The sequence below is a fragment of the Ahaetulla prasina genome, chromosome 1 (assembly GCF_028640845.1).
Source record: "Ahaetulla prasina isolate Xishuangbanna chromosome 1, ASM2864084v1, whole genome shotgun sequence".
Lineage (NCBI taxonomy): Eukaryota > Metazoa > Chordata > Lepidosauria > Squamata > Colubridae > Ahaetulla > Ahaetulla prasina.
Window position 1 is genome coordinate 253,470,286 of NC_080539.1, and position 55,853 is coordinate 253,526,138.

A 55,853-nucleotide genomic window follows, 5' to 3' on the forward strand; every position below is an offset into this window, starting at 1 on the left:
TTAGGAGCTGGTGTTTTGTTCCTCTGCTCTATGGGCAGTTTCTTTTCTGTTCAAATAGAAAGAGTTCGTTTTCAACTAGATGCTGTTGGACTGCATCAGTTGTCACACCAGTTAGCAATCTGAAAGTTATTTACAAGCAGGTAATTGGTCTGTAGTTGTCTGGTGCTGCCCTTTTTGTTGGATCTTTCATTATCAAGTGGATTTTGACAGATGTTGATCAATATGTAATTTCCTTCCTTTGCAGCATGTTGTTAAACTGTTTGGCAATGAGTGGATGAAGAGTAGTCAGATGTTTCAAACAGAAACCAGCCCTTCATCTTTACCTATTACTGATCATTTTTTTTTACCTTTCTTCCTTTTTTCCGCTATTTCTGCTGCTATTACAAGTTCTTTCATTTCAGTTTCTTTTTTATTCTTATCTATCTCCTTTGTCAAAGTTGTGTTCTTGTCATACTTCTTTGGATTATGCCATAGCTATGCCCAGAACCAGATTGTTCCTTCTTTTTCAGGTGGTGACTGGTTCATTGCAGTCTCTCCCTTAAATTTTTATATGATATATCACATAGTATATGTGATATCTCATGTATCACATATATTATATATCGTACAACATATATCATACGATGGAAGCCATAGAAATCTAAATATATGAATAAGGAAAGGGACAAATGCTTTATATGGTGAGGTTGAGACAATTCTGATCTCCTGTTCTAACAACAATTGCACCATTTTAGAACATCCAGTCTAAGAGGAACGGAGGCTGATAAGACATTGCAGTAAATGTCAGGTGCTCATATTCTTCTGATGGCAGACTGCCAAGATTCTTCAAAACCACCAATATCTATCTCTTCCTATTGACTCATGTAGAGATGAAAACTGCCAGCCCTTGAACAGGTTCCCAGAGGCTAGCTGAAAGAATGGGGAGCTCAAGTAGCATTTTCATCAATCATTCCTGTTGAGCTTTGTAGCATAAGAAGAGAGAATGAGAATGTTCATTTAAAAGTGAAGGAGTGACTAAATAGAGTGGTCAAGAAGAGCTTGGGGCTCCTAGACATGCATGAAAATCCTAGCAAGAGATAAGCTACATCTGATAAAGACTGAGATGAATGTGCCCCACTACTCACTTATCAGGAAAATGCTAAACTGGGAGAAAAAGGACAGTGGCAAAAGTCCAGAATTAAATACAATATCAAGGACTAGAAACAAAGCAATAAGTGCAAGGGTGGAAGAAAGATTGGCATGCAACTGTAACAACAAACCACTAGGGGATACCATGCACAATCTCAGATATTTCTTCACTAATGCATGGAATATAGAAAACACAGAGAACTTGGAATCCTAACATATTGTACAAGAACAAATATGATGTCATCCGCATCATTGAAACTTCATGAGATGACACAGGATTGGAATGACAAATGCCCCGTAGAATATACCTGCACAGAAAGTCCTGAATCAGACTAATTTCCATTGTTTGGGTAATAATAATAAGAGGAGAGAGAAACAAAAGAGGAGCTGACTGGACAAGCAGAAGGTATGGATGAATATTTTCTGTGCCAGATGACCAAACTTTCAAAGAGCCACACAATAGTAACAAAAGGAAATATCCATGAGCATGACATCTGCTGGAAATCTAATTCTGACAAGAGTCAAGATATAAGCATTTTTTTTCTCCTCTCTTTCTTACCGTTTCAGTTGTCGTAAGGTAGAAATGGGAATAAGGCAGTCTACAATCTTGGACGGAATTATTGCTAAGGGGGAGCAGTTGGTTGGTTGAAGAGAAAGTAAAGCACTTGGAATCTTGGGGAGAAAACTGACCATAATACTTGAGTTCATGATATCAAGGAAAAAGAGAAATTGAAGAAAGTCATATCTGCACTGTCAACTTTAGAAGAGCTGATTTGGAGAACTTGAAAGGAAGGTTAGTAATATCCAATGTCTCAATAGAGACAGTTCCTGCTAGAAGGGAAAATGGGAGACAGTGAAAGAGAACAGGATGGCTACACAGAAGTACTGAAAAGAGAAAGGAACACGTAGAGAAGACAGAAGGAGAAATGTCTAGCTGAAAAAGGATACAAGGCCGCCAGTTATCAGAAACAGCAGGATCTGTGTCAGAAAGGCTAAAGAGAAGAAAGAGCTGAAGTTTGCAGAAATGCCCAAAGTCATCACCATCAAGGTCACAAAGGCTTTTTTGAGTATGTCAGGGGTAATTACTTTAATTCAACTCTTTGAATAAAACTGAGATTTCAAGGACAATGTAGCTTCACTGACACAAAATGACAAGGAGTGGTTTGCAGCCATGACGTCTTCCTTAAGCGTTGGTCACATTTACAGCACCAGGGGGTGGGAAGAGTATAGGGGAACCCTGAATCCTGTACCCCTAGATGGGGAAGGGTCAAAGATAAACATACTGTATTCTCACTATTTCTCTCGTGCAAAACAGTCTAATATTTTTTTAATGCAGATTCACCGTCTACTTCTATCCTAGAGAGTAAATAGACCAGATGATTTCCTCAGATTTCTGTTATTTGTGTAAGCATGAGTTGGCTCGCAGGCTGTTTTATCTCATCCCACCTCTCACATGCTCTGTACTCTCTTATCCCCTATCATTATGCTTCTATAATTGCTCTTGCTCTTTTTTTAATCTCGTTTCTCCTTGGCCCCACAAGTCCCTGCACTAAAGACCTTGAAGCTTTCAAGGCTTTTAGCTGATGCCAGCAGACATGTTTCTTCAGGCTTGTCATAAAACTGCTGGTCCATGAAGGAGAGCAACGGGTACATCTTAGAGAAAGGAAAGCGGAATAGGAAACTAAACAAGTAAGGAATATAATGGGGGGAAAAGTGAACCATGCCAACATAATAACAAGTTGTGGTGTGGTATTAGACATCAGGTATAAGGGATCTGACTAGAATCATATTATTGTAACATCAAAACCACACTTTTCAGATTGTTTCTTTCTATAATGTTAAATAAGGGGGGAGCATTTCTAAAACCCATATGGAATGCATAGTGATTTTTTTCCAGTAATAGAGGGATCCTTTGTCATCCTCAAAAATGTAAGAGTATATTATATATTCTCAAGGGCATTTAGGTGGTAGGTACCGTATAAGGACTATGGTGGAGGTAGCTTTCTATGATGGGATTGCTGCTTAATAACTTCTTGGCAAACAGTAGAGAGCACATTTCATTCTCTTCAGAAGGTGAGAACCAGGCATCTTTTTCATAACAAAAGAAAAGCTGCTGCTGTGTTTGCAGGAATTCTAAAATCAATATTCTGCCTGCAAACGTGGATTATCTCTTTTGTCCAGCATATTTTATTGTATTCTTTTCTTTAAAAAAAAAACACAGAACTTTCTTTTCCCCATAACTTTGGATGGCAGCTTCTATTCTCCCATCACCACTTGATACTTGCTGGCTCTTAATAGATTTTACCACCCATTTTATCCAAGAATCAAAACCAGACAATTTCCTAAGGCCAATTTAGAAAACCTCCCCAGCTTGATTTTTGCTGCTCCAGTTAATAGTGCGTACTTTCCCTTAGCAGGGTCCTCTAGATAAATTGATAATACTGGCGTTTGAAATACATTGTACCCAGCAGCACACAGAAGCTACAGCCACTCTAAAGGTTCATCCTAGAAACAGCTGGAGGGTATGGATTTTGGAGAGACAAAGAACAGGAAGATAAATTGGAGAATATGCATTATATCTTTTATGAGTGGGACCAGTGGTGAGTTCTGTCCGGTTCTTGAGAACCAGTAGTAAAAGCATCTGGAGGCTCCGCCTACCCACCCTGACATCATATTTGGCGATCTGCGCATGCACAGAAGCTCCCGTTGTGAACCAGTAGCAAAGGTAAGTAGAATATAATATATAATATAAATATAAATATTATTTTAAAGCGTTTTTTTGAATATAGTATTGTATTGGGCTTTTGTGCAAGGAAGGAAAAAAGTAAAATATAATAAAATATTTTACTTTTACTTTTTCTTTCTTTCTTGCACTTTTATGTCTCTCTTTGAGAAATACTGGCTAAATGTGGGGCAAAGGCTGGTTAGACCCAGGTTCACACCATGCGTTCAGCTTTGAGCGATTCTGTATTAGCCCAGCCTACCTCACAGATTGTGGTGCAGGAGTTGTTGGGCAGGGAGGGAAGAGAAATAGGAGAAAGCAGATCTATGCTTGCTGCTGAACTTTTGGAGGAAATGTAGATTGTAAGTCTAACAAGCAACCTGAACCAATTAACAATGGAAAAACAAAAGAATAGAGGGTTTGTATATATTACAAGTGGGAATATTGAGCATAACAATCAAACTATGCTAAATGTCTATGGAAAGTCGCAATCATCAAGGTCATTAGGTGCTTTTTCCAAAAGGCAGCTGGACTTGGTTTGTTGCTGTTGTTGTTGTTTGAAAACATTTCAGTTCTCATCCAAGAAGCTTCTTTAGTTTTGAACGGAAAAAGCTTGTTGGATGAGAAGTGAAACATTTTCAAATCCCACCCACCCCAAGAAAGTCCAGTTGCTTTTCGGAAGAAGCACCTTCAGGACAACTTAGCTAAGAATCATGGATGGATTGACAGAATGGAGCTGGCTTGTGCAGAAGTAAACCTTCTAATAATATGTGTATTATCAAAAGAAAATGGCAAAGCAACATACAGCAAACACTGTTAAGGATCATGAAAGAAAGTATACAAAGGGACATAATCTGGAACAGCTGACAGCCAGTGATTTCCAGAACATCATAAAACGTATTGCCAGCCAAGATGGGTAAGACAATGAGGATGGATAGTGCAGAAACGTATAAGACTACTACAGAAGTGCTCAGGAGAAAGCAACTAGAACTAGAATTGAACTTGAGACCTTTCAAGAAAGCCCAGGACACAACATATAACTTTACACCAAATATCCCCAGGGTTACAAATTATGATGTTTACAAAGATGCTCAGGGAATTTTAAATTCAATGGAACAAATGAAATAGCCAGAGGAAGATCCAGTTACTTTAAAGGAAGAAAGGACTAGAGGGCAATAGATACAGTACGTCTGTCATATTCCCTTTTCAGGGAAAGTAGGCCAAATAGTAAATGCATAGATGGAGAATTTTTTATTAAGTATAAGATATTATTTTTCTCCAAGAAGCTTGGGTTTTTTTTAAGTTTTTTATTTTTTTAAAACATAGACACATATTAACAGACAAACAATTCATTTTCTCTGAACAGAGTATTGACCGAGTCAAAACTTGTACAGCTTATAATATCTCCAGACAAAACTTGTATATTTCCATTTCTGCCATAATATTTATTCTCTCTACTTTTTTATTTTATGGTCCTCCTACTTTTTATATCATATATAAACAATATTACCATTTGCCCTAACCCTAAACTTACATTATTGTGAATTTATTTTCTCTTTTTTGGTTGGTTGATGGGAAATAATGTGATAGCATTCCTTGGCTATAGGTATTTTTATAAATGGGCCAAGAAAGACCAAAAGATGGGACATGTTAAAGGGGACTTAAAGAGCCTAACCAGAGTACATCTTGAGCTGGAAATTATGGAATATGTGAAATTCAAATGCTGGGGCTGAAATCTCAAGGGACAATGTCACCCGACAACAAGTAAATTCGGATAACCTGAAAGAGACATTATTTGATATGTTTCATCATTCTACAAGTGCAGGTTTAATTATTTGTGAGGAATATAAAGCTAGAATTGGCTCAGGTTTGGAAATATGGAACTGAAAGGGTAATGGCTTTTTTGAAATGAAAGGTAGTTTTCCTCTAGTTCCTATTTCACATGACAAGATCCAAAACAAATGGGGACTAGAACTACTTAAATTAATGTATAAATTACAAATGGCTGGTTTACATGGATAACAATGTGATCGAGCCGCAGTGGCGCAGTGGTTAGAGTGCAGTACTGCAGGCTACTTCTGCTGACTGCCGGCTGCCTGCAATTTGGCAGTTCAAATCTTATCAGGCTCAAGACTGACTCAGCCTTCCATCCTTCCAAGGTTGGTAAAATGAGGACCCAGATTGCTGAGGGCAATTAGCTGACTCTGTAAACCACTTAGAGAGGGCTGTAAAAGCACTGTGAAGTGATATGTAAGTCTAAGTGCTAGTGCTATTGCTATTGCTATCAACTTGGGGTTCTAATACATCAGTCAGCCACAGAGGGGGAGTGCTGTTTTTCATTATATACTCATATCACCCTCAATAATCCCAGTAGCACCGTATTTTGATATTATACATTGACCAAAGGGATCACTTACCACTTGACTCAGACTTAATGTGGATATGTGGAAATAATGTATCACAAGACAGTCACAATATAACAGCTACAGCAAAGAATCAGAAACAATTAAAGTGGACATCCCCTTGGCCAAAGTTATAAGATCATTGCTACAACCCAACAATGCTACAGCAGAGGGTCACATTTATTCAAAAACCTGAAAATGCAGATATCAAATATGAGGAAGTGGCTGAGAATATGGTTGGGAATCTTAAACCATTGATGTATAAATCATGGCAAGGAAAAAGGACAGTAACCAGAGCCCCGTGGCTTAACCACAGATTAAGGAACTGATTAGATAAGTGAAACAAATTATAAAGGATAAATCATTTGGCAGAATAGATGCAGTGAGAGATAAATACTGAAAATATCAATCATTGATAAGGAGAAGGAAACAAGAGTACTATAAAGCCAGGGAAAAACCAAAGACTGTTACGTTTACAAAATACTGGTGCAAAACAATGGGAACTAGCTTCCCAAGGCCAGAGTGTAATAAAAAAATAATAAGGGAAGCACAGATTTCATCTAAATTTTGGAGAGTTTAATTTGAAAATAAATTTGAGGATATTAGACTATCAAGTCAGCAGTTAATGGGCACAGATACATTAAAAACATAATTAAAATAACCCCCAATCACTGCTGCAGAAGTTAAAAGAATAATTTCACAACAGGCAGCTGGCAAAGTCCAGGGAGAAGATATGTTACCGCCAGAATTTTTGAAGACATTCCATGATTGATGGGCTCCTAGGCTCATGTCCTTGTTTACTTTATATCAGTGCCATGGGAGCAAATCCTTGTAGACTGGAAAAATGGTGTACCAATTTCAATATTTAAAAAGGGAGATTCCACAACCTTGCTAACCTTCACCCCATAAGACTTACTGACACAGAGTGAAAGTTATATACAAGGTATCTTTTAAATAGATTTATAGGTAAGCCAATAATAGCAGAAGGACAGGCAGGCTTCAGAAAGGGACATCCTACAATAGATCAGTGTTTCAGGTTAGAGCGTCTGATTCACAAATCATCAATGGTCCCTCAAAATGACTTTATGCATGTATTGATATATATTCTGCCTATGATAAATAAATAGAGGAAAATTATGGAAGAAGTTTTAATTACTAATATAGATAGATAGATTAGCTGATATAAAATTACCTAAGGTTCAAATAGGTTACCTAATACAGTATACAAATTATATGAACACACTTACATACAAGTACTGATAAATCACAATGGCTCCTTAACAAAGCAGCTTAAAAAATCACAAAAGGTGCCTGCCAGGGCTTCACGCTGGCTCTCTCCCTCTTTAAGTTTTATATAAACAACACTGTAGAAGAGCCTAATGATCCTTCTTTTTATGCTTCATCAGTTAGAAGTAGAAAGTCACAATATACAGAGATGATACGGTACTGATGTCAACAATAATTGGAATAAGAAGGATTCTGACAGCATTTGTAATACTTACAAACAAATTATTCCAAAACCAACCAGTATTTGCTAAGAGACCAAAGAGATATTAATGGACCTTAGATGATAAGGAGGTAGAACAAGTGAGGTAATTCAAGTATTTGGATATCCATTTTACTGAAATAATATCGTGGAAAACATATGTATATAGCATGATGCACTGATGATGTTACCTAGTTTGGTAATGAAACATCTGCAATAAAACCACCAAGCTCAGAGAGTACTAAGCACACATAGCATCAGCAAGAACAATGGCTAAGAGGTTAATCAGAACCATTTGCTCCTTCTACTCAAAAGAAGGCTGGCTAGTACAGTCTGGACTCACAATTTTCTAGGGGAAAACAATCTCATGGTTGACATATGAAGCCTCAATATGGGGTTTCTAAACTAAAAGAATTAGAGGTGGTGTAAAATAAATCCAGGAGATCAATCTTAACCTTACTCTTATATGTACCAGCAGCAATATTGAGATTAGAAGTGGCCCTTCCTTTAATTAGTTTAAATAAAGCAATAGTCTTATATTATAGAAGACTAATCCTCATGCCCGACACTTTTTTTGGCAAAACAATACCTCCATGAACAACTTAACAGTAATGGATGGGTGAATATCTCTTTAAACCTTTCTCACAATTTTCACTAGATCAAGAACTATCAAACATTGTAGATTATCATTCATTATTGATGGTCCCCAGGGGTGCGATGGCTCAGCGGTTAAAGCTGTTGAGCTTGTCAGCTGGAAAGCTGACAGCCCAAGTTCAAGACCCAAGCAGTGCACAACAGGGTGAGCTCCAATAACCTGCCCCAGCTTCTGCCCACCTAGCAGTTCAAACGTATGCAAACACAAGTAAATTAATAGGCACTACTTTGGTGGGAAGGTAACAGTATCCCATGCACCTTTGGAGTACATCCAATTCCATGCTGGCTACATGACCATGGAAAACGTTTTTGGATAATACTGGCTCCCTTGACCAAGAAACAGAGATGAGAGCACTGTGCCCTAGAGTCTGACAGTAAACCTTTAAAGGCAAAGGTTTACTTAAATAGTAAACCTTTACCTTTACTATTGATGGTCCCCTTATTCTTTAAAATTTTTGAACAAGATGAAGATAAAGAGTAGGCATGCAACCTTAAATTAGCCAAGCGGTATCAATCTTCCAAAGATGGACAAGCAATATCATCTATTTACAGTTACTTACATCCCATTCCCTGATACACACTTTCATAGAACTTCACTTTCAGACAATGCCAACAGCCTATTTGAATGGAAGATATAAAGGATTAACAATTGCACAGTGTTTATGCATTTGTAATAATTCACATGACGAAGATCTGACCCATTACTTACCACACTGTGAATTAGAATAGAATAGAATAGAATAGAATAGAATAGAATTTTTTATTGGCCAAGTGTGATTGGACACACAAGGAATTTGTCTTGGTGCATATGCTCTCAGTGTACATAAAAGAAAAGATACGTTCATCAAGGTACAACATTTACAACACAATTGATGATCAATATATCAGTATAAATCATAAGGATTGCCAGCAACAAGTTATAGTCATACAGTCATAAGTGGAACCTTCATCTACATTCATCAAGCTTTTGTTAATCCAACTGAATCAGTCTAGCATAGAAGGAAAAAAAATCTTATTTCCTGCTGACTAATGTAGATGAACATGTAACAAAGCCAGTTGCATTATTTGCAATGGCCGCAAGGAAGATAAGAAAGCAGATGTTGACAGATAGTGCTGTTAATATTAGAAGGGATGTATTGAACATATGGATTGTTGCAATTTTATATGAATTCTGCTAAAACATATGATTGCAAATAAATGTATTAATACAAAGACCAAGTTTGTTCATTAGTTGCAAATGGAGAAAATTAACACAACCAACTCTAAGCACTCTAAGTAAGATTTTTGGATTGCCTATCATCCTGAGCTGAGAGACAGTAGCTGGCCCAAGGTCACCCAGCTGGCTTTGTGCCCAAGACAGGATTAGAACTCATGGTCTCTTGGTTTGTAGCTGTAAATATGTTTATAACTGGCTTTCAAACACGATAATAAGGATATTCTAAATATCCATACTTAGATCCTGCCTCTGGATCCTTCAATGGAAAAGGACTTAAGAACCGAAACTGGGGAGGTCCTGAAAGTGTGGACAATATCCTTCATTATTTTTCTTCCTATTTCCATGTTTTGCTCTTTCGCTGCACAAGATAATCCGTCTCCTGAATACATTACACATATATTCAGAATTTTTATTTTCCTCCATTGAACATAGGCTATTTGGGTGCAAAATAAGATTTGAAAACAAAAAAAAAAAGTTCACATAGCCCTAGGCATAACAAACATTGCTCATGCAACCTGAATTTTTCTTCAGCAAAGGAGATTAGCTGAAAACACGTTTTGTCCCCGTAAGCTGTCCAGGTTCATGTCATGGGTTCAGAGACTTATGAATTTTGCAATCTTCCTGAAAGTCAAGAATGTTTAATTTGGGGGTCAATGGCTAGATGTCAGGGGTCCATGACCTTGGAGGAGGGGAAAAATTATAGCCCTAATTTCACTAACCTCTGAGATTTAGCTGCCCTTGTTATTGATGAATAGAGAAGCAAAGCACGAATATGACAGTGGTACGTATTATTTAAATTTAATCGTCTGATTGTTTAAACCATTCAATTAAATATTAAATTTGATAGCTGTAGGTGAGCATAATTGCTTTCCTTTGTAAAAAGACCGATATTTTATATATTGAAAGACATTTCTTGGAGGAGAGGTGGGTAGACTTCACCGGACTCTCAGAAGGGTCCATGGCGCAGAAAGAATTACAACTCTAGCTTCAGGGTAAAGGTAAAGCCAGGATAAACCGAAGCCCCGACTATAATTTTCAAGTCACAAGTTTCAGAGAGCCAGCAAGGACACTCTGTCCATGACATTTAGCAAATTTCCTTTGGAGTGGCACCTGGCGAGGCTTAAAATTGTGCATCTGAAAGAAGGCATTTACTGACTGCTGTGCTTCTCTAAGATTCAGCTGGCTAGCATCCTATCTGCCTTCTGAAGTCCATTTCACACAGGAAGAACCTAGTGGGATCTTGAAAGAAAAACCAATTAACAGCCACCCAAGGGAGGAATACCAAGCTCTCCTTTGGAAGGCTTGCGCCAGCTGTCTACCCATCAGATGACAGCAAGATAGCAACCATAAAACATACATGAAACCACCCCTGTGAAGTGCCAAGCTCCCCTACAGAGAAAGGAGAAAACAGAACCCTGTAAGAGGATGGGAGTGGTGGTGAAAAATAACTACAAGTAATCCAAAGCACCAGAGTGAAGAAGTGGTTAACCCCGTCAGGTGGGAAGGAGGATGGGAAGGTTAAGAAGAAGGGCAATGCAGCTGTTGGGGCAAAACATCTGCTCCGGGCAAAGGCAAGAGTTGTGTGCCAGGCAAGACTATTTCTTCTCAAGCCCTTCTGTCATGAGAAGATGCAAGCAACTGGCTCTTGAGAACTAGCCAGGAGAAACTGCTTCCCTGGCATCTCCTCTTTATTCCTGGTTCCTCCCCACCCACCCGTTTCTGTGCTTCTGTGCGTGCATGCATGCACTGGCATGTCCCTGTCTGATCTTTCTCTGCCCACGTCTGTCTCCCAGCTTTCCAGCCGCCCCCTTGTCTGCCCGATTCTGCTTCCCCCATCTCAGAATGCGTGTCCTCCCTCTCTTGTCTCTAGGATCTCGTGGGTGCATTTTTTATGCATCCATTGCCTCCTGCCCACCCCACCCCCCACCCCTCGCTCTCCACCCCGCCCTGACCACTGCCTCCCTGCCTCATCTCAATGGGGTCTGCAGCCCCTCCGCTCTCCTGTTGCTCAGAGATGAGGAGGCAGTTGCTAAGAGACAGAGAAACGTCAGTACCTGGCCCTCAAGGAAGAAAGAGAGAGCGAAAGAAAGAAGGGGAAAGGAGGTGGGGAAAGACCTGGTTGGAATCACACACACACACACACACACACAAGCAGAGGCTGCAATTCAAGGAGAGACTGAAATTTCTTCAGTGTCCTTATTTTCAAGAGGGACAGAGGAAAGGAGGCAAGAAAGACTCCATGGAATGGGAAGGCTGATTCTGGCAGGAAGCAGAGGCATCTCTAATGGATCAAGGCAACATTTTAAACAAAAATCTTCAGCTCAGAGTAAGTAATTATATTTTCTGGTGAGATGAAACTGAAGGGATGGGGAGAAGGAAAGTGGGGCTGCATGCTTGGTGCCATACGACATTTAGTTAAGGGAAGTTAGATTTCTGGGTTCGGAAATGTGAACAGGGTGTGAACAGGGCGTGTCTTAGAAGATGAGGATATGTGCATCCCCCAAAGGTCCAGGGAGGAGAATAAGGGCAAGGATATGAAAAGAAAGGCTAGTTGCAAGAAAGCATGTGGGGATGCCAGCTCAGCAGAGTTTTTGGATAAATTATGTGATTTGCTTGATCTTCAAAAGATAAGGAGAAGTGGGAAAAGGAGGACAGGGGCTACTCAAGGAAAAGATGACCTATGGAAGGAGATAGCATTGGAAAGAAAAAGGAAGGATGAAAATATGATACAAGAACTCCTGCAATAAGGGTGCACAAAAGATGGAAAGAGAGAGAGGGATTCCGAAGCACAGCACCCACCAGTCCTTTAATGGAAAAATGGAAACCAGAATTTTCTCTTTGTATGGAGTAGCTCTCCAAACTGCTTCATAGCTGCAGAAGGAGAAGCCTCAGCAGACCTTATGGATGGGCGGTGCCCTTCAACTGGGCCTGGAACTGTAGGAAGTAACTGGAGGTTATTCTGGCAGAGTGGCAGACGCAAGGTTGAATGCAATCCCAGGACCTGTTATCAAAAATCTTGCTGTTTAATCTGAGCTCCCTTACTTTCTACTTTAAAGTAGGGGCAGTCACACTTGGGGATCAAGTTCAAACGGTTTGGGTTCTTGTACAATGGTAGGTATGAAAAGGAATAAAAGAAATTTGTGTATTTAAAGATTTTTCAATAATTAATTCCCATTCGTTCTCTCGTGCACTTGCTTTTTACATGCCCTCTCTCAGTCGGGTTGATCAAATGGTGATTTGTGGTGTGTTTGGGAAGAAAACACTAAACAAAGTAGCAGATGAACAACCCAAGTCAGAAATCTTCCAGGCAGCCTAGTGATTTCACTTTCCTTTCATCTTCCAGCATGGCCTGGAGGACAAAGTTCCATAAACTTTGCCATTGAGTAAATCCTCCATGTTCAAGGGGGATTAACTACCTGATAGTTTGTCTTAGAGCTAGGTCCCCCCTTTTCTAGTGAAATTTGGTGTTATTTCCAGATACCTTCTCACCTAGACTCCTTCCCAATTCTGACCTTTTTGGAATGATTGATCTTTTATTGATATAAGTTGATTTCTGCCTTCCCACAGTCATAAAGGGCATCTTAGGTCATTTATAATGGACTTGTAAAGTAAGAGGGAGGTGGATAACTGAATAGTTTAAGGCAGCTTTCTTCAACCCAATGCCTTCCAGATGTGGGGCAAGTAGTGGATGTGGAATCTAATTCAGCTGGCTTCACGCTGAACTACAATGCTTTCCCTCCCTCTCAGCCAAAGCTGAATATATTTACTTCCTTGAAGGTAAATTCACTCCTTGGCCAAACAAGCAGTGCCTCAGCCTTCTTTTGTCTTCCCACACATCTCGGTCCAGTGCTACAGTAAATGCAATAACAACTGTACATTGAGAAAAATGTGTGGGGCTCTCAGAATGATGTTTATAATAGAGGACAAAGAGTAGGGGTTTCAGCTGTGTTTTGGGAAGAAAGTGGGGTGTGTGCATTACTATAAAAACAGATGGCGAAAGGAGAGCTATATTAAATGCACAAGGGGTATATGATCCCCACTCCCCTCTTTGATCTTCATTATATTTCATTGACAGGTTGTCCTGGAAGAACTTTAGTCTGGGAAAGAAAACCAAGTTTCAAGGACAGCATTACACTCCTTCTCCAGACCCTTATATTTGGACCCTGAAAACATGATTGTTCTTGGCGTACAGCTTCCAGCTTAGTTTTTCAAGTTAAGCACAACATGGATTCAGGTACCTGTTTCAATGGCTCTAGTTTTGGAGGGCGGAATCTGCTCCTAAAGTGAAAGATAATGGCTAGCCATCTCCCCAGACAAGTAAAAATTTGGACTGCTAAGAGGCTCCTCATCTCCAGCCTTAGTTTCTCCTGACCTTTTCAAGAGGGACTCATTTGGAAGTTTAATCCAGTTTAGCAGCAGCTTATCAAGAGGATCTTCTGCAGACATTAGCTTTCTGGGAAACAGAAAAGGGAACAGTGGAAGACAGCTGTTTCATTTATTTTAATGATACCTGAATGATTCCAGGAGAAGTTCCTTCCAGTCTGGTAGAACTACAGGTAGAATTACTGAGACTGCAAAAAGCAGTGACCTGATTATATTTTTCTAGTGCAATGAGAAACTTCTGTAAGGCATCAGCAAATTATGTCTCCAGCACACCAACACAAAATAAAACATATTAAAAAAGGAGCACATTTTATCTTAACTCAATATCCAGAAATCTAGCGATCAGCAGATCCTGGATAAAAGTTGTCAGTTTTGTTTACATTTTTTTATTATAATCTTTTAACTTCTCCATAGAAATTACATATGCATGTATGCAGGTAGATTACACTCTTCAACGTCCTACAGAAAAAAAAGTTATTCAGGAAGCTAAACAAGCTACCAAAACTTGTCAGCTTCTCGCTTAGTTAGAACTCTTTTATGGTCCTATAAGTGCCTCAAGATCTGACAAACTTGGGTTCAATGTTCCTCGTTCCTCCAGCCATAATGTAGCAGTTTTTTGTCAGTGATTCCCGTTGGCTGGATTGTGTCTCCACCCATTGCTGCTCCTTCTTGATTGGCCTCTCTTTGCCATGTAGCTTCTACCTTGCCAAAATGAGTGCAGACTGTGTCCAGCTGGGAGGAGAACACTTTGTACCCCATTGCTCTCCTGCCATGATATTAAGCCCTTTCCTTGTAGCAGTAGTAGTAGTCTTTGCCAGTGCTGTCACTGGTTGCCCAGTTCTGTGCACATGCCGCAGCCAGGCCGTGGATTGCAGTGGACTACGACTGTTTTCAGTCCCACCAGATCTTCCACTGGACACCAGAAACCTAAGCTTGGCTCACAACCACCTCACAAGCATCCCTCCTGGATACCTTACCTGCTACTTGGAGTTGAGAGTATTGGATTTGCGGAACAACTCCCTCGTTGAACTACCAGTTGGACTCTTTTTGACATCCAAGCACCTTTCCCACTTGGACTTGAGCTACAATAACTTGACTCAGGTGGTGGCTGATATGTTTCAGGAAGCCTACAGCCTGGTACATGTTGACTTAAGTCACAACCCTTGGCTGAAGAAGATAGACCCCCAAGCTTTCCGAGGCTTGGTCCAACTACGTGCACTTGATCTCAGCTATGGGGCTCTGTCTTTCCTTAGCCTTGAAGCCTTAGAAGGTCTCACAGGCCTGGTGACTCTTCAAATTGGAGGCAATCCCTGGATATGCGGTTGTACCATGGAGCCACTGCTGAAGTGGTTGAGAAATAGGATCCAGAAATGTATGTCAGGTAGGTGAAATTAAGTGATTGTCCAATTCTCAGATTTATTTCTAATTGCATCACTTATCTTGCTGTGAAGTCTTCATTCATTTGTTAATCAAGTTTAGATAGTCATCCATCTCATGGAAGGCAACTCTGAGCAGCATACAACAAACCACAAATAAAACCACATATAAAAACCCCATAGATATAAAAAAAAATTTAAAAATCACCTAAACAGTAAATATTACTAAATACAGACATACAAACCCTAGGGAATAAAAATATCCAGCTCAGCAATGGAGCCATCTAAGCATGTCTTAGAGACAGAGCTAATCTAATTTGGGAGGAGGGGAAGAAGGGAGGGACTGTTCCATAAAGCAGACACCATGGCAGAGAGCATAAGTCTCCTAGGACCCATCAAATGTAGATCCTAGCTGAAAGGATCTCTGAATCCTTTCTGAAAGATCTTTCGGGCAGAGTATTAAACTTTCATTTGAAGTGTAAGAGAAATATATTTTTGTCTCAAAGATAATATGATAAGCTTATTAACAGGTAATGAGATTTTAATTTACTGAATCTGCACTACTATTAATCTTCTCATAGTTCCCATCACCAATCTCTTTTCATTTATGACTGTATGACTATAACTTGTTGCTGGCAATCCTTATGATTTATATTGATAGATTGACCATCAATTGTGTTGTAAATGTTGTACCTTGATGAACGTATCTTTTCTTTTAAGTACACTGAGAGCATATGCACCAAGACAAATTCCTTGTGTGTCCAATCACACTTGGCCAATAAAAATTCTATTCTATTCTATTCTAATTCAGGTGAAATGTCAAGAGTTTCAGAAATTTGTATATGTGTGTTTGTATTTTTGGAACTTCAAACTCTCTAAATAATCAACATTACGTGTGCATCTATACTGAAAAACATAAATATTTCAGGTATACATTTAATGTATATATTATATTATAACATAGTTGTCATAATATATATCCTGAATAAAACAACTCAGTTTAATAATTAAAATAAATGTCAAATGATACACACACATTATAATATATATAATACATTGACATTTATTAAATGTATATAACTGGTCCTCTCACATAAAGCAGCTCTAGGTTTCTAACACAATTAAAACATCAATGAAATTGATTGTTGTTAATCAGTGGAACAACTTGCCTGCAGAAGTTGTAAATGCTCCAACACTGGAAAAAAATAGAAATTGCAATAGAAAAAATGCATAAGAAAACAAAAGAAGGATAAACTAAGTTTGTCAGTTAATTTGTTAGTAACAAATTCATTCACTTTTCAGATTCAATCACCTTCCATCTCTGAGGAAAAAAACCGAGTACTTAGAAGCTTTATAAAAGCCAACTGGTATGGGATTAATCTAATCTCAAAAGAAATGGGTTTTCTGAGACAGGAAAGCCATGTTCCCTGAGTCTGCCAACTGACATGCTTTAATTGACAGGACCTGGCGTGTGTACCTTCTGCCAGATCTGATGGAGCAGGTAATGAGAGAGAGTCTGCAAATATTCTAGACTATATATGTGCATAAAAGTGACAATCAGCCTCTTAGGCAACACTCAGAAGCTTATTGGGAATGTGGGTGTACCGAGCCAGAGCCTTAATTGTTCATAATGCCACATTCTGGACCACTTGTAGCTTCCAGATAGTCTTTAATAGCACACTGCAGTAATCCCCTTGGGAGTTAACCAAAGCATGAGACACAATCCTGATTGTGATTGTGATTTCTGATTGAGGGAAGAATATATCACACCAAGTTGAGCAACAGCCCTCCTGCCCATGGCTCTTTGAATAGTGGCCATGAATCCAGGAGGACACCCCACCCCCTCAAAAAAGTGTTTGCCAGTTCTTTCTGCAGTGATACCATCCAGAACTAGGGATGAAAAATCATTGAGTCAATGAACCCTGAAACCCTCAATCATGTTTGGGTTAAAATGAAGTCTGTTCTTCATCATGCAAAGCCCCACAGCCTTCAGACACAGCCTTCAGACACACAGATCATGATTATCATGTCATTTGTCTGGCCCTTAGCAGAAATATACAACTGGGTGTCATTTATTAATTTACTTATATGATTTATACTGCTGCCCATCTTACACAGGTGACTGCACCCAAGAATAAGCAACAACTCACTCATAAAAAAAAAAAACCCCACACACATTCAATCCGGCACAGTGATGACCTTCTGTGCTGTTTATTAACTTTACCCAACAGTTCTTATAGATGCCAAATAGGAGTGGGATAGAATAGAATAAAATAGAACAGAACAGAACAGAAAAGAACAGAACAGAACAGAACAGAACAGAACAGAATAGAATTTTTTTATTGGCCAAGTGTGATTGGACACACAAGGAATTAGTCTTGGTGCATATGCTCTCAGTGTACATAAAAGAAAAGATACCTTCATGAAGAATCATAAGGTACAACACTTAATGATAGGGTACAAATAAGCAATCAGGAAACAATCAATATCAATATAAATCGTAAGGATACAAGCAACAAAGTTATAGTCATACAGTCATAAGTGGAAAGAGATTGGTGATGAGAAGATTAATCAGCATAAGTCTGTGCCTCAAATTCCTAATCCCAAAGTCAGTCCAGAAGGATATCATGATGCATGGTACTGAAAGCTGCTGAGCAATCAAAAAGAGCCAGGATATATACACAGCTCCCATCCCACTCCAGCCAGAGATCATCCACAAGCATGAGCAGTACTGTCTTGGTTCCATGCCTAGACATGAATAGAATAGAATTTTTTATTGGCCAAGTGTGATTGGAAACACAAGGAATTTGTCTTGGTGCATATGCAACTAAATATATGAAATGCAACTAAAACAAGTTCAGATAATTCACTTCCTCCAGGATTCTGTGAAATTGCAACATGACCTCCTTCTCTACAACCTTTACTAAACATTGTCCCAATTGGACATCTAGCACTGCTGTCTTAAAGAGCAGATTGCTACTTTCTTCAATCCCTTCACTCAAAGATTCATTCACCATAACTTGAATCTCTTGAAATAGGGCTGCCAGACCACCCTTTGTAGATGTGGGCAGAAAAGTACATGCACTTTTAAGAAATCATTTCTTACCTGGAAGTCCCTATCATGTAGCCTCTCTTCCCTTGTGGATCCCAAGGCTTTCCCTGGTTTACTATGGAGCAGAGGGAGCTGAAATGAGCTATGAGATATCTAGAGAGCTTCTGGAGATCAACAGAGAATGAACCCAACTGAACATAGAACAGTACTGAACTGCTATTAGGGTCTACTTTGTCTCAGTAAAGGTGGCAGAACTGAAGACAGAACTTCACAGAATTGAAGATAGCTCCACAAAAAGCTGTCTTGGAGCTTGATGGAATGAAGAGTTGACAAGTAGACTGGCTCTTCAATAATTTCTCTCCAGACAAGGACAGATTTTGAAATCACCAATAAGTGATCCAGACAGTTGCTGTTCATTAGGAAACTGCAAAACCTGCAGACCAGAGGTGGGTTTCAGCAGGTTCCGACCAGTTCTGGAAAACCGGTAGTGGAAATTTTGAGTAGTTCGGAGAACCGGTAGTAAAAATTCTGACTGGCCCTGCCCCCATCTTTTCTCTACCTCCCGTGTCCCAGATGATCAGGAGGAAATGGGGATTTTGCAGTAACCTTCCCCTGGAGTGGGGAGGGAATGGAGATGTTACAGTATCCTTCCCCTGCCATGCCCACCAAGCCACACCCACAGAACCAGTTATAAAAAATTTTAAACCCACCACTGCTGCAGACCACAAGGATTTAGTACTCTGGGACACAAAGGAACAGCTATCTTGGTCAAACTGCTTACGTTGTCTCAAAGGACACGACATTTGCTCATGCTTACTTCTTTTCTGATTAGAATTAGAAAATTAATTTTCTAATTAAAAAAGAAGTAAGCAAATGCTGCGTTCTTTCAGGCAGAACTTCCAGAACTTTCAGAAACTGCTTGTTAATTGGTTTTCAGCTAGTAGGAATCTTTGGATCAACAGGTCTTACAGCACTGGGTGAATTTCCTATAATCCTTAGTGAAAGAAGTTTTAACTACAAGTTTAAGAACTGGTTTTTTAAAAAAATAAATAAACAACAAAAGGGTGATTAAAACTTCAATGTTAGAAAATTAGAAATAGACTATGGGTCCAGCTAAATTTGAAATAAAAATTTTGGAATTAATTATTTTAAAAAATCCTTTCAATGGAAAAATGTTTGTATTTATTATTTATTGTTTTTATTTTTAAAAAAATAAATAGTAAGATAAGACTTTAAAAATTGGACATTGGAGGAAACCAAAAGAAACTGAAGATTATACTTTAAGGAAAAGAACACTCACTTACAACGTAGCAAAATAGTTTAACACTGGATACTTTGAAAAATATTTTTGAACAATGGTCCCAGAAGTTAATGTTAATAGTGTCTGCTGCAATAGGTTATGGAATAAGAAAAAAATTCTATTTCACAAGATTGAGATTTGAGTTGAAAGTGAATTTTAAAATTTAAAGTTTTAAAATTTAAAAGTCTATATTTTTTCAAGGCATGGAAAAAAGATGTCACACTGAACATATAAAAAAGGGGTGTCAAACTCATGGTGTTACGGTGGCATCATGTAACATACCAGGACTTTTTTCCCCTTTGCTAAACCAGGCGTAGGCATGGCCAGCGCGTGATGCATCCAGCCCACAGGCCAGGAGTTTGACAGCCCTGATATAAAAGAAATCAGTTGATCACTTAATAATTAAATGGGATTCATAAACAACAGACTAAGAGGGTGAATCGGATGGTTTTCCCACATTGGCTCTACAAAAGAGTTTTGTTAAAGTTTGAAGTATTCTGGGACACAAAAACCATGAAAAGAAATCAAGTTCCAGAACCGTGATGGCGAACCTATTGCATGCAGGGTCCTCTCTGTGGGCATTTCTGTCATTGCCATCTGCTCTTCTGGTTTCCAGTGCACCAGAGCACCAAAGCACCGGAAAGCAGCCTGAAAATGATCCAAAAAATGCACTGAAAACAGCCCAAAATGGCCTGAAAAAAATGGCCTGAAAACAGCCCAAAACAGCCAAAAAACAGGCACGCTTGTGCCGGCCAGCTGGTCTTCAGGTTTCTGATGCTCCAGCATTCGCAAAGACCAGCTTGCCAGCGAGCATGCATGTGCCGGAAACCCAAAGATTAGCTGGCTGGCACAAACATACATACCAGCCAGCTGGTCTTCAGGTTTCTGGTGCTCTGGCATGCACACATCCATGGACATTCCGGTTTGGGCACTTGGTGCCAAAAAGGTTCGCCATCACTGTTCTAGGACAGGGGTCTCCAACCTTGGCAACTTTAAGACTAGTGGACTTCAACTTTGCTGCCTGAGGAACTCTGGGAGTTGAAGTCCACAAGCCTTAAAATTGCCAAGGTTGGAGACCCCTGTTCTAGGACATTGTTTGACAGGACGAAAGAAGTAAATGGAAGGAATATAAAGTCAGTTTAGTTAATCAAGATTAAAATAGATGTGTTGTTTGCTAACTTTCATTAGACTTTTGCCAACATCAGGATTGAAAAGACAAGGTTCTACAGATTTGTTTATATGTAAGAAATGAGATATGGAAAGAAGAGATCATTTGTGGTATTTTAAGAGAAAACGAAGATGGAAAGTCACTTCCTTTTATATTTCTTTTTCTTTTGTCTTAATTGTATTGTAATTATAATTCTTAATAAAATTACTATTAAAAAAAGGAAGAGAGGCTGCACAGATACAATCTGATCAAAAGCTCAGCCAGCCTTTTATTCCAAGTGGCAACCAAGGCTTCAATCTCACCATGTGTCATACCTTCAAAAACAACTCCAAGTTTCCACTGAAACCCAACCAGGTCCATCGGAATGATTATAGACTGTAATCTACCATGCTGGTACAATGTGGGTTGCCAGATATTTTTCAGAGTAGTTAGCTTTTCAAAGTAGCTGATCACCTGACCCGCTTCAATTGGTCCTAGAAGGTTCACAACTGGTTTTTCCCACTTCTACCACAGCATCTGAATCATTACATACACTGGCACTCTCAGCTGTATGAGTGTATCTGTGCATATGTTTATGCATGTATGTGTCTGTCTGTCTATTGCTCTATCTATCTATCTATCTCTCCTGCAGAGATATTTAAGACCAGATTAAATATAGATTATGCTCAGTTAACAAAATGGTTAATGGTCAATTTCTCCCTTTTAAAATGGCTTGCTTAAATTGACAGAAGTAATTGCTGCTCTGGAAATGGAGCAAAAGACAGGAAAGAGCTTCTGGATAAATTATTATAGCATTATGCAGGAGTCCCACGTGGGAGTAAGATAACAGAATGGAGAAGAGAGCACATGGGGGGAGAGTACATCACAGAATGCAGTCAGAAAATGACAGAATGGAAACGGGGGTTTCTCCCCAGAGTGTTGATGGGATATACTGTGTAAAGAATTACCACTTCGACAGGTGGTAAGCAGGATGAGAAAGAGTTTATCTCTGTGCGGGTATGTGCATACAGGTGAAAGTTGCGTTGGGATTGGGAGACAGTCCAGAAATGCTATGGCACTCCTTCCTTTTCTTTGCTTGCCTTAGCACCCAGTGTCCCACTCAAATGAAAATCAATTGAAAAGCACCCACTGTTATGAAACTAAATAGGAATGCTTTACTGGTGGGTCAAATTGGCTGAGCAAAGTGAATTTATTCACCAGTTGTGCTTTGACACTTTCTGTAGGAAAGGGCTTAGGAGTGGTCCCAAACTGGCTGATCACCTCAGCAAGGCAAGGAAAGTATATTATAAGCAACTCCCTCAGACATAATGAGAGGGAATTCCCTGAGTGTTTTGGAATCTAGGGGGGGCAGAAAAACCCCTTATCCTTGCTTGGATGGCATGCCTAGATTCCTAGGGTGGGTAATGTTTAAGGGAGGCTGTTTTCAAACCTGAATATTGGGGTGAGGCTAGGTGGAGCAAAGCAGGGAACACATCGTATCTCCTTGAGTTTGGGTCATATTAGCAAGATGATTCCTGTTTCAGCGATTTGCCCTATTAGTCATAGTTTACAGATCTCTTTTTGTCAATGCTACCCAGATTGGGAAGGGCGCAGGCAGTTTATCCACATATTTATGTTTTGTTTATAGGCCAGATGTGGGTGCAAAGGTTCAAGAGGTGCTTTGAAAAAAATCAAAGGGTATTATGCTGAAAAGCAGTATGGTAGTTCCTATTGCTCCTTCTGTCACCTCTCTGTGACCTTTCCTCAAAGCAAAGCATTGTTCTAATGCTGGCTATCAATATAATATCTGCATCTGCAGCACAGAGGGTCTCTGCACACATTGTCTCACCCAAATGCCTGACTGTGAAGAAAGTCCACTCAGGTGTCCAGCAGATGTGCACGGAATCCATCAGTTCAGCCTGGTTCTTAGGATAAAGCACCAGAATGAACCTATCCCATGTATGGCTTTCCAAAGGGCCCATACACCATGAAGATTTATACTGGGGCCAGAGCAAAGCAGCAGGGCAAGTGGACAGCACAAAGGTCACTTCCAAAGGACAGGGTGAGTAGGAATGTCAGTAAGTACTTCCCACAATTCACCCTTCATGAGCCAGAGTGGCGCAGTGGTTAGAGTACAGTTTTGCAGGGTACTTCTGCTGACTGCTGGCTGCCTGCAGTTTGGCAGTTCAAATCTCACCAGGCTCAAGGTTAACTCAGCCTTCCATCCTTCCAAGGTGGGTAAAATGAGGACCCAGATTGTTGGGGGCAATAGGCTGACTCTGTAAACTGCTTAGAGAGGGCTGTAAAGCACTGTGAAGTGGTATATAAGTCTAAGTGCTGTTGTTACCCTTAATCTTCCAGCTATGATAGAGACACGATTCTCTTTTTCAAGGGAGCACAACCCAGGCACATGAGTTGTCCATCCTTACCCTCCAGAACCTTATGAATAGAGATTTACTACCCACAAGTTCTTCATTTCTGTCAATTACCAAGACCTAAATGGCCGCATCACACTTAACTGGAGGCTGCAGATGACTGTCCTCCACTCCACAAAACCCCTGGAGGGAAACTTTGAAAGAGAGGAAGAGAAGAAGGGAGAAACAGAGAGAGGCACTTTTTAAAGAAAATAAAAGCGAAAACATGGACAACAGTGGCAATGTTTATTGTGACATTGCGGGAGCTCACTGAAGCCACTATGTGAGGAGTATTTCAGACACTATCACACTATGAATCAAAAACTCTTTTGGAAGCACTCAGAGATGTGATGCCCTTCCAAAGTAAAACATTGTCAGAATTGTATGAGAAGTACGATGGACGTGAAAGGGCTCTGGGACGTACCCTGCCTCACTGCCCTTTCTGTGTCCTTGTAGTGGAAGATCCCCTGCTTGCATAATCATACATCAGCATCCTCTCCCATTCTTCACGGTTTCTTTTTTCCTGACACTTGTCTTTTTCTGACCTTCTTGCTTATCTCTCAAGCTGCAAACTTGAGGACAGGAAATCCTGCTCAGGCAAGGACAGCAGAAGGCAGCCCTGCTTTAACAGCACCTTCATCTCCTTAAGTGCCCTTATGCAACTAAGTCCATGTGTATTTTTAAAAAATCACATCTACCGCTAAATGTGGGTAGACCAGATAGTGAAGGAGAGGGTGTTATCCAGCATTTGGAAGCAAGGAAATGCAGGTGAAACTGATTTGGTCTCCTTAATCATTTGGATCAGCAAAGCTAGCTCTTTTTTTTTTTAATGGAAATGTCTCCAAGCAGAAAGGGTGGGCTTTCTAGGGGATTTTCATTAATACATCTGCTATTTACTACCCAGTTACTATTTATTGTATTGTCCAAGATCTGTACAGAACCCAGTATTCTTAGAACCAGTTCATAGAAGACCGCAATGAAATCATGTGCATCTGTATTATTAAGGATAGGTGCAATGGTGACTTTTATCTGTACAGTCAGCAGGAATTAGACCCAATTCAATAGCATTTGATTTTCATTAAAAACGCGGAATAGGCTTAAAGATATGAATGCTTCATATCAACCGGTCTCCACCATCCATTCAGAGCAGCTTTAAACTTAGGAAAAAATCCTAATTTAGAATGTTTCCACTTGTCACACTACTTTTTTAAATAAACTAACATTTTTTTTAATAAACAAAGAAATTGGTCATGAGGAGGCATCCAGAAATCACATGGGCTCTGCACTCTGAAGTGTTTAATCCAAAAACAACTGCAGAGTGTGATTCCACTGCATGTGTAAAGTAGTTCTTGCCATTAGCTTTACAAAAAAAAGAAAAAGTGTATGAGTGAGGCCACTGATTGAAAATTAATTATGAGCAATAATGGAAGAATGGTGAAGCTTGGCCTGAAAGAGTTCCGAAAGGGCTGTTTTTTTGTTGTTTTTTGTTTAAAAAGAAAAGTAGAACATATTGTGGAAAGTAATGTCTTTTTTTTTTATTTGTTATTATGCTTTGTATTTTGCTGTTGGTAGTTCTGTTTGGGGAATTATTCAGAGATTCAGCTCTTAGAGGAGCAAGTATAAAAATGCAGTTCATTAACTGATATCCCAGCATGAGCTGTGATGGGCTAGCGCTCACTTATTTAGGAGAGCATGTAAGCTTCTATGCACTGGATACTATCCAACATTTGAACAGATATTCACTCATGCAGCAAGACTTTCCCTTGTGCCCCGCCTCTGCAACTCCCAGCTACTCTCAAAATCTGCTCTGGAAAATGAAGGTCCCAGTGGTTTGGGTCTGGGGAATGTTCCTCCCTCCTCCAAAATGCATTGTTGGCTTTTATTTAATATCAAATCAGAGTTAAGGATATCGTAATAGAAGTACTAATTTTTTCCCATCCTTTAGTCAGTTTAGGAATTTCCGATATGGTCTGAGAGAAATGAATAGCAAAAGGGGTGGGATGGGGAAATCACTCACTGTTTCAAGTCTTGCTACTGATATAGGCATGTTTGGCTCACCAGATTATTCTTGTTTCAGATACCCAACTGGCAGAGTGCCGGGAGCCACCTGAAATGGAGGGTGCTTCTTTGCTTTCCCTGACAGAGGAGAGCTTCAAGGCTTGCCACTTGACCTTGAGCCTGGATGATTATCTCTTCATTGCCTTTGTGGGCTTTGTGGTTTCCATTGCTTCTGTTGCTACCAACTTCCTGCTGGGCATCACTGCCAACTGCTGCCACCGTTGGAGCAAGGCAAGTGAGGATGAGGAGATGTAGTCAGCTGGCCTGATCCTTCCTGCTCCTGCCTCGCTCACAGCAATGGAAGGGAGAGGGGGCGAGGACTGTCATGCTCAGGGAAAACGAGGAAACTTGTCTTTCCCCCATTATGCTGTTTTCCTGAGCCTTCCTCCTCACCTGCAGGCAGCATCAGACTGCCATCCATCCATCTATCTGCTTGTTTGGAGACAGGGCCTGTAGGGATAGGAAGACTGAAGTGTGCCTTGTACAATTCTGTTTGTGCTGAAAACAGCCAGACGAGTCCTGAAAAATGACAAAAACACATGCTCAGACCACCCTTCATCCTTTGCTTTCTCTTCTTTGCTCCTGCTTAATACATACTTAACATCCTTTTTCGCCCCCCTATGTGCTTGTTGCATATTCTCTAAATTCATAAGTGGAGTATATAATCGCTCAAAGATCCACTTGCACTGCATATCCATATGACTACTGACCGATGAGAGAGAAAAAAAATCCAAGACTTTCCTTTTGGGAAGCCTGAAGAATTCTGCCCTCCAAATCATTCCATCCCATAACTACATCAAGGAAGGTTGTGTGAAGAAGGTTCATTCTCAAGCATGAAAGTGTTATCCCTTGAGCTTTTTCCACAAGTTCCAGTGGTCGTCCTTTGGACATATTTATACATTCAGAACTTTGCAGTTTTATCAGTAACTTCCCCCACCCCTCCAAAAAGAAAATATTTTGGAGACAAAAAAAAGAAGGGCAGATAGACTATTTTTCATCTCAGTTGCTAATTATTTTAGTATAGATGGTGCTACAATTTACACAAATGTCTGTTGGTTTTGTGCCCAGCCTCATGCTAACCAAACAGATTTTGGCTAGACTGGCCTGCCAAGAGAGTTCCTGACCTGAACTTTGAATATGGCAGATATGCAGAGAATTACTCTACTGCATTACAGGAGTGTAAAACGTTAAATAATTAAAATAAGTACCATTATAGAATAAGGCTTTAATGTATTGCTCATTAAATAAATAGATAGAAATAGTGTAAGACAGCCAAGTTGGTTCCAAAAGTGTTATAGAGTTTTGATAGGTGTGAATATTGAGGTGAACATTGGAGGATGATAGCGTTTTGGATTGGGTGGAATTGAACTAGCCTGAAAAGTGGGGGGGGAAAGGGGGAAAATGTGGGTACTTGTTGGAAATAATGTTTGTGGAGGATTAAAAAGTATAAGATGTTTCTTCCGTAGACATTTTAGAGAATCACCCTAAACTAGCAATTTTTTCAACATATTGGCTGCTTTGTTTGTTTTTTCAATATTTTTCAAACTATATCTACACCACAAAGTCAGTTTTATAGATCTGCTTAACTGGTTTTCTCTAAAGAATGGGGATGCTCAATGTTCTCTGTTAGAGAATCTTAGTAATGAAGAATTGTATCAAATTTGAACGCATAGTGTAGCAAATTTATGCATAGTGACATGGTGCCAAGGGATCACTAGCACTAGATGGTGCTAAAAGTCAGAATTCCAAGGGACATGTGGAAGATTTGAAGGAAGCCACATTTAGTGTTACAAAGATTATTTCTCCAGATCTCATTGAACTGAATTGAAAAATAATGTGCATTTAAGATATGAGGGTGATGTTGACAACTCTGTCTCATTGCTACATTCCTTTGCTATCCCAACATATTCAGCATCTTTCATAAAAACATATATTGTCTTTATTTTCACAACATAAAAAATCCCTAAGTACAGGAAGAAATTATTATGGAAGTGTCCGTAATAGAACAATTAGAACAAATGGAGATAATTAATTTTTTTTAAGCAACAGAGGAAGCCAAAATCAGGGAAGGGAATAGAACTGAATACTTCATTATTTCAACTACTATTTACATAGTTCACAAGCCCAGTTTCTAGAAATAAGTGTAAAAATCATATGAACCAAGCACATTGATTGATAACGTAATTTCCGCATCTAGCTCTACTAGTGGTGCTAGTGGTGCACATGAAGATTCAGATGTCAAGCAGGCATATTAGACTGTAACTAGTTAATATCAACTATAATTAATATTCCTGCCACAGGAAGCACATTATGAAGCCTATAACGATCTCATAGAAATTTGTGTCTTGTGATTATAGTTAATATATTTCAACTTCTTAATTTTTTTGCATAGGTATAGGACCAAACAAGATACTGAATGCTGCTATTGGGGGAAAGGAGCTTGGGAGAGAGAAAGGATAGTAAAATCCCATTGTTCTCAATTACTCCCACTAAAATCAAGAAGGTGGTGAGTGAAGTTGCCATTCAAATGACACCAGTCCTTTCCTTCTTCTTTTATGTACTTGAGGTTTTTTTACCCTGGTCATTTCATAGTGAGATCTACCAGGTGAGACCCATGAAGATCTGAGATCTCACATAAAGAGTCAACTCTGCCATCAGTCAAAACGAAGCAGTTTGCATCTGGCAAAAAATAAAATTGTTAATTATTTAGATTTGTTGCTGTTGCTGTTGCTATTGCTGTTAAGGAACCATTACAGTTTTCATCCCCAGATGCCAAATTGTCCCTGACATGATCATTCATTCAGGAACCTACAAATAAAGATGTTCAAAAATCACAACTTGACTGATCTCATCACAGAGTAACTTGGGGGAAAATATAACACTGTGATGAAAGGATTGGACAGAAGAAAGACTAATTGTCAAGCAGCTCTAAATGTTTGTTTTTATGAGGCTTTCAGAAATACCTGGAAACCAGTTGGTACAGGGCTAAAATTATATAGATGTTCATTTGTAAGATAAAATTATATCATGTGAATTGTTCTCAAGCTCTGTGTAACTTGCCTGTGTTGACGTATCATGAACTGCACAAAGAAATGTTCAGGTTATGTTTAAAGATCCCAGTCGCAGAGCAATCTGTACCGGTGTTAACTTTTCTATTCTAATTACCAAGCAAATAGAGATGGAAGAAAAAGAAACATCGTTATTTAACTTCTAATAACATTTTCCTATTCTCAATATTGAACACAATACATATCTATTGGCCAATGAGAAAAACATCGTTTTATGTCTTGTAATTTTACACAATTGTAGTCAAAAAAGTAGATTCCACCACTTTTTGAGCTTGCTTGATTTCTGTCCAAGCTAATCTAAAATTGTTCAAATAACAAGCATCAAGGTGCCTTTCAGTTTGTAATTTCATCTTCAGAGAGGTTAGTGGGGAGGATGATCTAAAAAGTATTTTTAGAAGTCCAGCTGGTGATAAGAAAGTCATATGATTATTTATGGTATGTTAACCTGCAATTCTCTGACATTTGCAGCTGGCAAAACTGGTAAAAGTGAGTTGAATAAGGTAGAATAAGGTAGAATGAAAACTGGGTTCTGAATTCTCATGCAGAACTTTCACAGAATATGAAAGTTAACACACACTGAACTCTTCAGATATCCCTTCAAATTCCAATTGTATTAATTAATTCTAGAGAAATCAACGTCAGTCACCACCATCTTCTACAACTCAACTCTTGTGGGATAATTCTACAGTCCAGTCTTCCTCAACTTGGACATTCCCATAGAGGCAGACTCTAAGAATACGTAATAATTGCCATGCTTTTAAAGAAATTCTTGAAACAGACGCCCCCACATCTGAAGAGCACCTAGCTTGTAGAAGCTTAGAATAAATTATGACCTGTTTCAGTTGGAATAGCCATAGCTCTGAGAATCTTTTAGAAAGAACATAAATTAATAACCTAATCCCAGTGTCCAAGATCTATTTCTCATATATCTGCTTCTTAAAGGCAGCCATATTCTCTCGCATTGCAATTATGGTTCTGAAAATAGGATTTAAAAAGTGATTTTCACAGAAAATCATGAAGAAAATGAGTTATGCTGCTCCTTCCCACACTGTTCTTTTTTCATCATACGTTGCCTATATTTTCAAGAGTTGGTATCACGTAGACAACAATCTCTCTTTCAAATGTCCATTTAGCAATATTTGAACATAAATCTTGTGGCTGAATGTAACATAAAAATTTCACCTTGTGTGCCCTTGGCAGACTTAACTCCTAAGATGTGAAAATTCTTTTTCAAGTAAGCCCATGTTATTTATGAAATTATAGAGCCTACATACAATGCAGGTTTATCAAGCAAAAGAGCATATTGTTGAATCTGAAAAATTTGAGCATAAACTGTAGTCAAGGTATGCCAACCAGAATTCAGCAGTTAATTACAGACCTCAAAGCTAAACTTATTTCTTAGGTTAAGAACTGAGATATCTCACAGACAGACTTTAGAAAAAGAATCTTTACTGCAAACAAAAATGAAGAGTTGATTGCCTACTTCCAGTGAAATATACAAAGGTTTCTTAACAGGTTCAAACCCACAGCTTTTTTAAATCACCATTCCTATGAGTTAACAGACCCTGTAAAGCTAGCATTTAGCAGTAGCATTTAGATTTACATACCTTTCACAGTGCTTTACAGCCCTCTCTAAGTGGTTTACAGCAGGGGCGGGTTCCAAATCCCATCACTATTGGTTTGCTCGTGCATGTGTGCATGCTCACTCGTGTGTGCGGTCTGGGTGGGCGGAGCCTCCCGCCGCCGCTGCTACCAGTTCGCCTGATCCGATCCAAACCGGTAGCAACCCACCACTGGTTTACAGAGTCAGCATATTGTCCCCAATAATCTGTGTCCTCATTTTACCTATCTTGGAAGGATGGAAGGCTGAGTTAACCTTGAGCCAATGAGAATCAAATTGCTGGGAGTTAGCAGAATTAGCCTGCCATACTGCATTCTAACCACTGTGCCACCATGGCTCCTGGTGTGATCTGAGCAATTATTGAGTATTCACATAAACGTTAACTCTGTCCTGAGAGCCACTTTCAGCTTCTCATTGCTACTGATAATAGACGATCAGATGTTAGTGGTTCTCTCAACCTGCACGAAAGAATATGCCTTGTCTCAAGTTAGCCTTGATTTCAACTTCAGTTAGATCCTTTGGCAGTGTATTTTTTTTGCCTGTGATCTTACCTTCATCTTGTCCCCAATTTAACTGTATCAATGTTAAATTTGTATTCCCCCCACCGCCCGCTTCTTTTTCCACTACTCAAGGGCAATCTCAAATTATGTAAAACTTATTAAGCTTTGTCATCTTTACCTTGGGGGAAGGTCAAGTGGCTGAATTAATTTGAAACATAGGCAATGGAAGGTAGGACAGGCAGCAGCAATGGGAGCAGCATATTGCATGCTAATATCGTTTTCTGCCAATTCAGCCAACTCACTTCACCTCTTAAATGGAAGAGGTCCCTAAGAGCACCATTTAATATAACCAAGTAAACTACAAGGAGGTATGACTGTGTCCTGAGTAAGTAAGGAAGCATTGATGCAGTTAGTGGAAAGTTTTGGAGTGCTCTTCATTTTCTTTTTGCATATATTTAAGCTTTATTTAGAAAATTATTGGTAACTCTTAGAAAATTTGGCTAATCTACATTTTCAGAGGAAGCATCTTTGTGTCCCCCCCTTTTTTTTTTCAATTCCAATTTTACATTCTGCTTTTGGGAGAGAGACCCCATTGTATTACCAAGCCCTATATATTAGCTGTGGTACGTAATTTATCCCATCCAACATACAGAACCAATGCAAGGCACTTTCCTTTCAAAGAATGATATAATTCTTTTCCACCCATTAAACAGAAGCTAAATGGACTGGCAACTAGATATTCTGTCAAAGCTGAAGGATTATAGGACAGGCTGAGTGCCATGCCCAGAGGAAGGAATGGCCAAGAGTTTTAGGAGGAATGGTTTGCAACTAGTCACATCCTTCCAGCACACAACACTTGTGGCAGTTGCATACTTCTTTCAGTGCGACATCTGGCCCTCGCACCTCAGTCAATAATGCTACATCTGGCCATAGATGTATAGATGTTTCACTGTGAACCAAAAGCATGTGTTTTAAAAATAATGAGATGTGGACTGTTTGTTTGTCAGAGGCAAATGGAATAAATAGTCACAGTGCCTTTTGTAGCACTTGAGTACTATTGTAAAGCTAAATTAAAGTGTGCATAGGACAATTTTTTTAAAGATTAACATTAAAACATTGCTATGAAACTCAACTTTGAGGATTAGTCATCAATAATCTTATGTGCATGACCAAATCAAAAACTTCCCATCATTACGCTTTGGATGTAGAATTTAGGATTGTCTGACATTTTGCATTCACACAACATTATTGCACTTGGGGAAATATTAAATATACGGATAAAATATTTTCTGAGATACTAGTTTCTCCCTCAATCTCTTTTTTTCACACTATCTAGCTGATCAGGAAGGAAAATGGGTGGCCATCTGTGCTTTCTTAGGATGCTGTTTTTGAGGCCTAAGTGGCAGCAGCAGCCCTTGAGCTACTATTTGCCATAAAATGACACATGTTATGACTGTGGCATGAAAAGCCTAGAAGTTCAAATAAGATTTGTGAAGTTTCGAAACAATCTGCTTAATGGAAAGATTTTTAATTTAATAAAAAATATTTGTCTACAAAGTCAAGTGGAATATTATATGATATCACCAAACCCCTTGTGCTAAAATGTGAGTCAAGCAAAATTCATATAAAGTAAGCATGGATATTTAACATGCTTTAACTCATGGTAATATAACCAGCTTGCCATCACCGCAAGCAAGCCGCAAAACATAGGCACACACGAAGACACACACAGCACATACTTTCCTCAGAAATGTTATCCAGCTAATCTTGGAGTGGGGTACACTGATATTAGAAATAAATCCAGGTAAGAAAAAAATGAGACAATGAATTCTGATTGGATACTGGTTCATCAACTATTTCTCCCATCTGTCTTTTTAAGAGTTCCTTACCACCTTACCTATCCCAAGTATTATAGCTTTCCATCAGAAATAATTCAGACCACCACTGATGGAGAGAAAAAGAAAATACCTTATTTTTTTTTTAAAAAAAACAAGTTTCATGTTACAGTATTTAAAGAGGAAAAGAGATGATGCATGCAAAGTTTTTTGCCCAATAAAGGAAGACTTTGAGTCAAACAACATGGTAAGAGTAATGGATAACTCTCTTTGCCAGCTTCAAAGAAACCTTTTGAAATTTCTAAAAGCTGTTTTAAAATGAATATTCAGCAGAGGCTTGAACCCCTTTCAAGAGTAGCGACACAAGGATTGTGCAAAATTTTCTTAACCAGATTAGTTGGTTTCATTGAGATTCCACTAGCCTTCCCCAACTGGTATCTTCCATTTATCTTGGAATTCAACTCCTATCATTCTCAAATGACAAGACCCTATCGGAGAAGACTGATTTAAATAGATTGTCTTAAAATACTTTTACAGAATAAGTCTACCAGTTTTGAAGGATTGTTTTGAGGGTGGAAACTACATATTATTTTAACTTTTGAACCCAAAACTACAATTTGCTTTGACTAGACTCATGTGTTATATGAATGTGTGTGAATATACATCACACACTCATATGTTCTCACACATATTGCTAAATATAAAATTAAAAAATCTTATTGTGTGGCACTTTTAGTTGCCAGGAATACAGATACAGATAATATTGCAGGTATATTTTTATGTGATGTGCATTTAATTTTTCTAATTGTTCTATCAAAAATAAAATACAAAAATGGGTTTTGTTATGCTTTTGATTTCACTATCTTCCGCCATTTTGTCCTACTTGCTGTTTCCTCAATTTTTTATTAGTGCTCATTTTTAAGCTTTTCTTTTCCACTTTTCCTTGTAGTTCACAGAAATTAATTTGGATACCTCCAGAAAACTTCTTTATTTATAAAATTATATGGGGTGCCCAGGAGTTGCCATGTTCCATATTGTTCCTTTATTTCCTCCATTGCGTTTCTTGCTGTATTAGAATGCATTGAGAAGGGACATGTGGAACAACTACATAATGGCTTTTGGTAGATGGTGTTAAGCACCTTTAAAACATGCTAATATCTTCCGTGGTGAGTAACTTCTCCTTTAGAGTTCCTCCATATTATAGGATTAGAAAATTCAGAAGGCAGTCCCTGAATCTCATGCAATAATTCCAACGATATAGAATATTTCTGGAATACCTGGGTATTTATGGGACAGAAAATCCATATCATATCCAGTAGCCTTAACTTGTCATGTGAGACCTGAAAATGTTCAAAACAGGTTTAAGCCTATAAATGTAAATAAGAGGCCTGAATGCATAGGGCAAATAGGATTAATGTGTTTATTTTCTTTCTTTGTAGCTGCTGTAATCAAAGTAACTAATTTAAAACAGTATTCCTACAATAATTCAAATAAAAATTAAATCATAAAATCTAGTACCTTTAAGCCAAAAGGTTATTTTTAATTTAAAAACATACTTCTTTCTTTTGTTTTCATAGTAGAAAAGGTAAAACAAAGGAATTGGAATTTTTTTAAAAAAATCATATTCCTGCATGTTCAAATAATTATATTTGCTTTTTTTGTTGGGCAAATACATTTCTGCTTGATGAATTTTCCTGCTTGTTATATAATAATTTTTCATCAAGCCAGCTGTCTTCCATATCACCAAATTATCCCTTTCTCATTGTTAATAAGGTTTTTGGATGGAACTCGGAGACATATGCAAAGTCTGCTTATTTTCAGAAATAAATTCCATACAGTTCAAAGAATGCATGGAGGCAAGTCTACAGAATAACTATAATTGGTCTTCCAAATATGCCTGCATAGATTTACAATCTTAGTTATTAGAAAATGAAAAAGGAAAGCTACTAAACTGCACTTTTAAAAAAGCTTTTCCATTTTAAATTTATTTTTGTCCCTCCTTTCCTATGATAAGGAATTATTATTTTCATAATAAAGATAAAATTTCAGTTTTGGAAAATGAAATTAAAATTACATTTTTAAAATGAGGATTTCAAAAAGAATATTTCAAATGTAACTTTGGTCAATATTTCTTCATTAAATCTAAAAAAATAAAATAAAGAGCCCTTCAGAATGCAGACAATGGATTCCCTAGACAACAGGATTCCTAGTGTTATTAATAATGGTTGGAGGAATTTTACCTCAATCTTTGTTCTCCAAGGGGAGCAAGGAAAACTCTGGTCTAAAAGCTCTTGGTAGGTAAATGTACAAAAGTGAGCTTCTTTTGAACATATTCTAGTTAGACCGGGAGGTGGATTTCTGTGGAACTGTCCCCTTTTCTGAGACCTTTTTGTATTATAGCCACTGCTGGAGTAAATGGGACAGAAGAACATAAGCATATACAGATATTATTAATGTATTTTTTCCATATAATTGTGGGAATGTTTTTTATAAGAATAAAAAATACTCATTTAATAAGTACGGTTGTGAGTTAATACGCCATGTGAGGTTTTTTTCCTAATGTCACTTTTTAGGGTGCAAAATATAGATATAAGACCAAATGGAGGAGTTAGAGAACTTAATTTTTCCTTTTTTTAAAAAAAACATTTCACGTATATTTTGTTGTATCTCTTTACTGAAGACAACCAAATCATTCGTTTTGACTTGAGTGAAACTACAGATGAGTGGTTCTCATGCATGAATGCACCATCAAGGACCAAATGTCACAAACAGAATATTCACATTATTTTAGGTCTGCTCAGAAAGGCTTTTTATGACTGAATTCATTCACATGGCCATCTGTAAGTGATCATGTGATGAGCACACCATACCACAAGCAAGCCTTAGTGCATTTACCTTGTGATGGGCATCTGTAAAGAAAACTGAATATCCACATCACAGAGGGTGCGATACAGGTAAAGGTCTGGGGAATTATTTTCTATTTATGTACCTATGCAGGAGTATTTTGTGTCTCTGATCACGCATCTGCCTATCCAGCCTGGAGACTCTGTCTGCAATACTTGCATACTGTATATAGATATGAGTTCTTGTACACACTGGTGGCCTTGTGGCTTTGGTGAGCAAGAGGATGTTCAAAGAAGCCAACGCCAAGAAGGATCATGCAGATTTTTCCTTACAGTACGTGCGTCTTCCTGCTTGCAGAGCATCCCAAGAGCCAACAGGAAAGAAAAGTCTTTCTGTAGCAAGAAAGGGAAAAAACAAAAGCCCAAATGCAATCTGGAGAAGAAATTAGAAACGTTTTCTCTGATCCTTTCTCCTAATCACACTTCCTGTTATTCTACAGCAGAGCCACATAATCATAACCAAACTCAAAAGGAACTAGATGTATCCAAGAGATAGTACTGCTGTCTCACAGAAACTCAGCCTCAAAATCAGTAGAAGCTGGTCTGAAAACTTCATCAGCTTTCATTGACTGGGTTAATTAAATTGCTGGTTCCTTTCCCCTCCATAATTTCCTTTCACAGTAGAAAATAGGAAGAAAGCAGGAAAGGGATGTCGAAATTATTATGTCTCCCTTCCCCTGAGGGATTGTTTTTAATTTTGCTAGGTGGAGATGTTTAATAATGTATCTGTTTAATATTCTTCCCCTGTTAATTTATAGCACAGCATTTCTCAAACAGAGGATCTTGACTCACCATTGAGCCTCAGTGGTATTCTAGGCAAATTTTATTTCATCATCTTCCATCGTCTTGTCGACTCCAGTAAACTGATATAAAAAGAGTTATAAACAAATATTCTCAAAATACCCCACAGAGAAAGAATTAGAGAGCAAAGACAATATTAATATTTTAACAGTTTCTTCTTTCTTCAACATTGCCCTGTGAAAGCAGATTAGCTTCCTTCTGTGGAGATAGCTCTGTGCTTCACCTCTGTCTCATCTCTGTATCTAATTTCTGAATAGCAGGCATTTTAAGCCATCAAAGAAAAACTCTGCTGAGGCCAAGAAATGGCCCACCAAACCCAGCATTTCAATGCCACAGTGGCCAATCAGATACTGAGGGGAATTTCACAAAAATGGTATGAAGCAGAATAACATTTTTCCAGTCATCCTCCTCAGCAACTGGTTCTGAGAAATACCGCTTAATTAAAACTGACGTTGATTTTAAAATTAAGTCTACATTTTAGAAAGTGCGGTGTTTGAGAAGTTGGGACTTCATTTGGTAGATCACATTGATTTGGATCTATGAAGAAGTTTCTGCTAATTTAAGAAAAGCCACTCTCTCTCAGCCCAATCCACCTCACAGGATTGTTGTTGTGGGAAAAAAGAGGAAGAGGAAGGTGTGTCGAGTATGTTCACCAATTATTGAGCTATTTGTAAAACCAATAAAGGCAGGATATAAATAAATAAATAATCCCAGTTCTATATCCTCCATGCTGTCTGTGGTGGAAATATTTCCCCAAATCAAGGGTTCTTTCAGAGCAACGTAGGAACTGGTAGGAGACATGGAAGAGGACAATTTGGAGTGGAGAGAATCGCTACAATCAAGATGAAGAGATAGTAAACAGTTAATTGGTTAATATTGCCAGATTCCTGAAAAGCACAGCTGAAAAATAAAAATAAAAAGAGCAAATGGATTTAGCTGATCTTTTTCCTCAGCTTCCAGAGCCTTACTTTGGGCTTGTTTGGATTCTTTCAAAATGATCATTGGCTCCAAAATATATATGAGAATATTGTTTTCCACATTACATATGAGAATATCGTTTTCCACAATGTTACAAACTGTATTTTCAATTCCCTTATGAAAACTTAACACAAAATAACTGCAGTCTATTCTTTACAGTCTACATATCTCTGGAAAAGCTTTATTCATATATTATCTAAGAACATCCTGTAGATACTGTTTTGCTAAGGTTAGGGTTTAGAGCTTTTTAAAATCAAGTAGAGGTAGTCCTCAACTTACAACCACAATTGAGCCCAAAACGTATGCTGCTGAGAAATTTGTTTTGTCCCATTTTACAACTTTTCTTGCCACAGTTGTTAAATGAATCACTGCAGCTGTTAAATTAGTAACACTGTTGTTAAGTGAATCTGGCTTCCCTACTGACTTTGCTTGTCAGAAGTTCACAAAAGGTGATCACATGACCCTGGGACACTGCAACCGTCATAAATAAGAACCAATTGCCAAGCATCTGAATTTTGAACATGTGACCATGGGGATGCTGTGATGGTCATAAGTGTGAAAAATGATCATAAGCCACTTTTTCCAGTGCCGTTGTAACTTTGAATGGTCACTAAGTGAGCTGTTATAAGTCGAGGACCATCTGTACAAATAAAAGTGTAAGCATTTTCATACTTTTACAACTTTGGTTCTTTTGAACCTTTTGAAAGTTATATTTGGGAAACTGAGTATGCAAACCCCTGAGATACTGTTTCATAGATGTACAGATGTAGCGAGAGATGGTATAGATGTACAGAGATGCATATGAGCAGATGAGAGACATGACCCAACCATAACAAAGGGTCAAAATCCAATACCACACACTTTCATACTTCCTTAAAAGGTAAAGGTTCCCCTCACACATACAGTATGTGCTAGTCATCCCTGACTCTAGGGGGCGGTGCTCATCTCTGTTTCAAAGCCAAAGAGCTTTGAAAAATACCTTCCCACCAAAGGTGGTCCCTATTTTTTCTACTTGCATTTTTACGTGCTTTTGAACTGCTGGGTTGGCAGAAGCTGGGACAAGTAACGGGAACTCACCCCGTTAGGCGGCACTACGGATTCAAACCGCTGAACTGCCGACCTTTCGATCGACAAAAGCTTAGCTTCGATCGCTAAGCTTAGCGTCTTAGCCACTGAGCCATCGCGTCCCTGGATTCATACTTCCTTGCCAACCTTCATTAAACAAATACTAGTCAGCTTTTAAGTTCCACGATTGGCAATTTCTGAATTTAAAATTCCTGACCACCAGAGTTCCAGAAAGTTGATATAGCAGATAGGAGCAGGGCAGGAAATGTTCAAGATGGGAAGGATCCAAATGTAATCTCTCTCTTCTATTCCACCCCAAACTGAAACAAAATCAGACTAGCTTAAAAGTAATACAATGGGAGGAAACACATTTTAAAAGGAAAGGAATAAAAGATATGTCCACCTCCCTATCTTCTCCTCTAAGTCTGTCTGCAACCAACTGGGCCCTGGGGAAATCGAGCATCTTAGCTTCAAGATAGAATGGTTCTAGTCCAGGGGTGTCAAACTCACAGCATCATGTTGTTGTCATGTGACATATCATGACTTTTCCCCCCTTCGCTAAACTGGGTATGGGCATGGCCAACATGTGATGTATCCAGCCTGCGGGCTGCGAGTTTGACACCCCTGCTCTAGTCCCTCAGAGTTTAAGATTTTTTGCTTGAAACCCACTACACATTTGCATGAACATGTGACGTTGTGGCAGTATTGGATCTCATCATCTCACTCCCCGTTGGTTCCACACAGCCCAGCTACAAACTCAGCATAAGCTGTGCTTTCAGACTCCAAGGGAAGAAGCCCTGAAATGTAGGATAAAAGCCCTTCACATGGCCAAAGCATTCATAATCAAGAGGTTGTGGGGGCAGTGCATGTGAGGAAAGAAACTTCCCGAGATGTTCTGTCACTCTTCTTAATATTATGGAACTTGACATTATTTTACCAAATTATAAACTTAAACTTTTAAGGCAAAATGAAATGGCTTAATGAAGTCTATAATGTACTATACCTGTTCTAAAGAGCATAAAGATGTTAAACAATACTACTTGTTTGAATACTACTATATTACTTCAAAATACTACTTTGAAAAGTAGCTACTTTTCAAAATATCAAAATGTCTAAGTTTGCTGGTTGTTCCTCAGTCTAGAAACATCCACAGGCTGTTCACATTGCAGACTTTGGGAAATGTAAGATGAGCCAGGAAGATGGAGAGTGACTAGTTTCTATTTTAACATTTCCTCCTACTCTGGACTTAGATGAGGATTTGAACATTAGGAGAAGTCAGAGGTCACTGTAAACATTGTGCCTTTGGAAGCTAAAAGACTCAGAGGTCAGATAGCAGCTGGCATTCATGTCCTGAAGGAGGTTACCTTACTAGGATGTCTTTACTCTGCTTTCACCCTCTCGGACAAAAACAATATCTGTGATATTGTCCACAGATGCTGGCCTCAGATTCATTCACATGCCCAACGTTCAGTCATTTAGATCAGATCTCTCCATCTCTAGACCAAAAGACCATGAGCTCGGAGGAAATACTAAAAGGAAAAGGAAAGGAAAGAGGCACAGGGTCGTTTAAGCTATGTCTTCTCTTGTTTTTTAAGAATGATTCTTCCTGTATCTTTTTAATAAGGGACTTAATCTCAATTCAATCCTAAATCTAGCTTCTGGAGATAATATCAGATTACTGAATTAATGTAAATTTGGATTAGGTTAACATTTGGTCTTCTTGCACCCGTAACTCACTGGTAACACCACTCTTCAAACAGCATCAGAAACCAAAGGAATGGTCTAAGAAAAAAATTCTGTCCTTCCCTGCTTAGCCTAAGATTTTCTTTCCCAAGAAGCATTCACACAGACAGACAGAGACAGGCAGAACCAGAGGTGAAATCCAGCAGGTTCTGACAGGTTCTGGAGAACCGGTAGCGGATATTTTGAGCAGTTTGGAGAACCGATAGCGGAAATTTTGAGTAGTTCGAAGAACCAGTAGTGGAAATTTTAAGTCGTTTGGTAATCCGGCAAATACCACCTCTGGTTGGGCCCAGAATGGGGTGGGAATGGAGATTTTGCAATATCCTTCCCCCAGAAGTGGGGAGGGAATGGGGATTTTGCAGTATTCTTCCCCTGGAGGGGGTGGGAATGGAGATTTTGCAGTATCCTTCCCCTGCCACGCCCACCAAGCCACACCACGCCCACAGAACCAGTAGTAAAAAAATTTGGATTTCACCACTGAGCAGAACCAAGGGAGAGGCAGATACAGCGGTTAGGAATAGAGAGGACAAATTCTAGTCCTCAGGCACAAATGCCAGCTGGGACTTTTGACCAGTGCCTCTGTTTCAGCACTAGACTAGAAAGTTGAAGAAAAAAAATACTATCAAGTAGTGTGTATTGGATCAGCATGATATATTACTATATGCTCCATACTCTTCAGTGGCTGATAAAAGTGCAAACACACTCTCCCTTTGATGTGCATGTCATATAGTAAAATGCAGCTCGCAAAACTTTGTATCGTTTAATAAAATTTGTCAGTTAAAAAGATGCCAACATACTCTGGAATTTTACACATTCTATAAACATAAGATCACATTCTACTTGTTGCAGAGACCCTCTTCTGTTTGAAGGATTATCCAGCTCACAAGTATCTTCACACCACATTGTTTTCATTTCTAATCCCTCATGAGACAATTTGAACCTGACTTGCTATCATTCTCCCCTCTTTGACTTCAAAAGGCTGAACGCATCATGAGCTAATCAAAACTTCCTCCAGCTAATTAGTAGGAGAGTAGAAAAAACATCAAATCATCAATGTTCATTCCCTGAGCTGCCATAAGTCCTTTAGTAAGAAAAATACCCTCATTGTCTTCCACCCTAGGTTTACATTTTTATTGTACCTGCACACATACCTCTTTATCGAATCTCTAGTCCAGTTCTGCCATTTATACTTTTTTATCACCAACTGTAAGTACACTGATACTTTTAACTTGCTACTTGATATTACCTTTGTTTTATTTTTTTTCTTAACATTTAAAATAACATTAATGCAATTTTTTAAACTTTTCATGTTTCCCTTTAAATCACAAATGTGGCAACATAAAGTCTTTACAGCACATAATCTGTCAAAAAGTATTAAGGTAAAGTTCAATAAAGTTGGTACAAAAAATTCATCATAATTTTTTTGGTGTAACTAGTAACACTCTACTCTGAATATGTGAGTTATAAATGTGCAAATCCCATACAAAGCACAAAGTTTGAGCAACAAAACAATGCAAAATTGAAATCAATGTTTGCCATACATTGCAAGAACTTTACTTATAAGATGTCATGCAATAGGATCCCAGTTTGAAATATCTGTACTCATTCAGGATGTATGGAATGATGAAATATAAATAGAGGAAATGCAAGAATAGGAGCATAATTTTTGCAAAAATCTAAATTTCAGCAAACATAAGGTAGTTAAGAACCTTCAGTTTCCTATGGAACTATTAACATTTACTTTCAGAAAGCAACATAGAATAGAATAGAATAGAATTTTTATTGGCCAAGTGTGATTGGACACACAAGGAATTTGTCTTGGTGCATATGCTCTCAGTGTACATAAAAGAAAAGATACGTTCATCAAGGTACAACATTTACAACACAATTGATGGTCAATATATCAATATATATCATAAGGATTGCCGGCAACAAGTTATAGTCATACAGTCATAAGTGGAAAGAGATTGGTGATGGGAACTATGAAACGATTAATAGTAGTGCAGATTCAGTAAATAGTTTGACAGTGTTGATGGAATTATTTGTTTAGCAGAGTGATGGCCTTCGGGAAAAAACTGTTCTTGTGTCTAGTTGTTCTGGTGTGCAGTGCTCTATAGCGTCGTTTTGAGGGTAGGAGTTGAAACAGTTTATGTCCAGGATGCGAGGGGTCTGTAAATATTTTCACGGCCCTCTTCTTGATTCGTGCAGTATACAGGTCCTCAATGGAAGGCATCATGTATCACCATGTATCATTTATTTATTTATTTATTTATTATTTATATATTTATATATTATGATACATGTAACATCATGTAGGATTACATTTATATATTTATATATATAAAACATCAATATCAATATACAAATTAAAATAATCCTTAAAAAACTTATTCTAGCGCCCGAATTATTAAAAATAGAAATATAAATATAAAATATAAATATTAAATCAATTTAAAACCCCTCTAAATTTAAAAATCTAAGCCAGTCCTGCACAGATGAATAAATGTGTCTTGAGCTCGCGACGGAAGGTTCGAAGGTCAGGAAGTTGACGGAGTCCTGGGGGGAGTTCGTTCCAGAGGGTGGGAGCCCCCACAGAGAAGGCCCTTCCCCTGGGCGTCGCCAAACGACACTGCCTAGCTGACGGCACCCTGAGGAGTCCCTCTCTGTGAGAGCGCACGGGTCGGTGAGAGGTATCTGGTCGCAGTAGGCGGTCCCGTAGATAACCCGTAGATACATCATGATACATGTAACATCATGTAGCATTACATTTATATATTTATTTATATTTATATTTATATATTTTATATATTTATATATATAAATATTTATATATTACATGATACATGTAACATCATGTATCAGCAGCAGAAACACACATAGCAAAAAAACAGATTGTGAACTTATTAAATTAATAGATATGATACTATTAGTAGGTATATTGAGGGAGATTTGAAATCTATTTGCTAGGGGATTTTTCCAACTTTTTTTATTTAGATGTCAGACATATAGTTAGATCAATGAAGAATTTCAGAATTGTATTTGTAGCCTTTGTATTATCCTACTAAGCACTCTTACATGTTTTTGTTTTTCTATTTTGTCTCAGTCATAGGTTTAGGTGATTTAATATCATACTCTGGAGTGCTTATCAATTTTTAATGAAACATAGAAGCTTCTTATGATGCCAAAGGAGTCAACAATTGAAGCACCAAAGGAGACAGTTCCTACTGCAAGCATGCCAAAGGTTGTGTCAATCATTTCCCATGTAGAATTAGCCAATATGGTCCAAAGGCTGCTGAAGGAGATTCCATTTTCATTTGTTGCAGTGAAAGAGGGGAAACACAAGAGAATTGAACAGTTGAGGACATCTTTGGATGATTGCATTTTCAAAGCATGTGTTAACATGTATGATTCTGGACACTTTGTAAGTGTATGATTCCAAATTATCTAATTTAGAATCACCAACTCTACCTAAGAGCAAACTGACAACCTCTGATACTGGATTTTTTAAAAAAATAAATCATTTATTGCCACTTACAGAATCACTGACCATCCTGACTCAGCTAAGGATGAATAGTGTACAGGAGAACACTATTTTAATTTCACCAGAATAGATTGAAGATATTTTGAGTATTTCCTCCCTTTATGACTTCCCAGGGCAGAAAATGCTTCTGAACATTATGATCAAAGAGAATCAAATGAGAGAATAAATGAGTTACTGCTTTGTTGGGTTATATTTAGGTTGCCTAATAAAAGAAGACCTAATCCATTTTGCTGCCTGAGGTGGAACAACAAATAATGGTGCGCCCTAAGTAGGCAATTAATTTACATATCCTTTCCCACTGCTATCCACTGAGGTCCTTGGTCAGAGAGCTTAGTTTCAAAATGCAACTCTGTTTACTGACTGAATAAGGTGCATAAATAGATAAGTGTTTCTTTTATTAAGGTTTTTCTGGTTAACAAAAGTTTTGCTACATTCCTCTATTCTATGGGATATATAACATACATATATATATGTATGTATGTATGTATGTATGTATGTATGCATATATATGCAGGTTTTGGTATGTTCGGGTCTTTTCCCTTGTGAGATTGAAAGTATTTAAGCAACGTTTCGATGAGATCTCACTCATCATCTTCAGGCTGAAGTTTTTTGGCTTTATAAGTTTTTATTCTTATGTGAGCAAAGTGTGGATTTTAACTGCTGTTTCTTTATAAATACTGGTGGGGGGGGTGTTTTTTGAATTGCTGGCCTAGCTGCTGCAAGCTGATTGGTTGGCTGTGTTGCTAATTGGTTAAGGGGGTTGATGTTTGTGTGAGAAATAGCATTTTGGGCCCTGGTCTGGTTCCGAGTTCGAGGTCCTGTTATGTGTTCATGTTTGTGTGGGGGGTAGCATTTTGGGCCCTGATCTGGTTCCGAGTTCGAGGTCTTGTCATATGTTGATGTTTGTGTGGGAAGTAGCATTTTCGGCCCTGGTCTGGTTCCGAGTTTGAGGTCTGTAAGGGGCGTGCATAAGAGCACCAACGTGCCTACTGTTCCTGTCCTTTTGTTCCCTTTGATTATATCCAATTTCATATAGTTATTACATACTTATGGTCATATATATGCTTATATATCGTATAGTTATTTCATGCTTATGCTTATATATAATGTTGTGACAAATAAAATAAAATAAAATTAAATAAATAAATAAATAAATAAATAAATAAATAAATAAATAAATAACTTTCCCTGATATGGTTGTAGGACTAATCATTTAATAAACCATTATCTACTACTTTTCTAGTACAATAACTGATAATCAAAGCTAGAAGAAGACATGCACAGAAAGACAGACAATGTTTTCGAAGAATTCTTCCAGAGAGTGTAGTTTATAAGCAGGAACTAAGAAGACATTTTTTATGTTTTGAGTGAAAATATTTTTAAATTTCCTTTTCATAATATTCCATGCCAGCATTTTCAAGAATTGTGCCTTTAGCCAGAGTTCATTTAGCACATCTCCTGCCCTCTTAATCTCTACTGTCTGAAATGTCATGGCCACGTTGTAGCCTTGCTTGTGATCATTCATATCAGCATATGCAAAGTTGTTAACTCAGCATATGCAAAGTTCAAGCTAGATATGCAAAGAAAAAGATGCCAATGAACATTTTTGGCTAAGAAATTCATAATAACTACTGTTTTCTTGGAACTGAGTGAAAATTCAGCAAGGTACAAGAAGTGGAAAGAAGCTAAACTTTCAATTTAGCAAACATCATTACAGCAAATTTTCAGTAACCTGAGGCAAATTGGAACGGGGAAAATAATAAACCAGATGCAATAGTGTCTGGATGTAACTTGAAACTTATAGTTTAAGTACGCTAAATTAAATTCTTGCAAATCCAGAAGTGATAATGCAAGTTGTTACCTGCATATAGAGACCGTGTATCCCCGAAAATAAGACCCTGTCTCATATTTTTTTGAACCCTGAAATAAGCGGTTGGCCTTATTGCCATAAGCCAATTGGGCTTATTATCAGGGGATGTTTTATTTTGGGGAAAAAGGGTAGAATGTTAGTTATAAGGATAAAGGAATAATGAAAGAAGTGTGTGTATGTATATATAACCCTAAGTAATCCTTAAGAAAAAGAAATAAGTTTATGAGTTTATATTCTTTCTTGCAGTTGGAAGCATAGGAAGTTGGCCATTTAATATAACAATGAGTATAGTAGTATAGTAGAATGCTATTGTCAACATTCATTTTCAATGGTGAAATAGCCCCTACATTCACATGCGTGATGTCAGATATGGAATGCATGTTAGTGGCTGTGAGAAGTTGCTATCGAAAACTGCCTTTTACTTTGATAATAAAATATAGGAGGGATGAATGTGTGGAATAAAGTCACCCTTTCCCCATTTGCCGCAGTCATTTGAAGGGACATGGAGAAAAACAATCCAGCAATCATGGAGTACATTCTTCTCTTCTAAGGCCATATTAGGCACCATTCAACAATTAAGCCATAAAGTGTTGTACTTACAAATCAGCCTGAGGCCCATTTTAGGCCTAGAGATTATTGGCAGTGCAAAATTAGAATACACTGAAGTGAATGAATCTATAAAAATGTAGAATGTGTCATTTGATTTTTTTTAAAAAATGTTTTTATTTGGGCTTTACTGGAAGAACTTCATCTCATCGGTGATACAATTCATCCTGCAAAACAGGATTTCTCACTATCTCTCCCAATTAACTGGAGCAGCTCCCTCTCTCACCATCTGCATGTTATTTATCCTGCTGAGCAATATTTGTATTTCCTGTTTCTGTAAGTGAGATGCCTGAAAACTCATTTTATTGGGTCGTCTTTCCTGGTTTACACTTGGCCCTTTCTTTTCTCCTAGAGAAGTCTGAACCCAAACAGCTGGACACAACACGGGGTGGGCTGTGGAGCCCTTTGATGAAGAAAAAGAAATGTAAAAGGAGACTTGACATTCCTCACTTGGTCTCCTACAAGGAAGGAAAGGAAAGAGAAGTAACGAGTGTCCTTTTTAGACAGCAGTTGAGAGCACAACACCTAATTTGATTGAATGTCATATTGCTGGAAACTCTACTTAGGTAATCCATAGATGGTAAGAGTTGACTTATCTAAGTTAGGCCCTGATCACTTATGTATTAATTAACTAGAATTAGGTACCTCCAGAACTACCTTTCCTGATTTAATGCTCCTTAGATATGTTGGACTGCATTTGCTCTCATAAGAAGTGGGAATTACCATCCAGCACTTCCAGCATGCATCTCATTATATGAGGGTGAATTCATGATGTCTCCCTGCCTTTATTTTAAAAAATATTATTAGACCCAAGAAACACAGTTCCATTTAACTTTGCAAATTAGATACAACAGAAGAAGCAAGAATAGACAAAGCCATGGTGGCCCACAGGGAATTTTCCAACAACTAAAAAGAGCCTATAAATACCTTTTTTATAAAAGTTATTTATTTTATTTATTACCTTTAGTATTAGGACCCATTCAACTGCATTACTCTGATACCTCCCTAGTCTTACTTTTTGTTTAGTGTTTTGATAGACGTTACTTCTTCATCATGTACTCTGTGTTTAATTATTCCCTATGTTTAAGGACCTTGTTTAAGATCATTTTTGTTTTTCCTTCTTTATGATTTGTTCTTGCTATTTAGAATACCGGTACATATACTGGACTTTTTATTTTATCAATAGAGACTGGTAATGGTCTCTATAGTGCTATGCTTGATTACACAGTCAGCTGGATCTTTAGACTGGATTTGGCATTTTTGTCCACCTATAGAATCCAAGAACCCGAAATAGTGTTATTGTTTTCTTTTATGCTCAAGATATAAGACATTTTTACAGCTGTGCAAAATGAATGCTGCTTACTATAACTTGGGATGTTATAATACTATAGAAATGGCAAAACTTATCCAAAGACTCATTCACAGAATGATTTTTCCCCCTTTAATCCCTAACGATCCACAATGTCCTATTTCCCACTGTGTGGTCTACCAAATGGTACAGGAAAGCATTTCATGGAGGTGAGTCATTGGGCCTCCATGACACAAGGCTGCCTGATCTGCCTCAATTGGCCACTTCCACAGAAATATTTTTCTACGAATACATATACTACTTTTGATGAGCAAAATGCTACAGTTATGTTATGGGTCCAATGTAGAATATTCTCAAAGGGATACATCAAAGCAACACGCTGATTTGAAGCTTTGCATAGCTGATTTTTCATCTTAAATTCAAGGAAGTAAAGGCCCTAAAACCTTGACACATTGTGAGAAATTAAAACATCACTGCTCCTAGCTATTCCTGAAAATTTCCATAGGACAAGAGGCTCCTCTGTTACACTTTCCCTTGAGCTTCCTGAAATCTGGACCTGCCCCTCTATCTAAGAATGTACAGTAGCCAGTACTACAACTTTTGTGAAGAGTATGCCATAAAGTAATTATTACATGTTGGATGAAGAATTACTCTTGTTTGTCTGTTCTGAATCCAATTGCCAACCAAAGGTCATCTCAGGCCATCTCTAAGGTTGGAATGAGCCCCATGTTATAAATGCTGTCCACCACAAATCTGAAAGCTGAGCTGAAGGGAAATCTATTGAAGTCAGCATATAAAAATATATGAAAACAAGGCACTTCCAAATTGTAATCCATCTGGAAATTTGTCTTATGTCAACCAAAAAACACGGAGTAACACAACCAGCTAAAATCTAGAGCGTGATGTTTACTTCATCCAGCAGAGTTTAGCATCCCAGAAGACAAACATGGCAGTTACCTCAGAACTCTTCATTTAGCTGATTTGATGCAATCCAGAGGATGGAAAGTATCTTGCAGAAGCCAGAAGATAACACATCTATGCTTGCAAAATGCAGGCTATAGTTAGTGTTCACCTGCTTAGATATGCATACCTCAACTAGTAAACTAAAGCTGATTAGATTATTTTGTATATTTATCTAGCCTTTATTATTTTTATATATAACTCACTCAAGGCAGAAAATTCCTTCTCTTAATTTCCTCACAACAACCCTGTGAAGTGAATTGAGCTGAGAGAGAAAGTGTGCGAATGACCCAAAGTCACTCAGCTGATGCTTTCATCCAATGGTGAAATCCAATTTTTTTTACTATTGGTTCTGTGGCTGTGGCTTGGTGGGTGTGGTGTGGCTTGGTGGGCACGGAAGGGGAACAATACTGCAAAATCTCCATTCCCACCTGACTCCAGGGGAAGGATACTGCAAAATCCCCATTCTCACCCCACTCCAGAGGAAGGATATTGCAAGATCTCCAGTCCCACCACACTCTGGGGCCAGCCAGAAGTGGTATTTGCCTGTTCTCTGAACTACTCAAAATTTCCGCTACCGGTTCTCCAGAACCTGTCAGAACCTGCTGGATTTCACCCCTGCTTTCATGCTTAAGGCAGGATTAGAACTTCTCATCTCCTGGTTTCTAGCCTAGATTGCCAACATCTACATTTTTTGAAAATTCCTCACAGCTTTAAATTTGGCTCTCGATTTTTTGCATTGGAAAGTTTTGCAAAACTAGAATTGAGTATTCAAGGGTTATATGGTTAATTCAAACATGTCTGCACTGGCAAGATAGGTCAGGTTTGACTATTTCCTAGGGATTTGTGCAACTGTGCAATTTCCTAGGAAATTGTGCAATTTCCTAGGGATTATGCAACATAATCCCAAAAGCTTTAACCAAAAACTTTCTAATATTGACCTCACCCCATTTCTAAGAGAACCGTAAGGGGTGTGCATAAGCGCACAAAAGTGCCTACCGTTCCTGTCCTATTGTTTTTCTTTTTCTTCTTCTTATATATATATATGCTTATTCCTCCTAATATTTACTCATATATATGTTTATACGCTATATAATCTTTTTGTATGATACTTATATATATTGTTGTGACAAAATAAATAAAATAAAAATAAAATAAAAAATAAACTGAAATATATATTAACTATCTAAACAGGGTTTTTTTTATTAGAGATCCCATAGATTACATAGTCTCTTCCTTCTTTGCATTTCTCCCTCTCCTTCAGTTATAATTATTTGCAAATGAATCTAACATGGTTTGAAAGTTTCCTACACTTTTACTGAAAAAAAACCATTTCAGTTCAATACAGATCATAACTTCTATTCATTTCCCCTACTCCCAGTTTCTACACACACACACACACACAGCCCTCAATTGAGTCATGATGAAGCACAACAACTCTTTTCAACAGCTTGGATTACACAGGCTACCAAAGTTTCTGTCAAGAACTAATTATCACTGTGCACATCTGCATTCTTTGTTTCCACAGCTTTCAGCCTGTGTGTGAAAATGGGAGTCAACTTGCAAAGGCGTAAATAGCTGTTAGGGAAGTGTGAGTTCTTCTCCAGCTTAATTTTGGATGCAGTCTGACTGGGTGAAACAGTGGAGGTGGAGCTGATCAGGGTGTCTTAATTGAGGCCATGCCCCAAATCCTGCAACTGGGCCATGAGTCCAGCTGTATATAAACTCCAAAAATAAATTAAAAAAAAAACAAATGAAGAGTTGTGGAAACTCTGTATCCATAGGTTGGCTGTGCCAGAAGCCATTAAGTTTTCTCTCTGTGTGTGTAGATGTTGGTATGCATATTTGTATGCTTAAGTTTATATGATGGTCTCCTGTATCAGGGCTAGGCAAAGCATTTGGAAGAGGGCTGTCTGTCCCAACTCACCATGCAAAAGCATCGCTTCAGATGCTTAGCATAGCTTCTCATTTCTAGTAATTTTACAAAGCATTTTCTTCTTCTTTTCGCTTGTATTTGTATTTGCCTAAGCTTGCCATGGGGTAATATCATTTTTAGGGTTCTGCTGAATGCCTGTGAGGGATAGGATCTGTCTCAAGAATGGCAATCTGGAGCCTCTATATAAACCTTTTCCCTGGTATGCACACTTCAGCAGAAAGGGAAAATGTGTGTGCCCCACCCCCCATGGCATTCCATATTTATTAAGTAAATTATTGCATTAGCCCTTGCATACACAAAAATGTATGTGCAGCCTGTCCTCATTTAGCAACCATAGTTCATTCCAGCCAAATGATCACTAAGCAAACCACATGACAGATACACACAAAAGAGAGAGAGAGAGAGAGAGAGAGAGAGAGAGATACCACTGGTTGCTGCTATCTCATTTAGATAAAGTTCCCTTGTGCAGCAACACCAGCGTTACTCTCACACTGATATCTATTGTGATTGGGCGCAGAAATTTGGCATTAGTGCACATATTGATTAGAAAGTGATTTTTTTTACTACAGTTCATTATCATTGTATTTGTGAATGTTTGCTAATTGAGGCATTCGCTAAATGAGGGCTGGCTTTCATGGGATTTGATCAAGTTCTACGAAACATGTTCACAAAAATGAGCAGGCCAAAAATATACAGAACATATAAAAGTGTGAATGCTTGCAAAGGTACATGAACACAATAGCAAATGAACACAATGAGGATGCATACAAGAAAGGAAAAGAACTGCTACCAGTTATGATCTTCACCAAATTAATATTTATCAAGTAAAGGAGGATTTTTATCGAAATGTTTTATGTAGCCAGCACAATCCATCCCTGCATAAGAACATTAAAGAAGATTGATAATACCTGCTTAAGCCCTTTTGTCCATTATGTTTGACAGGCCTCATAATTTTTGTTCTAGAAACCATTCTTCCACTGTCTAAATTTGCTTTGCTGTGCAGCTTATAAAGGAGCCTTTCATGTTTAAATTTGTTTAGACTTCTATTAGGGATCTGTATTATCAAATTGCTGCCTAGTTTCCATTTTTACAGATATCGTCACCAAGGTTCCTCTTTTCCAAGGCTGTGCCAGATTTGTTCCTGCAGCTGACAACATACCTTCTGTTCAGTTTTACAAAAAAAAAAAAAAGGAGACACACAGAAAAAATGTTATTGTGAGAGAAAGGTTTTTGCAGTTTGTGCAACCACACCAGGAGAAACATTCAACATCTTCTGAAAATGTGTGGAATTTACAAGTAAGGATTGTCTCTCCTACTCCTAGGTAAACCTGAGGAACAGCAAGTGGCACAGATGGTAACAATTAATAACTTTAATTCCCCCCCTTGATTTTTTTGCTTTGCGTCTTTTTTTTTTTTTGGGCTGATCTTCTTTCATACAGGATCAAACTGTATTGTTCGGATTTTTCCCATTATGCTAAAAGAGCACAGCATTTCCCAATTATTATTTTTATTTCCCAATTATTACTGTCTGGTGAAATCCCATGTATGTATTTGTGTGCATGTTGTATCTGTATGTGTCTGTTTGCAGTGAACCCAGGCATTCCTGGAGCAGACCCTGCCGTAGTGGACAGAACTGTATTCATTCTGCAATAGGTGGTTTTTCCTTGCTGTGTCCTCCAGACACAACTTTCAACAATGGTCCTTGTGTTGACACCCACTCTTATCTCTTCCTAACATTTTGCTTGCAGTGCTCCTGCTGCTTCCTTTTCCCCACCCTCCTAATCTGGAAGCAGAGTCCTTGGTTCAGAGTCCTTCTGTTTTGTTTCTTTAAGTGTTAACTTTGAGGGCAGTTTGGCCATTTCCCTCCTTGAAGGAAAATGGAAAATGAGGAGGCGACCTGACAAACCAAATAGATACGCTACTGAGCTGAAAAGTATCGTAGCATCCCCACTTCTGCAAGGAAACAATGGGCAATCTTGTCTCTCCCGATTTCACGATTTCACTCGTTCTTCATAAATAGTGGCAAATCTTCTCAGAACCTCTTCCAGTGAAAATAGCCTCTTTCTTTGACAGAATGCAAAACAATGTCAGGCAAGGAGACGCTCCATTGTTTCTCATCGTAGATGACTGCATTCAAACAAAAGCAGGCATCTCAAGGTAACAACGGGCATGTCTGTGCTGAAAACAACTTCCTTAAACAAAATATTGTGTGTGTGTGTGTGTGTGTGTGTGTGTGTGTGTGTGAACCCAGCATACTATCCTCTTTTGGGTTAAGCAAAGATCAGAAAGGGAATAAGAAATAGTAAAACAGAGAAATTAAAGGCTTCAAAAGAAAAGAAAAAAAGGAACATACAACATATAAGCAACTTATATAACATATTATTTAACATCAGTGGCTCAGTGGCTAAGATGCTGAGCTTGTCGATCAGAAGGTCGGCAGTTCAGCGGTTCGAATCCTTAGTGCCGCGTAACAGAGTGAGCTCCTGTTACTTGTCCCAGCTTCTGCCAACCTCACAATTGGAAAGCATGTAAAAAATGCAAGTAGAAAAATAGGGACCACTTTGGTGGGAAGGTGACAGCGCTCCGTGCGCCTTTGGTGTTTAGTCATACCAGCCACATGACCATGGAGACATCTTCGGACAACGCTGGCTCTTGAAGTGGAGTGAGCGGAGGGAATGGAATGAAATGGAATGAAATAGACATTGGAGGTCTTCTAGTCCAACCCCTTGCTCAGGCAGGAAACCCTATACCATTTCAGACAAATGGTTGTCCAATCTCTTCTTAAAAACTTCCAGTGTTGGAGCATTCACAACTTCTGAAGGTAAGTCGTTCCACTGATTAATTGTTCTGTTTGAAAATTTCTCCTTAGTTGTAGGTTGCTTCTCTCCTTGATTAGTTTCCACCCATTGCTTCTTGTCCTACCCTCAGGTGCTTTGGAGAATAGCTTGACTCCCTCTTCTTTGTGTCAACCCCTGAGATACTGGAACACTGCTCTCGTGTCCTTCTTTTCATTAAACTAGACATACCCAGTTCCAGCAACTGTACTTTACATGTTTTAGCCTCCAGTCCCCTAATCATCTTTGTTGATTATATGACAGACCCTTGCCAGATAAACAGCAGGGTTTGGTATGATGGTGAATGGTATAAAATAGTATAACTTTCAAATGCCATGGATAAATGCCAGACACAGAAGATAATTATTCCTGTGATGTACATACATGTTATAGAGGCATATTAGCTCTTTACATAAAATCAATAGGTAGGAAATCTGAGCAACTTGAGGCTCATGCTTTTCTATCCCCTTAGGCCCTTCCAACTCTACACAGACATGTGCCACCACTCTGAGCCATAACACTCCATAAGGAGTGTTACAATCCAACACCCCACAGAAGTGCTCCAAAAGGGAAACACCCCTTCCCTGCCCAAATATATTATGGCGGTCTTGCACAGTTGTATCATTGCTGCGTTTACCAGTCCTTGGCCATCTCCTCAAAATTCAACCCACCCCGGGCAGCCACCAAAAAGTTGCCTAGCCCAGGGGTCTCCCAGGGTCCCTTTAAGACTTGTGGATTCCAACTCCCAGAGTCCCTCAGCCAGCAAAGCTTGGTCCCTTTAAGACTGGCTGAGGAACTCTGAGAGTTGAAGTCCACAAGTCTTAAAGGGACCAAGGTTGGAGACCCCTGGGCTAGACTAGTCTGCATGCATGCAGCAACTGAAGAGGAGAAATAATGTGAGTCACTCCTCAGATTTCACCTGGCTCTGAACCAAGTACAGTAGCTTAAAAATAAAACAACCTACCGTGGCCTTTGCTTAATTTTTTTTTAATTGTGGGTTAGGTCATAAATCTTATTACGGTACTCCTGGTGGAGTTAAAAACTTGACACAAACTGCAGATGAGATCACCGTGATAAGAAAGGTCGCACAAACAAGACTCAACAAAAGAAAGCTTCCAGATGGTTTTAGGTTTTGCGTTTGTTCTACTTATAAGCCGGGAGGGGAACAACTTAATTTGCAAGTATACAGTACATAGGGTGCCATATGGGCACAAAGAGACAATACAAATCACAAAAATAAGTAAAGTAAATAGAACCGCACGTCCACCCTGACCTCTGACTTGATTTGGGATTTCCTTTGGATGCCTTTAAAAGTGGCAAATCCCAAGGTGACTTGGAAGGGAAGAGGGAAGTGGTCACTGCATTGATTTTGTCTTCGTTTCAGGGTTACGTCATTGTTTACTTGTGAGGTGTATGTGATTTTTGAGGGGGTTTCTGGGTTTCCCAAACCATTTTATCATTCTGGAATATTCTTATTTTTGTGCAAGCAGTGCTGACCTTTCAACACGCAGTACATGATAACATCATCACAGGGTTGCCAAAAGCCTATAGATTTGCTGTACCATCCCAAAACTGTCATTCTCTAAGGCCGAGACAATGATGTCACCCAATCCTCCAATTCACCAGGGTATTATCATCAGACATTTCAGGCTGAAAGAATAAACTAGACAGTTTTCCTTCTGCAATTTTGCAAGCAGTAGAGAGAATGCTATGGAAAATGTATTATATGTTTTGTTATACAGGTAGTCCTCGACTTACAACAGTTCATTTAGTGACTGTTCCAAGTTACAACATCACTAAAAAACGTGACTTATGACCAGGGGTGGGATTCTACCGGTTCAGACCGGTTCAGGCGAACCGGTAGCTCCAATGATCAGCTGGGAGTGAACCAGTTTGCTCCAACGATAGGTTGGCCCCGCCCACTCGCCACTGCACTTTACTTACCTTTATCTTCTCAGCTGATTGGCGTGGCAGAGTGGATTGCTGTGCATCAGCTCTGTTACTCCCAAGTGGTAACACAGAAGGTTAGTATTTGTAAAAGTGCACACACACACGCAGTGCACGTTAGATGCGTGTGCATGCAAAGCACACGTGTCCACGCAAAGCGCACAATCACTGAACCGGTTGTTAAACCGGCAGCATCCCATCACTGCTTATGACCACTTTTCACACTTACAACCATGACAGTATACCCATGGTCATGTGATCAAGATTCAGATGCCTGGCAACCGACTCATGTTTATGATGGTTGCCGTGTCATGTGATCTCCTTTTGCAACCTTCTGATAAGCAGAGTCAATGGGGAATCCAGATTCACTTAACAACCATGACACTAATTTAACAAGTGCAGTGATTTACTTAACAACTTTGGCAAGAAAGTTTGAAAAAAGGGCCAAAGCAATAGAAATTTTGGGCTCAATTGTGGTCGTAAATCCAGGACTACCTGGGATTGACTGAAGACACTCAAACTAAAAATCTCCTTTTCAAATTGGCAGAGAAGAGAGAATTTAACCTTCCAATGCCATTTATCTAAAAATGGGGAAGAGACCAATAAAAGAGAATATTTGTAGCCCAGCATTGAAATGAGGGGTCCTTGGTGCTCTCTGAGCTTGCTTGTTTTCTTGCAGATGCTTCATTACCCTAACTTGGTAATATCAGTGCTAGTAAGGAGTGCATTCCTTACTATTATTATATATTAGTATATATATATACTATATATACTATATACTGTATATATATTATTCATTAGGATAATGAAACTTCTGCAAGAAAACAAGCAAGCTCAGAGAGCATCAAGGACACACAACCCCAAAATGGGGAAGAGGATGGAGGGGGCACCTTTGAAAACTGTAAGCATCACTTCCATACCTGGCTGTAATGTCTAGATGACCACCAGAAATGAGAGAGGAATATTTTGTTACTCTCTCGAGGCCGTCCAGACTTTTA

General features: G+C 38.6%; 1 protein-coding gene across 1 annotated transcript; it reads left to right on the forward strand.

The window, feature by feature from the left end:
- Positions 1–14,702: 14,702 nt before the first annotated feature.
- On the forward strand, positions 14,703–25,593 carry LRRC55 (leucine rich repeat containing 55). Its single transcript, XM_058165496.1, has 2 exons — positions 14,703–15,372; positions 25,358–25,593. Exons 1-2 carry the CDS (start codon positions 14,703–14,705, stop codon positions 25,591–25,593), a joined length of 906 nt encoding a protein of 301 aa, XP_058021479.1.
- Positions 25,594–55,853: the final 30,260 nt, after the last annotated feature.

What these genes read in the sequence shown, in the direction of transcription:
- LRRC55 (XM_058165496.1), top strand. Translation starts at nt 14,703, where the DNA reads ATGAGTGCAGACTGTGTCCAGCTGGGAGGAGAACACTTTGTACCCCAT. An exon ending in GATCCAGAAATGTATGTCAG is followed by an intron (nt 15,373 to 25,357) that starts GTAGGTGAAATT and finishes TTCTTGTTTCAG; the next exon opens with ATACCCAACTGGCAGAGTGC.